Source organism: Lycium barbarum, chromosome 12 (assembly GCF_019175385.1).
Source record: "Lycium barbarum isolate Lr01 chromosome 12, ASM1917538v2, whole genome shotgun sequence".
NCBI classification, from domain to species: Eukaryota; Viridiplantae; Streptophyta; class Magnoliopsida; order Solanales; family Solanaceae; genus Lycium; species Lycium barbarum.
Window position 1 is genome coordinate 73,767,987 of NC_083348.1, and position 66,590 is coordinate 73,834,576.

Genomic DNA, 66,590 nt, shown 5'->3' on the forward strand with positions numbered 1-66,590 from the left:
CGGAGGTTAATTTCAGCTTCAACTCGTCAAACGCCTTGATGCACTTCTCATCAAAATTGAATTTGGAATCTTTTTCCAAGAGTTTGCACATTGGATTTGCAATTTTTGAGAAGTCTTTGATAAACCTTCTATAGAATCCGGCGTGTCCCAAGAAACTCCGAACTCCTTTGACAGAAACGGGCGACGGGAGTTGTGAAATCACATCTATTTTGGCTTGATCAACCTCAATCCCTTTTTCTGATATCTTATGGCCAAGGACAATGCCCTCCTTGACCATAAAATGACACTTTTCCCAGTTGAGCACAAGGTTGGTCTCCTCACACCGTTGCAACACCCTATCAAGATGAACCAAACATTCATCGAATGAATCTCCCACCACAGAGAAATCATCCATGAAGACTTTAAGAAAGTTTTCAACCATATCAGAGAATATGGACATTATGCATCGTTGGAATGTAGCTGGGGCATTGCAAAGACCAAATGGCATTCGGCTGAAAGCGAATGTCCCATAGGGACACGTGAAAGTAGTCTTTTCTTGGTCTTCCAATGCGATATTTATCTGGTTGTACCCTGAGTACCCATCCAAGAAACAGTAATAAGATCTTCCAGCTAGCCGATCAAGCATTTGATCAATAAAAGGCATAGGGAAGTGATTCTTGCAGGAGGCGGTATTCAACTTTCGGTAGTCCATACACACTCTCCAACCAGTGACAGTCCTTGTTGGAATCAACTCATTTCTAGAGTTCGAGACAACAGTGATGCCTCCTTTCTTTGGCACACACTGGACTGGGCTTACCCATTGACTGTTGGCAATAGGGTAAACCACCCCAGCATCTAGCCACTTAATAATTTCCTTCTTCACCACCTCTTGCATCGGTGGGTTTAATCTTCGCTGATGTTCAACATTTGGTGAACTTTCCTCCTCCAACTGTATTCGGTGCTCACAAATTCCGGAAGGAATCCCCCGGATGTCTGCAATAGTCCATCCCAAAGCTCTTAAATGATTTCTCAATACTTCGATGAGTCTTTGGATTTGGCCCTCATTCAGAAGTGATGACACAATAACTGGGAGGGTGGCATTCGTTTCAAGAAATACATATTTAAGATGAGCTGGAAGTTGCTTGAGATCCAACTTCGGTGGCTCAATAATTGATGGTTTTGCTGGAGGAGTTGTTCGTTTCTCTAGATCAAGAGATAGTTTCTTGGGCTCATAAGAGTAAGACCCCACACCGATGAGTGCATTTATTGTCTCAGTATATCCCTCCATTTGTTCAGCATCAAAATTTACCAAGATGGCCGATAGTGCTTCACTCAAACATTCTTCCTCCATTTTGAATTCCACAGCATCATCCACCTCATCAACAGAATTGATGACTGAAATACTTTGATAAGGACTAGGTAATTTCATACCTCTGCTTGCGTGGAAAGTCACCTCCTCATCGTTCACCCGGAACTGTATTTCGTGCTTCTCGGAATCCATAAGAGCTCTCCCTGTGGCAAGGAAAGGTCTTCCCAGAATAATAGGAATTTCTTGATCAATAGCACAATCAAGAATCACGAAATCTGCCGGCAGTAGGAATTTCCCGATTTGAACCAGCACATCATCAACTACCCCCACTGGCCTTTTTATCGATCTGTCAGCCATCTGCAATCTCATGGTAGTTGGCCTCGGCATCGCTAACCCTGATCTCATAAAAATTTCCAGGGGCATAAGATTTATGCTAGCCCCGTTATCACATAAAGCCCTAGCAAAATTTTGCTGCCCTATGGTGCATGGAATTGTGAATGCTCCAGGATCTTACCTCTTTTGCACTGTGGTCTTGGAAAGAATGGCACTAACGCGGTGAGTGATGCCCACAGTGTCATGTTTCAATGGTTTTTTCTTCTTTGTTAAAAGGTCCTTCAAATACTTAGCAAAGCCAGGCATTTCTTGGACAGCATCCATGAACGGAAAATTCATCGTTAACTGCTTGAGTTGATCATAAAATCGCAAGCACTTCTATCTGTTTTTCTCACCAGCCTTTGAGGAAAAGGTGGTGAAGATTTGAACAATTGGCTCAAAGGGCGAAGAGCACCGGAAAGTTTTGACTTCCCCTTTTCCTGGTTTTCCACCGGTTCCTTTGGTTTATTAAGATTCAGCTCTTCTTCTACTACAATGGGGACTTCCTCCCCTGCTTCTTCCTCGACAATATCATCCAATATATTAGGCTGCGCTTCTTTTTCAACAATTGGTTCCTGATCAATTGGCTTTTTATTGTCACCCTGAAGTATTTTTCCACTTCTGGTGCTAATGGCAAGTACATTCTCCACAGAGTTCACTCCACTACCTTTTGGATTAGGAACTGTATCACTCGGTAATTGTCCCCGTTGAGGAGTATGCACTTCTCGGGAAAGGTCTCTGAATTGCGCTTCAAGCTTCTGAATGGAAGCTGAATGCGATAGTTGGACCTGGGACATTCCCTTGATTGTGCTCTCTGTTCTGTCTTGATTCATCAGCATTTTCTGCATCATACTCTTCAGTTCTGCAGAATCATTAGACGTGTTGCCAGCAGAGTTAGTAGCTGAATTATTTCTCCATGGCTCGGAATTGGATGCTTGCCCCCTAGGTGGAATGTAGGGGTTAAAGCTCTTGTTGCCATAATTATAGTTATTGTAATTCCCTTGATTGGGATTACCCTGATCAGTTCTTCCATAATTATTTCCTTGGTAATTTTGTTGAGGCCTTTGCCATGGGTGATTACCGGGACCTTGGTAGTTTTGCCGTTGATAACCCCCTTGCGAGTTATTGACATAATTCGCATCCTCATATTGTGGCTGCCCCTCAAGATAAGTTTCGTCAGAAACTTGATACATTCCGGGAGCATGAGGTGGCATCTCATCGACAGCATTTACACATTTGGCCTCTTTCTCCATAAGCCTTTTGGATAATAAATCCACGGTGGTTTGCAATTGAGCGAACGCATGATCTCGCTCATAATTTTCTTTGGCCACCGCGGCCACAGAGGGACTACCATATGATAAGATTTCGCTATCACTCGAATGTCAGGCTTGATTATGGGTAGTAAGCTTGTCGAGCAACCGGGTGATGTTGACAAAGGATTTGTCCATGAAGCATCCCCCAGCTGCAGTGTTGACAGCTATTTGATTCATTGTATCTATCCCCTTGTAGAACTTCTCTGTGAGAATTGCATATGGAAATCCATGAGTCGGAGATTGAGCTAGATAATATTTGAACCTCTCCCATGCAACATATAGTTGTTCCCCTGGAAGTTGTTTAAACCCAAAAATCTTATCCCGAAGCTCAGCCTTTTTGCTGGGTGGGAACCATTTTTTTAGAAAGATATTGGCCAGCTCATTCCAGGTATGAATAGTATTGCTCGGGAGCTTTTCATACCATTCCCTAGCTTGGCCAGCTAAGGAATATTTGAAAACCCGCAGTCGCAGTGCATCAGCAGGAACAGCACCTTGAGATTGTTGGGAACATACATGCACGAAATTCTTTAGGTGTCGAAGTGGACAGTCCTCCGAAGAATTTCGGAAATAGCCTTCAAGTTTCAATAGCTGATAGATAGAACTATCAATTTTGAAATTAGCATTTCCTGTTCTCGGGGGAACTACAGCAGAAGCATAATCAGCTTCGTCGATGAATTCTGCAAATACATTCTCATCCTCCTCTTCTTCTGGTGCAGGATGGTTCACTTGGATCCCCCCTTGGTTCCCTTGATTGCGATGGGGTCTTCCAGCCATGTTCACCTGGTTCACTAAAACAGCAAACGAGGTGTGATGGAATAGAAAAAGTTTTAAAGAATAGTACACAACAATTAGTAATTTCTGAACCGTATTCCCCGGCAGCGGCGCCAAAATTTGGTACGCTCAAATTACACCTATTAATAGCGTAAAGCGGACGTTGTCAAATATAGTAACCCAACAAGGTTGGGGTCGAATCCCACAGGGAATATGGAGAGAAAAGAGTACTAATCGTATGCGATACCGGTCTTTAAATGCTTTAATCCTATTCCGGATAGTTTGAATTGATTGTTGAATAATGTAATTTAATACTTTGACTTAAAATGTAATTAATGTGAGAGAGAGAGACTAAGGTTGTGTTCCCCAATTTGATTAGATATTATGCTTCAGGTTTCAAAGTGATATACTTCTAATGGTTGTTCTATGAATATGCACTTGGTCTCTTAAAGACTTCTTAATGTTTCCCAACAGTTAAGCAGTATTTCCTCTTTATGATTCTTCCGAATATAAAAGAGTTACAATCGAAGAGCGACCAATGATGCCAATTTAGACTTATTCTTATTCCTAAGTTAGTCTATTAAACGAGGGTTAACACCTCGAGTCATTGTTATTCAATCTTACCAATATTTACTTTCTTTCCCAAGAAAAGTCAATATAATGGCTTCGGCTAATGCTTGCAATCATTACCCAACGTTACAACTCAAAGATAGAATAAATAACAACAACCATTATGCATATATCAATAATAGAAACCCATTCACATAATACCCATCACGGGATTCACAACATTAGAATTGAAATTAGCTACTCATAATGTTTCTTGACAGAAAAAGCTTAAAGATTAACATAATACACTTACAATACTAATACAAGATGGAATGAGAGTGAAGTTGTTGCCTTAAATGCTCCAACCACTTCAAGATTAAAAACCTAGGGTTTATGCCTCTAAAATAAAATCTGAATGATGAATTAAAACCCTACATTATGTATTTATAGAGCCAAAAATCGCGCCAAGTTTCTGGACAAAAATGCCCTTACGCCGCATTGTTACGGACCGTAACTCATGTTACGGTCCGTCCTTCATTTCGTCATTTGACCACTTTGACGTTACGGCCACCATGCGACGGACCGTACCCTGTGTTACGGTCCGTCCTTCTGAAGCGTAAGTGGTGACAATTACTTGGCAACTCTCTGGAATTTTGGATGATGTTACGGTGAAGGGTTACGGACCGTAACATGAGTTACGGACCGTAACACTAAACCGTAACACTGAAGGTTTTATTGAAACTCTCTGGAAATTTAGCTCATGTTACGGACCGTAACTCATGTTACGGTCCGTAACACTCCACCGTAACACTGATGGTTTCAATGAAAACTTTCTGGAAATTCAGGCCCTGTTACGGTACAAAGGTACGGACCGTTACATGAGTTACGGACCCTGTTACGGTCCGTAACATGAGTTACGGTCCGTAACATGAGTTACGGAGCGTCGCTTAGCTCCAATTTGTCCGTTTTTTCAGCATTACTTCTCATTTCCGATCCTTAGTTAATCAACCGTATAAAACACAAAAATAACATAAGAAACAATGTAAAAACACTTAAAATCAAGCAACATGTCTAGTTACAAAGGCATAAAATGTGCTAAAATTCACGGCACATCAAGGCGGCACGTCATTCAGAGCGGCCTCCATATTTGAGTCATCTTCGTGTGACATTTGGTAATGATGCTGATCATGATCATCATCAACGACAACTTTATTTTTTAGGACGAGATTCTCCATTTCAACGTCTTTGAAGAGGGTTATGTATTGGTTTTTGATATCCTCCATTGACTTATGGGAGAGCTTTGAAGCAACATATTCAAAAAGAGTTTGAGAACCTAGATTATTGAACCTAGAAAAAGCATTTCAAAAAATCGTTTCTCTTCAGGAGTCCTCTGGTCTGTTTGTGCAATAACCTCGCGATTATCGTGAGGTGCTGCACCAAACAAATCGAATGTGGGCTCTTGAGAGTTTTAACTCTATAGGAGTTCAGGTCATTCCATTAAGAGAAAGAAGAAAGGGGCTAGTAAGTACTTGAATGACTTAAGAGTGGAGTTATTCTTCTCTTTGTGCACTCAATTGATGTGTTAAGAGTCAAAGATTCGTGTTCTTTCATAATTGAGAAATTTTGTTTAAAAGACAAATATTAAATGCTCATGGTGAGAAAATTACACTCATTTATAAATCTTTGAATAACTTCATTCAAAATATCGATGCTATAAAGGATTACACTCATTGATCAATCTTTGCATGGATTCTTCTTGAGTTAATTGAATCAAAATTAACTTTGGCTAACCTAAACACTGTGTTTATGATATTGAGAATCCACATTGCGGATGCCCGTTGGCTCCACTAGTAAATGAAGTTTGTTTCAAAATTTTGATTACAAGGGAAAATAACTTTATTTACTTATGTTTTTATCCGATAGTCCGTTGGAGGTTGTTTTCAAATTGTAGAGAATGATAGTAATGTGGAAAACAAATTCCAAAAAATTAAATGTGAGTAATGAAATAAATTAAATGAATTTAAAACTCCCTATGCAAGAAGCCAAAACGGAATGAATCTCATAAAATCAAATCTATCATGTAGATTAGGGGTAGGCATCGTACGGTAATTTCGATTTTCAGTATTTAAGAATACTATAACATTACCATACCAAATTAATTCGGTATTTTTAAGTTCGGTTTCGGTATTTTGCGGTACGGTAATTCGGTGACCATAGTTTGTTCGACTACGACTTACATATATACATATAATAAAGAATTAAGATTTCGGCTATTCAAGAAACGTGTAAAAATATTCAAAAGAACGTACAAGCAATACCCTTCGTTAATCAATCACACAAAAAGGGCATTTCAACTAAGATATATATACTTCGGTACACAAAAAGGGCATTTCAATCAATTATATCATACTAACATCTTACACATGTGAAAATATTTAAAAGAAACTACAAGTAATTCCAACATCTAAACAATTAGTTTGTACTAATACTAATTATATATATACATAGAATACTTTGGTATGATATTCGGTATTTCGGCATTTTCTTTATCAATACCAAATACCATACCAAATGCCAAACTTTTCAAAAATGCATACCAAATACCATAATACCGAGACCGCAATATAAAATTTTTTGATTTCGGTATGGTAATCGGTATATACCGTACCGTGCCCAGCCCTAATGCAGATGTGTGATAAAACATAAAAATAAAGTTAATAAAACAATTTATATGTAAGTTAGTAACAACTAAAGAGTTATTATAAATCGAAATTTACTAGTGTTCTTCTTTAGTCCATGAAATCCCCTGTCGGCGATGTGGACGGTTGTTTTCAACTTGAGGCGACACGTCATTCAGAGCGGCCTCCGTATCTGAGTCATCTTCTTGTGGCACTTGGTAATAATATTGATCATGATCATCATCAAAAACAATTTTATTTTTTGGGACGAGATTCTCCATTTCAACGTCTTTGAAGAGGATTATGTATTGATTTTTGATATCCTCCATTGGCTTATGGGGGAGATTTGGAGCTACATATTCGAAAAGAGTTTGTAAACCTAAACTATTGAACCTAGAAAAAATATTTTAAAAAAATTGTTTCTCTTCAAAAGTCCACTGGTTTGCTTGTGCAACAACCTCACGATTATCGCGAGGTGGTGCACCGAACAAATCAAATTTGGGATCTTGAGAGTTTGAACTCTCTGGAATTAAGGTCATTCCATTGAGAGAAAGAAGAAAGGGGATAGTAAGTACTTGAATGGCTTAAGAGCGGAGTTATTCTTCTCTTTGTGCACTCAATTGACGTGTTAGAGTCAAAGAGTTGTGTCCTTTTATAGTTGGGAATTTTAGTTTAAAAGACAAAATTTAAATGCCCGTGGTGAGAAGATTACACTCATTTATCAATCTTTGAATGAATTCTTTATAAATATTGATGTTGTAAAGGGTTATACTTATTGATCGGTCATCTTCCTTGGTAATGATGTTGATCATGATCATCATCAACAATAACTTTATTTTTTGGGAAGAGATTCTCCATTTCATCGTCTTTGAAGTGGGTTATTCATTAGTTTTTTATATCCTCCATTGACTTACGGGGAGCTTTGAAGCAACATAATCAAAAAGTTTTTGAGAACCTAGATTATGGAACCTAGAAAAAGCATTTTTCAAGAAATTATTCCTCCTCAGAAGTCCACTGGTCTGCTTGTGCAACAACCTCATGATTATCGTGAGGTGTTACACCGAACAAATCAAATGTGGTCTGTCGAGAGTTTGATCCCTCTAGGAATTCAGGCCATCATTTGAAAGTAAGGGTGGACATGGTACGGTATTTAAAATTTCGGTATGGTAATTTTAGTTTTCGATTTCTAAAAATACTATACCATTACCGTACCAAATTAATTCGGTATGGTTTGGTATTTTACGGTACGGTAAATTGGTATCATATTTTGTCTGACTTCGACTTATATATACTCATATCGTGGAGAATATGACTTCCGCTACTTAAGAAACATCTCAATTATTATTATGTACTAAACAGCTTACACATGTAAAAATATTCAAAAGAAAGTATAAGCAATCGCCTTCGTAAATCAATTACACAAAAAAGACATTTAAATCAAGATAGAGAAGTCAAAGTTCCAACGTTTAAACAATTAGTTTTATAATAACACTAGTATATATATTTTTTAGTATTATAATACTAAGATATATGAATTGTATATGTAATTATATACTTCGGTATGGTATTTAGTATTTCGATATTTTCTTTATCAATACGGAATACCGTACCGAATACCAAACTTTTTAAAAGTGCATACCAAATGACATAATACCGAAAACGTGGTATAAAAAATTTAGATTTCAGTATGATAATCGGTATCTACCATACCATGCCCACCCCTAATTGAGAGAAAGAAGAAAGGGGCTAGTAAGTATTTGAATGGCTTAAGAGTGGAGTTAGTGGAGTTATTCTTCTCCTTTTGCTCTCAATTTATGTGTTAGATTCAAAAATTTGGGTCCACATTGCGGATGCTCCTTTTGGGCCTACCGTTAAATGAAATTTGTTTCAAAATTTTGATTAAAAAGAATCTAAACTTATTTACTTATATTTTTCTCCAATAGACCGCTTGAAGTTGTTTTCAAATTGTAGAGAATGATACTAGTGAGGAAAACAAATTCCAAAAAATTAAACGCGAGTAATGAAACAAATTAAATGAATTTAAACGCCTTATACAAGAAGCCACAATGGAATCAATCTCATAAAATCAAATCTACTATGCAGATGTGTGATAAAACATAAAAATAAAGTTTGTAAACAATTTATGTGTAAGTTAGTCACAATTAAGGAGTTATAAGAAATCAAAAGTTACTGGTGGTCCTCTTCAGTCCATGAAATCCCCCGTCAGCGATGTGGGCGGTTGTTCAGGGGCAGCTCAAGAGAGTCGGTTGCCTAAAGCCGAAATTTAAAAGGAGGCCTTATATTTATTTAGTAAAATTTTAATATATTTTATTTGTTATTTATTTTTATAGCTTTTGTAAAGTGTATTTTTTTTCAATGACGATATAGTCCATTCGTGTAATTTTTCACGAGACATTAATTGAATCACGAGTCTTATATTCTGTGTTACGATCATTTCATCAAAAAATTTTTTATGTTCAAGCGATTGTTACAAAAAACTTCTCAAAATTATTTTATAAGCAATGGAAACATTTAAAAATAGAAGTAAGACTTCAGGCCAATAAGTTAAGACTTCAGGCCAATAAGAGTATCATCTTCTACATATAAATATTTTCGTATTACTTTAACTATAAAAATAGATTAAAACCGTTAGTGACTATTATGCCTTAAAAAATATTTAAGGTCTTAATAATGTCTTTTCTATTCTAATTATTTAATAATCTACTTAGCTTGAGCTTGAAAAATATCTAAAAAGGCACTCAAAGTGTTATAGAGATCTTACAAAGTCAAAATTATAAACTAGATTGATTTAACTTGAAGTGAATTAAACCATATTACAAATTATGAAGTAATTATAAATTTAATTGACTACAACTTCTAACTGTAATTAGATCAATCATATTTCTAAGAAGTAGCATAAACTTTGAATATATATATATATATATATATATATTGACAGTAAAATGATCCAGAAAATTATTTATCACTAATTATAAATATATAATTTTTTAAAATCATATATATAATACAAATTGTTTTGGGGCCTTAATATATTTAGGGCCTAAAGCCACTGTTGTGGTGGCTTTAGGCTTCAGTCGACCCTGCGGTCGTTTTCAACTTAAGGCGGCACGTCATTCTGAGCGGCCTCCATGTCTGAGTCATCTTCTTGTGGCACTTGGTAATTATGTTGATCATAATCATCATCAACAACTTTATTTTTGGGGACGAGATTATCCATTTCAACGTCTTTGAAGAGGGTTATGTATTGGTTTTTGATATCCTCCATTGATTTATGGGAGAGCTTTGAAGCAACATATTCGAAAAAAAATTGAGAACCTAGATTATTGAACCTAGAAAAAGCATTTTCAAGAAATTGTTTCTCTTCAGGAGTCCACTAGTTTGCTTGTGCAACAACCTCGCGATTATTGTGAGGTGCTGCACCAATCAAATCATATGTGAGCTCTTGAGAGTTTGAACTCTCTAGGAATTCAAGACATTCTATTGAAAAAAAAAAAAAAAAGGGGGCTAGTAAGTACTTGAATGGCTTAAGAGTGGAATTCTTCTTCTTTTTGTGCACTCAATTGATGTGTTAGAGTCAAAGAGTTTTGTCCTTTTAGAGTTTGAGAAATTTATTTTAAAAGACAAATGCTAAATGCTCATGGTGAGAAGATTACACTCATTTATTAGTCTTTGAATGAATTCTTTCAAAATATTGTCGCTGTAAATCATTACCTGCATCGCGTGATGTAGGCCTCGGGCATAAGGAACGTCGATACATTTTAATTGCATCGGTATGTAAAATTAAAGAATAAATAGTTGTGGGGTGCTCGGGAAAGGGCAACCCAAATCTATAAACAAATAACATACTAAATTTGAAACTGAACTTATAGATAGTTGAATTGAACAAGAGCACTAAAGTCATAAGTACATCCTGTTCTGAATACGGAATCACCTATTTAACTAAATTAATAATATGTGTCCTCAATCCCAATACAAGTGCACAAATCTGTGGCCTCGGGCCCAAGTATACGTATACATAAACTGTGGCCTCAGGCCCAAATATGGGTGTTCAATATTCAACAATTTATAATAAGGAATTGAGAATCATACTGTAGTGCATAACACTGGAATACAGAACATCACTATGCTGAGACATGTATTCATGAGCTAATTATGGAGTTTAAAGCATTAACTGTTCATAAGCATACTGAGTTTTCATGACTGAGACTCATGGATAGAAAACATGAGTCTATACTGATTACGTACTGAGTTCATGATATTCAGAATGGCAATCATGAATGAATTACGAAACTATATCGTTTAGAGAATAGAAGTTAAAAAACTTCCCATGAAACTAAGGCTTAGCTCTATTTCTGAGGCAATTCATAATAGTCGTAAAAGAACGTGACGTGGGGAGAATCATTAACATTCTCACATGTAGAGAGTCAGCCTTACATACCTTAATCGCTCCGAAAATCGAAGAAAAATTCAATCTTTGGAGGAGAAACCCAAAAACCTTCACTTGAACCTTTGAGAAGGGTTTTCTTGAAACTTCCAGGTTGGTAACATAGGACTTCACGAATATGTGATGGGGACTTACCTTGATGTATGAGGATAGAGAGAAGAGAGAATTGTCGTTCTAGGGCTTGGGGATGTGAAGAATGAAGTGAAAAAGTCAAAACACGAAGTTTTAAATTTGTTGTCGGACCTGTTATACGCCCACTTTAGGCCCATTTTAAGGCCCATAAATTAGATTTATGGTTAGTAAAGTCTACCTTAAATCAACCTTAAATCAATAACAGTTTGTCTAATTTTTTGGCAGAATTTACGGCCAGATTTGTGGTCTGTAAATTCTGTCGTAAGTCGGCAGAACATTATTTAGTAAAACGTACATAACTTTTTATTCAGATGTCTATTTGGGCTCCACCATATATGGACGGAAAGGTATTTCAAATATTTACAATTTTTATGTTTCAAGCTTGCACAAATTCCTCATAGGTTTTTCTGAATACTCACTTTAAGTGAGACCTAGTGCAAACTTTCTTGAAAATATATTCCATAGAGTAGCTTCTGACTTTGCCCAAGGACTCTTATATACCTTTTATAGGTTACAAATAACTTCCCACATTTTCCCTCTTGGTTCCATTATATCTCCATCTTACGGGTCAAACTTAGCCTAAAGGCACGTGGTGTTACAGTTTTATTACTCGCTTTTGATTTTAATGGAATTTGTTTTCCTTACTACTATCATTCTCTAATATTTGGAAAAACAACTTCAAGCGAACTATTGGAGAAAAAGATAAGTAAATAAATTCATTTCCTTTTTAATCAAAATTTTGAAACAAACTTCATTTACTGGTGGAGCCAACGGAGCATCCGTAATATGGACTCTCAATTCATAAACATAGTGTTTAGGTTTGCCAAAGATAAATTTTGATTCAATTCATTCAGGAAGAATCCATGCAAAGATTGATAAATTAGTGCAATTTTTTACATCATCAATAGTTTGAAAGAACTCATTCAAAGATTGATAAATGAGTGTAATGTTCTCACCATGGGCATTTAATATTTGTCTTTTAAACCAAATTTCTCAACTATAAAAGGACACAACTCTTTGACTCTAACACATCAATTGAGTGCACAAAGAGAAGAATAACTCCACTCTTAAGCCGTTCAAGTACTTACTAGCCCCTTTTTTCATTCTCTTAATGGAATGACCTGAACTCCTAGAGAGTTAAAACTCTCAAGAGCCCACATTCGATTTGTTCAGTGCAGCACCTCACGATAATCGCGAGGTTATTGCACAAACAGACCAGTGGACTCCTGAAGAGAAACTATTTTTTGAAATGCTTTTTCTAGGTTCAATAATCTAGGTTCTCAAACTCTTTTCGAATATGTTGCTTCAAATCTCCCCCGTTAAGTCAATAGAGGATATAAAAAACCAATACATAGCCCTTTTCAAAGACGTTCAAATGGAAAATCTCGTCCTAAAAAATAAAGTTGTTGTTGATGATGATTATGATCAGCATCATTACCAAATGCCACATGAAGATGACTCAGATATGGAGGCCGCTCTAAATGATGTGCCGCGCAAGTTGAAAACAGCTGTCCACATCATTGATGGAGGATTCCATGGACTGAAGGGAACACCAGTAAATTCCAATTTCTTATAACTCTTTAGTTATGACTAACTTACACATAAGTTGTTTTAAAAAAATTATTTTTATGTTTGATCACACATCTGCATAGTAGATTTGATTTTATAAGATAGATACCGTTGTGGCTTCTTGCATAGAGAGTTTTGAATTCATTTAAGTTATTTTATTGCTTGTTTTTTTATTTTTTAGAATTTATTTTCCTCACCAGTATCATTCTCTACAGTTTGAAAACAACTTCAAGCGGTTAACTGATGTAAAACATAAGTAAATAAAGTCATTTTCCATTTTAATCAAAATTTTGAAACAAATTTCATTTACTGGTGGACCCAAATAGAGCATCTGGAATGTGGACCCTCAGTAGCATAAAAACTTTGTTTAGGATCACCGAAAATAACATTTGATTCAATTAATTTAGGAAGAATCCATGCAAAGACTGATCAATGAGTATAACCTTTTACAACATCAATATTTGAAAAAAGTCATTCAAAGATTGATAAATGAGTGTAATCTTCTCACCATGGGAATTTAATATTTGTCTTTTAAACTAAATTTCTCAACTATAAAAGGACACAACTCTTTGACTCTAACACATCAATTGAGTGCACAAAGAGAAGAGTAACTCCGCTCTTAAGCCATTCTAGTACTTACTAGCCCCTTTCTTCTTTCTCTCAATGGAATGGCCTGAATTCCTAGAGAGCTCAAACTCTCAAGAGCCCACATTTGATTTGTTCGGTGCAGTAACTCATGATAATCGCGAGATTGTTGCACAAGTAGACCAGTGGATTCTTGAAGAGAAACGATTTTTTTAAAATGCTTTTTCTAGGTTCTCAAGCTCTTTTTCGAATATGTAGCTTCAAATCTTCCCCATAAGTCAATGGAGGACATCAAAATCCATTATATAGCCCTCTTCAAAGACATTGAAATGGAGAATCTCGTCCCAAAAAAATAAAGTTGTTGTTGATGATGATCATGATCAGCATCATTACCAAGTGCCACAGAAAGATGACTCAGATATGGAGACTGCTCTAAATGGCGTGCTGCCTCAAGTCGAAAACAATCGTCGACATCGCCGACGAGGGATTTCATGGACTAAAGAGGAAAGTAAATTTTAATTTCTTATCTTTATTTGTGACTAAATTACACATAAATTATTTTACAAACTTTATTTATAAACTTGACTTTTATGTTTTATCACACATCTGCATAGTAGATTTGACTTTTTGAGATTGATTCTGTTGTAGCTTCTTGAATAGGGAGTTTTAATTTCATTGAAGTTGTTTTATTACTCGCTTTTGATCTTTTGGATTTTTTTTTCCTCACTATTATCATTCTCTTAATTTGAAAAAAAATAATCAAGCAGACTATTGGAGAAAAACATAAGTAAATAAAGTCATTTTCCTTTTTAATCAGAATTTTGAAACAAATTTCACTTACTGGTGGGCCCTAATAGAGCATCCGTAAAGTGGACCCTTAATATCATAAAAGCTTTTTTAGGATCACTGAAAATAACATTTGATTCAAATAATTCACGAAGAAACCATGCAAAGATTGATCAATGAGTGTAATCATTTACGGCATCAATATTTTGAAAGAATTCATTCAAAGATTGATAAATGAGTGTAATATTCTCACCATGAACATTTAATATTTGTCTTTAAACCAAATTTCTTAACTATAAAAGGAACCAACTCTTTGACTCTAACGCATCAATTAAGTGCACAAAGAGAAGAATAACTTCACTCTTAAACCATTCAAGTACTTACTAAGCCATTTCTTGTTTCTCTAAATGGAATGGCCTGAATTATTAGAGACTTCAAGCTCTCAAGATCCCACATTTAATTTGTTCGGTGCAGCACCTCACGATAATCGCGAGTTTGTTGCACAAGCAAACCAGTTGACTCCTGAAGAGAAATAATTTTGTGAAAATGCTTTTTCAAGTTTCAATAATCTAGGTTCTCAAAATCTTTTAGAATATGTTGCTTCAAAGCTCCCTCATAAGTCAATGGAGGATATCAAAAACCAATACATAACCCTTTTCAAAGACGTTGAAATGGAGAATTATTGGCATACATCTATGCGTTTAGTTTTGATGATTGACAAAATGAACCTAAAGTGAATAAACCAGGTCTAGATACATGTGGTAATGATTGACAAAGCAAGGACCTGAACAAGTAAAAGTAAACCAACCTAAAGCATGGTGAAAACTCCCAGCAAGAAAGCACAATGATAATATAGAGTGTTGATATAAGGTGTGGGCAAGCATTTGAGGGAATATAGTGCAGTAGAAGTTTCAAACAATATAAAGGTCTGAAGAAGCAGCCATCACAGAATGGTAAGAATAGGTCCAAAGACGTGTTCCATTGCAATAAAACAACAAAGACTAATCCAGACACATGAACAAACAGGTTGCAGATATATATATGTGTGTCCATACGAAGGCAAGCGGAATACAAATCAGAGAGACAATGAATGACCCACATACATGATCTATCACAGAGGCAGATGTAGAGCAGGGGAAATGATGATTCAATCAAAGGTGCAGTTGAATGTAAAAGTGAACAAGCATGAAAACATGTTCTATAGAAAGGATTCATCGAGTACAGTAGAGGAATGACTGAGCAGTAAGGATAGGTTAATAGAAGAACCAGGTCTTCAGATATGTTCCATCACAGAGCAGGAACAAAATCAGAAGTCAAAGAGTGAGTCAATATTGAAGGAATGATTTATTCCAGCAATGAATAAATGCATATGAAGAAGACAAACATAGAACTGCACATGATCAATGAAACATGTTTGTCAACATGTTCCACCATTCATACCAAAAGCAGACTCAAGAAGAAGTCAGAAGTATGAGCATGAAAGGGATAATGAAACAGGTTTGAGAATGTGTTCTATCTCAAACAGTGCAGAGATTCAGAGGCAGACTGTTATATCCCGCATTTTGTACATCCGGATAATTCAAGATAATTGCGGGAAGTTAAGAGCAAGGCTATGTTCTTGATCTTGTTTAGCACCTAAGTTGTTCATGAAAATATTGGTGCGGAAATATTGGGGGAGGCTAAGGGCAAAATTGGAATTTTGGAAATTTGTGTCATGAATTACAAAAATTGGCCACAAATAATTGGGCTTGGAAATAAAAAAAAAAAGGAAACAAGAGAGGCCCAAATTGTGGTAGTGGCCGGCCATGGCCCAAGTAAAATGGTCCAAGCCCATAAGAATTAAAATCATGTGATAAATAAGGAAAAGGGGCCATAAATCTCTTCATTTCTCAAAAAGTTTCAAGAAAAAGGGAGAAGTCTCATGTGTCCATAACTTTTATTTGAGGGACTCAAAAATAAATAAGGATAAATGATGGAAAAAAAGAAGGATAAATAAGACATATTTCTCATCTTCCCTTAGAAAGTTCAAGAAAAATTTGAGAGACAAAAAAATATGAAGGGCCTATTCGGCCAAGCTTGGTGGAGGAAAACCTTGAGAAAGGTTTGTTCAAAAAAAATATTTTCCTACTAATTGGAAGGTCCCTAGCAAAGTGGAGTACTTATTGGAGCAAGAAAAACACTTATTCTTGCAATTTACAATTCTAGCCAAGGAGGAAGATAAGTGGAAAAGGTAAGAATTCAATCTCCTTTTATATGTTATGAATGGTTTTGTATGTTGTGGTATGTGGAATTGAATGAGATTCATGAAGATATGTAGTGTGTGTTGTGGCCGTGTGGGTTGTGGTATGGTATGGAAAAGAATGAATCAATTTTCTTAAGTACTTTGGTTGTTGTTGTAATAAATTCTATGTTGAGAATGAAAATTCAATGATTCTAGTTAAAGTTGTAGTGATTGGAGTATTGGTCGTGTGTGTGTTGTTGTGTAGAGAGAGAATGAATTAATGTTATTAGTATTTTGGTTGTTGTTGTAATGTATAGAAATGGATAAAAATGCATGAAAACATGCATGTAGTTGTGGTGGCCGAATAGGGGTTGGTTTGGCAAGTTATGGTGAATTGATTCTAGTTGATATGTTAGTTGTTGTTGTTGTGGATTTTAAGATGTTAAATGAAGATTTAATGACTTGAAATGAAATTGTAATTGTTGGTGGATTATGGAAGAAGTTAATGTGATATTAATATGGTTTCTTATGATTATAAGAATGAATGATATTGTTAAAGTATAGATTGTTAGTGTTCTCGTGGAATTTGGAAGATCTCGGGTGAAGTAGTAGGTCGTTTGGGTTGTTTGGAATATTGTGTGAATTGTTTGAAATATTCTTAAATATGTGAACAATCATATTGGTTGGATCGTATGCGGTTGGATTGAATATAATTGTTGGTATTGTTGTTGATAATGTGGCCGAGTTCCATTCTCGGATTGTTGTTGAAATTGGCCGAGTTATATTCTCGGGGATGGTATATTTACAGGGGAGGTGCTGCCGAAATTTCGGCAGAATATAAGTGAATTCATTTGGAAGGTTAAAGTAAGTATATGGCAATGTGTTTGATGATTCTGTCAATTTTCTTGAATGTAGATTAGCGAATTTGGACAAATAAGCGTAGCTAGTAAGGCGTGGCACAGGTATGTAAGGCTTACCCTTTCTTTTTTTGGCATGTTCTAGAGCCACATAAGGTATGATATGATATGCACTTTGGGGAAATTCCACTCTTGAATTCTGAGTCTTGACCCTAAAGAGTTCTGTATGCGTAAATGTTCAAAGTTTTGTTTGATACGTTTCTGAATGGCATTCGAAAGACAATTGGTATGATTAAAATTTTGATTTCCAAATGATAGTACGTTTAACTATTCCATTGAGTCTTTAATATATGTTGAGATGTACATATGATCCTAAGGGCTATATTTGATTTGATCCATATGATATCCGGAAGAGATTTGTTTTCTGGAGTTCTATTTGATATGTTATGATACGTACATACGATTCCAAAAGTGGTATTTGATTTGATCTATATGATATTCAAAAGCTACTTGATATGACCTCTGCTTCGATTTCTCAAAAATGGCTTCTGAAATACTTGTAGAGCGTTCTGTACTTCAAACGCTCGTAACTTTCTCATGCTAAGTCGGATGGATCCGAAACTTATTTCTGAACCTTCTGATGACAGTAAGTGTACGTATCTATTGAGTCTTGGTTTGTGTGCATATGGTTTCGCACTACTCTGCTCGTGCAAGTCTCTGTATGTCTGTTCACTGAGTCCCGGGCCAGGGCATGTTATGTTCTCATGCGTATTCCACTGCATTGTTCACCGAGACCCACCAGTAGAGGGCCGGGACACGTTATATGACGATGGCGCCAGATCCGAACCGGATCCCCTCTACCAAGTCCCTTATTGAAGGGTCGGGACACGTTATGTTTATGTGATATACAATGTTGAGATATATGATTCTGTTCACCGAGTCCCTCCCCAAGGGTCGGGGCACGTTATATGTTTACATGATATATATGATTTACCGCGTCCCTCACGGGAGGGCCGGGGCACGTTATATGCATATGTGATACATGATTCTGACATGCATGATCTGTGTTTGGAAAGTAAGCGTTTTGGCAGTCTGCACGTTCTGTATTCCTTCTAACATATGATATCATCTGTGTTTGGGAAAGTAATCAATTTGGCATTCTGTACTTTCTGTACACCTTTTGACAGATGACATCGGTATACATGATTTGTGTCTGGAAAATAAGTATCTCAGGTACTCTGGATAACGTACTTATTTTGTAATGTTTGTTCGGTTATGGTCCTGTTTTTTGTATTCTATGCCTTACATACTCAGTACATATTCCGTACTGACCCCCTTTCTTCGGGAGCTGCGTTTCATGCCGCGCAGGTACACCCAGATGAGTAGAAGTCATTACAGAAGATGTTCCAGCGAAGTCGGTAGGCTCCACTTGTTCCTGGAGTGCTGCCGAGTCAGAGTATCTGTGCCGTTATGTCTGGTTAATGTAGAGACTTTGCAGACAGCGTCGTGGGTATTGGTTGTAAGTCTGTAAGCGGCTCTATCAGCCGATATGTCATTCTGTGTTATGTAATAAATTTTATAGAATTACAGATTTTGATTAATTTTGAGAACGATAAAAGAAAGATTTCGAAAATTTAATATGTATTTTACCTTCATTTGATTTTCAGAGTCCGAGGAAATTATGTGTGTAGTAAGAATCTGTGGGTTCGCTCGGCTCCGGATGTGGGGCCGGGTGCCCATCACACCCTAATGGAATTAGGGTGTGACACAGACGAACCAGGTAGGTGAAACAGGTTCGTGAACATGTTCCAGGGCAAGTCCTATAGCAACTAGGATTTGCATAATTATTGAAAGAACTCGGCGGTCAAGTATGAAAGATTTCTTACCATATTTGTAGGGATTATTAATACTTCTACATATATTAAAAGCGGACTCAACAAGGCAAGAATCCAAATACTACACTAACCCTACTTGCGTGTCATTGACCGACTAGTAAAAATTTTGTGTTCACCGACGTGCTGAGCTTCAATATTATAAATACTCAGGTTTTTCCAAGAAGAAGTTTGTGCGCCGCCCACAAAGAGAGAATTCAGAATATTGTGCTATCAAGAGATATATCCTGCACATTCAAGAATCTACGATTGCATCCCTAGTGCAAGAAGAATGATTGAAGGAACTATTTTACTGTATAATTGCAACGCCCTGAACCATGGCCTGGGCATAACACAACACTTAGCGCCTAACTCCATGTGACCGAGTGAACCGATTGGTTGGCTGAATCAACATGTGATATCAAAACATACTAAAATACGGAAATAATACTAATACACGCTGATCTGCTAGAAAGTCTGACTGCAATATGTTATAAATCCGAAAATACTGGATGAGTCTGAATAAGTAGCCAACAAGGCTAACACAAATGCCTGTTAACATCTTACTGACTGAACTGTAGTCTATAAAGCCTCTAATGAATATTGAAAGGGTTAACTGTCTATCGGGATAAGGCCCCGGTGTACCCAACTGACTAACATAATGTTAAGACTAAAGACATGATATAACACCCCGAAGGAAGTGGGGCTCACCAAGCAGCTGATACGATCAAGTCCTAGCTAGCAGAATCATCAACGATCAAAACAATAAAAAGGGACATCAACACATTTGAATTGTACTGGTATATAAAGCAACTGAAAGAAAGAACTGTAAGTACATTAAACTGAAACTGATATTTGATAACTAAACTAAATATGAGAAGAAAAGATATGAATACTTCCCGTTCTGAATGAATAATCACCTGTGTGACTGACAGTATAATCTGTGGCCTACGGCCCAATAAATATGCACAAATCTGTGTCCTCAGGAACAACAAATATGTATGTATAAACTGTGGCCTAGGGCCCAAAATACAGATACATGTGTTCAACATTAAGCAATTCATAATTCTGAGACTGAGAGATAATTGATAGCATGATAACTATTTCTGATTATAGAACTTAAGACAACTGATTATACACTGACTGAGACTCATGTGATGTCAATACACAAGTATATAATGATTATGTACTGAGTTCATGATATTCGAATTGATAGCCACGAACGAATTATGAAACTATATCCCTAGAAGATAGAAGTTCTACAATTATTCATGAAACTAGGGCTAAACTGTATTCTGAATCAATTTCTGATAAGCATGAAGAACGAGGCATAGGAAGAATCATGAATATTTCCTAACGTAGATATTTAGCCTCACCACCTGTATATGCTCCAAAATTCGCAACTATTGGTCTGGAATTGAGAAGAATCCCAAAAGCGTCTTGAACCCTTTAGATGAATTTTCTTGAAAACCTTAGGTTAGGAACAATGAATTCTTTTTTAACATTCATTAATATATGTTAGAATTCACTTAGAATAGGTTGAGATTGCTTACCTTAGTGTTCTTGGTGATGGAGGAGGAGGGCAGTTTGTTCTAAGGCTTGGAGAGTTGTAAAAATGAATTTTTAAAATAATCTGGGGTATTTATAATTCCTGTTGAAAAGGTCTATGTACGGCTGGTACATAAAATTACGTCCCATACATGGTGGTCGTACTTTGGTGCCAATTTCCAGAAGCTAAGGTTTTGGTCTGCGAGGTACGGCTTGCGAAGTACGTCTCTTACTTGGTGTACGACCCGTCCTTCCATGTATGTCCCGTACTTATGTGGCCGTACTTGGAATGGGAATTCCAGTGGTCTCTGATGTTCTTCCTTTGATGTACGCCCTTAATGTACGGCCCGTACATCAAAGTACAACCCCTACTTTTGACGTAGGGCGTATAATTACTGTTCTGAGCCTATTTTCCTATTTCAAAACTTCTGTCTTGATTTCTATGTCCCTGAATCATGAACATAACTGGGTGTTACAATAATGTTCTCCATTCACAAGTCTAGATACCTTGTATTAAGTTTGTTCTATTGAGTTGTATTTTTATTCGCTTTCACAGAAGCATATAAGTTGATGCAAACACTACAACTCCAAGTAGGAAATTTACTACTTGGAGATAATTTGCTGGTCAGTGTTTGGGTAGCAAGACTGAGGTAAGAGTTAGATTATAAATGTTGTAATTTGTAACTTGCAGTTTGCTCTTGTTATAGTGAAGTTGTTGGGGAAATCCTGCAGGTCTGTAGCTCGTGGTTTTTATCACCTTTGAGCCGGGTAATTTTCACGTAAATACCTTGTGTTTCTTATCTACCTACAATTTTATTCTGTAAAAACCCTACCATAGAACAAGTACAGTAATGTGTTCCATCCTATAAGCGAAAATTGAATACCCATAGGATAGGAAGTAGGTCGTGCAACCTAAGAAGGATTATGTACCAAAAAAATAAAGTTATTGTTGATGATGATCATGATCAACATCATTACCAAGTGCCACAGGATGATGACTCAGATATGGAGACCGCTCTAAATGACGTGCCGCCTCAAGTCGATAACAACCGCCCCCATCACCGATAGGGGAATTCATTGACTGAAGAGGAATACCAGTAAATTTAATTTTTTTATAACTCTTTAGTTGTGACTAACTTACACATAAATTGTTATACAAACTTTATTTTTATGTTTTATCACACATCTACATAGTAAATTTGATTTTATGAGATTGATTCCATTGTAGCTTCTTGAATAGGGTATTTTAAATTTAAGTTATTTTATTACTCGCTTTTGATTTTTCGAAATTTGTTTTCCTCAGTACCATCATTCTCTACAATTTGAAAACAACTTCAAGTGGACTATTGGAGAAAGACATAAGTAAATAAAGTCATTTTCCTTATAATCAAAATTTTGAAACAAATTTCATTTGCTGGTGGACTCAAACAGAGTATCCGCAATGTGGACCCTGAATATCGTAAAAACTTTATTTAGAATCACCGAAAATAACATTTAATTCAATTAACTAAGGAATTATCCATGCAAAGATTGATCAATGAGTGTAATCCTTTACGACATAACTATTTTTAAAGAATTCATTCAAAGATTGATAAATGAGTGTAATCTTCTCACGATGAGCATTTAATATTTGTCTTTTAAACCAAATTTCTCAACTATAAAAGTACACAACTCTTTGACTCTAACACATCAATTGAGTGCACAGAGAGAAGAATAACTCCACTCTTAAGCTATTCAAGTACTCAATAGCCCATTTCTTCTTTCTCTCAATGGAATGGCCTGAATTCTAAGAGAGATCAAACTCTCAAAAGCCAACATTTGATTTGTTTGGTACCACACCTCACGATAGTCGCGAGGTTGTTGCACAAGCATACCAGTGGACTCCCGAAGAGAAACAATTTCTTGAAAATGCTTTTTCTAGGTTCAATATCTAGGTTCTCAAACTCTTTTCGATTATGTTGCTTCAAAGCTCCCCATAAGTCAATGGAGGATATCAAAAACCAATACATAACCCACGTCAAAGATGTTGAAATGGAAAATCTCTTCCCTAAAAATAAGTTGTTGTTGATGATGATCATGCTCAACATCATTACCAAGTGCCACAGGATGATGACTCGCTATGGAGGTCGTTTTGTATGACGTGCTGCTTCAAGTTGAAAACAACCGTCCACTTCGCCGACGGGGCATTTCATGGACTGAAGAGGGAAAAAAGTATCTTTAATTCTTTCCTTGTATGCGTGTCGGCTTCGACTTGAGGCGGCACGTCATTTAGAGCGGCCTCCATGTTTGATTCATCTTCCTGTTGCACTTGGTAATGATGCTGGTCATGATCATCATCAATAACAACTTTATTTTTGGGGACGAGATTCTCTATTTCAACGTTTTAGAAGAGTTTGTATTGATTTTTGATATCCTCCATTGACTTATGGGGGAGCTTTGAAGCAACATATTCGAAAAAAGTTTGAGAACCTAGATTATTGAACCTAGAAAAAGCATTTTCAAAGAATTATTTCTCTTTAGGAGTCCATTGTTTTGCTTGTGCAGCAACCTCACGATTATGATGAGGGGCTACACCAAACAAATCAAATATGGGCTCTTGATAGTTTGAACTCTCTGGGAAATCAGGTCATTAAATTGAGAGATAGAAGAAAGGGGCTAGTAAGTACTTGAATGACGTAAGAGTGAAATTATTATTTTCTTTTGCACTCAATTGATGTGTTAGAGTCAAAGAGTTGTGTGGGATAGTTGAGATTTTTTTTTTAATAGACAAATATTATAGGGCTATGGTGAGAAGACTACACTCATTTATCAATCTTTGAATGAATTCTGTCAAAACATTGATGTTGTAAAGGATTGCACTCGTTGATCAATCTTTGCATGAACTCTTCTTGAATAAATTGAATCAAATTTTATTTTCGGTGGACCTAAACACGCTGTTTATGATATTGGGGTCCACATTGTGGATGCCTTATTTAGGTCCACCAGTAAATGGAATTTATTTCAGTTAGTCGCATTTATCATATTGAAGGTTTATATTGCGGATCCCAATTTGTCTGCAGTTGAGGCACATTCATATGTCGATGGTATTTATTTAGAGCTTTTGATCTCTCTATTCTACTAACTCAAATTGCTAAAGGATTGGTTGGTAAGAAATCAGACTTGAAAACAAAATGTGTGAAAAAGTACTGAATATCATATTTTATTTTAAAATGTGCAATCATTCTTAGTAATTCCTTTTCCCCTTTGCTAATTACTTCCAATTCCGTAAAACCAATCTACCTTCTTCTTAATCTTGCAATTAAAATTACTACTATTTGACGTTGATCAAATCATCATGTCCAGTGGTGCCAAAAAATTGTAATCAACCATATAAATTAACGTCGTCGAATAATAAAAGAAAGAAATAACATAAAAAGATTTAGAATAAAACTTATTTACCCGTATTAATTTATATTGTAATCATAGCTCAAACAATTGTTATACAATTGTGTATCAGGTGTTTTTCTTATGAATATTTTTTTTTCAAAAATTATTCATTTCTAACCATCATAATTTTTACTAAAAGGGAAAATGACTTTGTATGCTTATATTTTCTCCAATGGAACGCTTGAAATTATTTTCAATTTTTACAGAGTGATGGTTAAGAATAGACGTTAATTTCATATAAATCCTTAAAATTATCTCTATACTTTACACGTATTTAGATTATAATTAGAAATGATTCATTGATGACAATCAAAACTAAAAATCTTTATATATGTATAGAACAAGAGATTGACAGTTAAATATAATATTTAACATTTTAATACACATGTAAATAATTATAAAAATAATGATAGATTCTATAAAACCTTTTAATTCTGATTACATTTGCTTTCAAATCCAAATTCTTCGGTTGAATTTTCAATGTGTACGGGAAGAAAAAACAATAAAAGACATCGGTTTTTCAATTGTATAGAAGATGAATGAAGGTTTAAACAGTGAAGGATGTGGTAAAGCGGATGGAGCTGCTCTTTCCTTAACCTGAGGTCTCGAGTTTGAGTCTTGAATATGAAAACAAATCCTTGATAGGCCTCCGAAGCCTTACCCAGTGCAAATCTGCATATAGTTAGACTTCGATGCTGGTACCAGACACCGGGTGAAAAAAAAATAAAGGTTTAAACAATTATACTTAGCTCAAACTGAGAGTCTGACACGATGAAATCCAATTCTTTTTATATAGATGTTCTAGTTAAGAGATTGCGGGTTGGGAGTTGGGGTTGGGGGTGGTAGGGTGGGTTCTCAATCAACTTTTATGTCATCTTCAACTCTTCTTTTTCTTTACTCTTTTGGTATCGTATTCTATCGTGTATAATTTGTAGTTTCGTTCACTCAAGTCAATTAATCCAACTCTTTTAACCCATCCTTCCTTTTATTCCGTGTTAAAATAAATCTTGATTTATCATTTATTATCCGGTCAGAAAATGTTATACTAAATTACCCGTGATTTTATTAACAGGTGCTTAGTCTTTTTCTAACTTGATTATGAAGCATAGTTTGAAAAGATTACTTGAAAGACGGTTCATGCTACTCAACTAACACTCTCTTTGGATGGTTGTTTCCCGTGGTTCATTAATGTACAGTATGGTATGGTGTTGTATTGTATTAATGAATATAATGTTTGGATAGACTGTATCGTTTGTTGTGGTTTGATAACATTTGTATTGTTTGGTTTGATCGTATGATATTATCTAATAACTTATAAGTTTACTAAAATACCCTTAACTCTTAATTAGAAATTAGTTTATATATATATATCAATAAAGTTCAAGTAAAAGATAAAATAGGAACTATAAAAATAAGTAGGTGGTGTGAGGTGGGTGGTTGTAGGAGAGGGGTGGGGGTGAGTGGTTGTGGGATGAGGGTGGTGGTGAGTGGTTTTTTGGGGTGGGGTTGGGTGGTGACGAGGGGTAGTGGGTGGTGATAAGTTGGTATTTTACCAACTTATCTCTTCTTTCATCTTATATTTTTGCTATGTTTGCTTGAGAAAATAGTGCATTTAATATCATTTACATCTATTTTACAGGTTTTATATGATTTATAAGTGATCGGAAGAAACCAATTGAAAATAAAGTCAAAAAGAGGTCAAATTGGACAGATTTGCAAAACTGGACAGTTTTGCAAAAACGGGACAGATTCGCAAAAAACGGGCAGAACTGCAAAAACGAAAATCTGGGGCATATTTTGTCATTTTTTGGACTTGGAAAAATTGGGAAACATAAAAGGAAGACTAGGGGGCAAAAACATATCATCTTTGGCATAACACACAAGTTCTTGGAGGCTAGGGTTCATCACCAACACCTTGGAAGAGAAGATTTGGAGGCACCAATGAGAAATTCTTTACCCATTTCTTCATCTCTTGCTATTTATTGAATATTTATGTGTGTAGTATTTCATTTCAATAGTTGAACCTTGTTTATGGAAGTATACGTTGTTTAAGTTTGGATTGAATCTCTTGTTTTGCTTATGTGTTGAATGATTTTATTCCTAATGAAGTGGGTTATTGTTTCTTTAATTAATCTCATTTTGAATGATTCTTAAGGGAGTAGTTAACCCTAAGACTTGCCCATTTATTTCGATTTAAACTTGGAAGAGGAAAACTCGGGATTGAGAAAGATTAATTAACAAGAATTTGGGGCGTTAACCCTCATCTAATGGAAATCGACCTAGGGATAGGCGACACCACTTGTAGCCATATTCGGGTGTTCTTAATGCTCCTAATTGCTTTAGGGATATTCAATTAGGTAGTCTAGTTAGTCTTCGGAAGAAGCTAATTTAGAGTCATTATCCGAGGCTAAGTAATATAAACTCACCATTATTTGTAAATCATGAAGTACATTGGATCGTTACTTGAGCATAGTTTCCCTTGTATCCATGCTTGTGGCCATTGATCATTTTACTTGTTTTCTAGGTTAGTTTACATTTTTGCATTAGTTATACTTTTCTCCAAAAACCAAAATATTATCTATTGTTTGGCATAGCTATTATTGGTGATAATTCCTACTTTTCCTAATCGCCTATATATTGTTCTCTGTGGGATTCGACCCCGACTCATAGTTGGGTAAATTATATTTGCATACGACCGTGCTCATTCTAATTAATAGGGTGGATTTGGACGTTATCAGGTGGTGGGGGTGGTGGGTGGAAAAGGGTGGGGTGGTGGAGGGTGGGGTGGGGGTACTATGGAGAAATGAAATACATAACCATGCAAAAACCATCAAATCTGTAATTTCAAAAATAAAACTTTTTCATGGTTATATAACCACGAAATTACAACGGGTTTACAACACTATGCCGCATAATTTTAAGAACGATGAATACAAACATGATTTCATAAAAAATCATACATTCATGAACCATAGAAAACAACCATCCAAACAGGGGTAATATAAATATGATACAATCTCACGAAATTAGAAAGAGAATTGTGTCCAACCTAAAGAGCAAATGAGCTGAATTGCTCTTGAACAGTTAGAACCCTAGAACTGAAATGAATTGAGAGAGTTAGAGAAAGGGATAGAGAGAGAATTTCTATTGATCTCAACTAAATTGAATGAATCATACAAATGGGAATATCCCAACTTAAATAGAGGGAATTTTTTTAGGGGGGAAAAGGAGTTGGCTTCAAGAAGGTCACATGCCTGTCACATGACTACTAAAATACAGGTCACATGCCTGTCACATGACTACTAAAATATAGAATTAAACACTAAAAATGCAGAATTGGAAATCAATTACAATTGACTCGTAACAATACTCCCCCCCTTGAGACAATCCTTGTCCTCAAGGATTAAAATCTGGGAAATTCTGGAAAAAAGTTTGATAATCCTCCCATGTGCAGTCTTCTTCAGCTGAATTAAACAATTTAACCAGCAACTGAGTCCTAGGCTTGCCATGCTACTTAATCAATCTCCTGTCACGGATAGCCTCAGGTGTCAAGAGAACATGACCAGCATCCGAATGCACCACTGGTAAAGTCACAAAAGCAGTATGAGAGCCCAACTTCTTCTACAGTTGTGATATGTGAAAAGTAGGATGGATTTTGGTGTCAGATGGTAAGGCTAACGTGTAAGCAACCTCTCCAACTTTAGCTAGGATTTGAAAAGGGCCAAAAAACTTAGTTGAGAGCTTTTGAAAATTATGGGGCTTGAGAGCTAATTGTCTGTAAGGTTGCAGCTTGATGTAGACCCAATCACCAACTGAAAATGATCTATCAGTTCTATGCTTATCAGCCTGGGATTTCATTCTACTTTGAGCTCTTTGTAGATGAAATTTGAGACTCCTGATGGTAGATTCTCTAGCCTGCAGACTCCTATCCACCACATCCAACTGAGAATCAAAGGCCATATAAGGGAGTAAAGGAGGGGGTTTTTGACCATACACTGCTTCATATGGTGTCATGTTAATAGCAGAGTGAAAAGTGGTATTATACCACCACTCAGCTAATGCCAACCATTGAGGCCACTCCGTGGGCTTCTCAAATGTCATACATCTCAAATAGCACTCCAAGCATCTGTTGATCACTTCACTTTGGCCATCAGTTTGTGGGTGGTATGCAATGGATATCAGTAAGGATACTTTCTGCAACTTAAAAATTCTTGCCAAAACCTGCTGGTGAAAATAGCATCTCTATCAGAGATAATAATTACCATGCAACTTAAACACTTCAGTCATGAATAGTTGAGCAATATCTAAGGCTGAGTATGAGTGTTTGAGTGCCATAAAGTGTGCAGCCTTGCTCAATCTGTCAACCACCACAAAGATAACTTCCTTCCCATTAGCCTTGGGAAGGCCCTCTATGAAGTTCATAGAAATATCTTGCTATACTTTCTCAGGAATTGGTAAGGGTTGGAGTAAACCAGGGTAAGCAACATTCTCTCCTTTGCATTTCTGACAGACATCACAATTCCTGATGTATGTATAAACATCAGGTTTCATTTTCTTCCAATAAAAATCTTGTTTAAGCCTCTGCAAGGTTGCAGTAATACCAGAATGACCACCTGATGAACTATCATGATAAAAAGAAATCAAGTCTTTCCTCACATCAGGTACATCACCTACTATTATTCTACCTTTTCTGCTCAAAATACCAGATTGATACTTGTAATAAGGTTTGTGAATTCCCCCAGACTGGATGGTGTGCACCAATTGTTGAAGTTTAATATCCTGATTCCAAGAGGATTTGACAGACTCCAATAAGTGAGATTGCACACCAGAAATGCTATACAACATGACAGGTTCCTCCTTCCTAGATAATGCATCAGCAACTACATTATCTTTACCCTTCTTATAGTAAATAGTATAGTCATATCCAAGCAACTTGACTAACCATTTCTGTTGACTGGGGGTGGTAATTCTTTGCTCCAATAAGTATTTTAAACTATGGTGATCAGTCTTGATCACAAATTGTCTTCCTAGGAGATATGGTCTCCATTTTTTAACAGCACTGACCAAAGCTAACAACTCTCTTTCATAGACTGATAGAGCCTTATTCCTCTCAGATAGGCCTTGACTAAAGAAGGCTATGGGTTTATTGTCCTGTGCTAACACAGCTCCAATACCCCTACCTGAAGCATCAGTTTCAATCACAAATTCCTTGGAGAAATCTGGTAGAGCTAAGACAGGAGCTGATGTGATGGCAATTTTCAGTTTCTCAAAAGCATCAGCAGCTTCTACAGTCCAATGAAAACTGTCTTTCTTCAAAAGGTCATATAGAGGTCTAGCAATCAGACCAAATCCTTGGATAAATCTTCTGTAGTAACCTGCTAATCCCAATAATCCTCTCAAACTTTTCAAAGTAGTTGGTTGAGGCCAGTGCAATATAGATTCCACTTTTTGATTATCCATAGCTACTCCAGCTTCAGAAATCACATGCCCTAGATAATCAATTTGCTTCACCCCAAAGGCACACTTGCTCTTCTTTACAAACAGAACATGGGATCTCAAAATGTGGAAGACTTCCTGTAAGTGAGTTAAGTGATCCAACCAAGTAGGACTGTAGATAAGAATGTCATAAAAAAAATACAAAGATGAATTTTCTGAGGTAAGAATGAAAGATGTGATTCATCAAGCTTTGGAAGGTGGATGGGGCATTTGTCAAACCAAATGGCATGACCATGAATTCATAGTGGCTATGGTGTGTTCAAAAGGCAGTTTTTGGGATATCAGGCTCAAACATTTTGATTTGATGGTATCCAGATCTCAAATCCAACTTTGAAAAGTATCTAGCACCATGTAACTCATCCAGCAACTCCTCAATCACAGGGATAGGAAATTTATCTTTCACTGTATGATTATTCAACTCTCTGTAGTTTACACACATCCTCCATGAACTATCCTTCTTCTTCACCATGACAATGGGTGAAGAATAAAGACTAGTACTGGGTCTGATCACCCCAGACTCTAGCATCTCATCCACCATTTTTTCAATTTCATCTTTTTGAACTGCAGGATACTTGTATGGTCTGATATTAATAGGGGAAGTTCCCTCCTATGATTTTGTGATCATGTGCTCTTGATGGTGGTAACTCTTGGGGAACCTCAAAGAGATCCTCATACCGGTATAGAAGAGATTGTAATTCCTCCTCAGTTTCTGTAGAATCAGCATTACCATCCATAGACAATAGACTGGCACCAGTCTCATACTCCTCCTCTCTTTTCAAAATGCCAACTGAGATCATGCAGAGTTCAGCTGGCTTGGCCAGCAGTTTTTCCATACTATTCTGCTGAATTAGTTTAGCAGCAACAGGTTGTACTCCCCTCAATGAAACTTTCCTGCCTGCAATGCTAAATTCCATCTTAAGTCTCCTGAAATTCCATAATATATCACCCAAAGTGATCAACCACTGAATTCCCAAGACCATGTTGCACCGCCCAATGGGTAAGATCAACATGTCAGAGTCAAAGGATACTCCTTGCATCAACCAGTTTAATTTCTTGCAAATGAAGTTACTATGCACCCCTTTTCCATCAACTATAGATACTGGGAAAGGTGAGATTCCTGTAAGTGCACACCCTAACTTTTTAGCAGTGCTCATATCCAAAAAATTATGAGCGTTGCCAGTGTCAATTAGCACAGATGTAGCTTTGCCCTTGATGGGTACAGTGACTCTCATAGTCCTGAAATCATTAAGTCCTGTCATGGCATGAACTGAGACATGAGGTAAAATAGCACCCTCCTCATCAGTCTCCAAGTCTTGACCAATCATTGCCAAACATTCAGCAGAATCCAATATCACATCCTCATCTAATTCTGTTATTTCCTCCCCTTCAAGTACTTCCATGGAAATCAATTGTCTCTTCTTTTTACAAACATGACCATACGTATACTTTTCATCACAATTGAAACACAATCCCTTACTCCTCTTTTCCTCCATCTCAGCAGGGGTTAACAGTTTGGCACGTCTCAAATTTGGTTTGGGATTGGTGTTATTGGCAACTGACTTAATGGGATTGGGGTTGTTTTGTGGTTTGGGGTAATTTTGGTTTGATCTAGTAGTCTGATTGGTTTCATAAGAAAAAGAAGGATTGGTGTAGGTTTGATTTGGTCTGGTACTTTGGGTTGATCCATAGGAAAATGAAGGATTTCTGGAACTAGAATGGGTGGAACTGGAAGGAATAGAACTGCGAAAAACTTCTTGTTGTGCAGCTAAGGTTTGCTCTTGGATCCTAGCAAGATTTACAGCTTTAGCTAGTGTCCTAGGTCTCAACAATTTTACAATTAAGCCAATTTTTGGTTTCAGTCCTCTCACAAAACAACTTAAAACATATTATTCCGAAAGTTCAACTCTAGTAAGCAATTCATCAAACACATCAACATAATCTTGAACAGAAGTTACTTGTCTGAGTTCTTTAAAATCACCCATTGGATCATCAAACAGTTCTAATCCAAATCTTGCATATAAACACCCCACATACTCACTCCATCTTGGCCATTCCCTGGTGAGTCTTTGTTTCATGTATGATTGGTGCCACTGTAAGGCTTTCCTTTCTAGCTTACAAGAAACCAGTTTCACCTTTGCATCATCTGGTGTTTCATCCACATAAAAAAATTGCTCACAACTGTAGAGCCAATCCTTTAATCCGTACCCATCAAACTTTGGAAAATCCACTTGGTAATTTCGAGTAGTTACCTAGCAGTTTCTAGCCCTATTGTTACCCTGATGACCATTTTCCACTGGTGTTTCAGTGTCCAAATCAACTTGGGGAATCCGAGCTGCAGCAGGATTTAAATGTCCAGTTACTAACCTTTTGATTTCTTCTATAGCTTGTGTAACCTTCGCGTAAACTGCTTGCTGCAATTCTGTCACAGAAGTGACAACACCTTCCACGGAACCCTTCAAAATATCAACTTCTCTTCGTAATTCTTGCATGCGAGTGTTGTGATCACCCATGGTAACAGGTCAGAGGACAGTAGCTCTGATACCAATGATACAATCTCACGAAATTAGAAAGAGAATTGAGTCCAACCTAAAGAGCAAATGAGCTGAATTGCTCTTGAACAATTAGAACCCTAGAACTGAAATGAATTGAGAGAGAGTTAGAGAAAGGGATAGAGAGAGAATTTCTATTGATCTCAACTGAATTGAATGAATCATACAAATGGGAATATCCCAACTTAAGTAGAGGGAATATTTTTGGGGGAAAGGGAGTTGGCTTCAAGAAGTTAGTTATAACTAATTCTTAACAACCAAGTCACATGCCTGTCACATGACTACTAAAATACAGAATTAAACACTAAAAATGCAGAATTGGAAATCAATTACAATTGACTCGTAAAAAAATAAGGGTTTGTTTCCACAACTAAAAGAATTTGAAGCACAATCGGAATAAAATAAGATTGGAAGGATGCTATGTTGATAGCTAGCTCGCATATATGAATATTGAACCTATGTTTGTTGTGGATTTGATCTTGTTAAACAGGTCCAGGTTCGAGAAAAGAGAAATGAAGAAGGATATTATAAGGATGGAATGAAAACTCTCCTACGTGAATATTTAAGTAGTTAATTAACTGGCTATTAAAATTAGCTAAGAAAAGATGTCACAAATTCGAGCCGTGAAAACAATCTCTTGCAGAGATGCAAAGTTAGACATGTAAAGCCGCAAAAACAGTCTCTTGCAGAGATGCATAGTAAGACTGCGCACATGGACAAACCCTTATGATTCGATTCTTTTCCAAACCCTGCACATAACGAGAGCTTGGTACACCGAACTATTTTTTTTCTTTTCGTTTTTGATGAAATAAAGTTGAATATGTCTTGGATTTGACCAAAGCAATTAAAGAGAGGTGGGTACAAACATAAGGTGAGAATTAACTACCCTGTCTGAACAACACTTCTTCTCCAAAGTCCAACAATCAAAATTCAACTAACCACTCAAGACTCCAAATGTGAAGTCTATTTCGATCTCTCTAAAAACCCTAACCACCCATATCCACTATGTCCAAACCCCACACTCAAAATCATTCTAGGTTTTGTTATACAGTGAAAACAACATGATGGGTGTTAAGTTTCTGATGCATTCACACTTCCCTTTGCTTCTACTTTCTTGTTTTTTGCTTCAACTCTGTGCTTCCACTTCTGTAAGTAAAAACCCAAATTTTTATTTTTGCAAAATTTTACTGCAAATTATTAAATTTCAGAGAAAAGGGTGTCTGAATATGTTATCAGAAGTCATGTGGTGTGTGAATTTGGAAAGTTCTGATTTTTTTGTTTTTTAAATTTTCAGGTATCTAATAAGACACTTGATGCACAAGTAGCTCCAGCTTCTGAGAATCAAAGTCATGATGATGGTAACATTTTGGAATTAATTAGACTATTGTTCAGTCAATTTCCTTGGAACTGATTGATTGGGTTGTGTTAATAAAATTAAGGCTCTTTTTAGAATTAGTTATGGAGTTACATCTATAGTCATCTTTTCAACATAATGTTTCATTATATGTTGGGATTTCTTACTAGTGCTTCTTATGCTATGTGTATGTCTATGTATCAATTGCCTATTCAAACTAGCATAGTGAACTTTTGAGTTTGGAGAAATAAATGCTGGAAAATCCAATCTTGTTCATCAAAGTGTTATAGTTTTAAGGTCTACAGCTTGGAGTATCTTGAGCCAAATTATCATTCATAGAATCTAAGTTGCTTGGACTCTTCACTTCCGCTGCCGCACCCGTGTCGACACGACGTGGGTGTGGACTCCGTACCAGATCTGGTCAATGTCATGAAAAGAATCATTTAGCTGTTCTCTTTAGTTTCCACATTTACAAAAAAAATCTGGTCGCAACCTTTCTTTTCCATTTGTTCTGTAGGAGGAAGAAGTAAAGAACAAAGTTCTAGTTTTTATTGAACTCACATGGGTGAGTACTTCTTCTGTTAGAACCTCATTTCTTCTGTGTAAAAAGAGAAAAGACGATAATTGTTGCTTCATCAGTGCGAAAGGCTGTGGATCATTTCAGAGAAAGCTGGCTGATTGAGTCAATTGAACGGAATTAGGACTCCAAGCTGAACAAAAAGAGAAGAGAACATCTTTTTTGGTAAAGACAAAAAGAGAAGAGAACATCGAAGCTTAACTTAATGCACTAAGTTTGGTTTTTGTCAATCAAATCTTGGTTCTTTCATTTGTCCATCATTCTTGAATCTTATACACCATCCCTTTCAACTAATGAAAAGTGAACACTGAATTTCACACAATGTCAATATCAAACCTCAACTGATCTGAGTGATATCACACAATTCATAACACAAAGGCCAAACGTCTACCCCCTATCAGGTTCGTAAGACACAGGAACAGAGGTAAGGGGAGAAATAACTCATCTTATAGTTGTTGTCATTGGCCATTACCAGGCGGCAACATCGTACTTGGACCTTTTTCAGCTTAGTTTAAGATGGAAGTGGTTGCCGATTGTGGTGGATGTTTCAATCTTCGAATCTTGGAAACTGTATCCCAAATGAGTTCTAAATTTGAAGCTTATCCCTGCATTGTTAGCATGATCAAGTAAATCAGACACGATTCATTTGGCAGTCCATTCACTATCAACGACAGAATTTACTCCCCTATCTAGATATGAAAATAAAAATACTTCTAGAGTTGTTTGCCATTTCTTTTCTTCATCAAAAAAAGAAGAAGATACTTTTAGAGTGAAAATTCATCTTTATTGTGGTATTAGATGTAACTAGTTCATAATACCTTAGGTTTATGGTCCATCATGAGGTATTAGAAAGTTCAGAACATTTTGTTGACTTTTGTTTGCTTGCAAAAATATTTTTTGGCTCTTGTTTGGCTTCAGAACATTTTTTTCATGCAAATTTTCTTCATGTTTTTGAATTTGATTTGCAAAAATCCGTTCAGCTCCTTTTACCACGTTGTATCCAATCCCTTGTCCTAAAAAGTAGGGGAAGATAGAAGAATGCTAATGCAGGAAAGCAACTTATGAGCTTTTCACTCAATCAATTTCCAAAAATTAGTAAAAATGCCTGTGGTATTATATAAGCTTTCTAGAAGCAAAGTCAGGATACTTATTTTTTTCTTAGATTAATCAAGAAGTTAGGATAAGTACTATTATAGCACTAGTGCAACTGAAACTTATTTGGACCTCTCAACATGATTTTTCTTAGTGTATTACTATTTTTATTTTTTAACTGGTCTAGTTATTATGTCTCATCTTTTTGACACTATTGTCTACTGTCTCGCAAGCAGGAAAATGTGATCCTGGTTGGTTTAGCAGCCCAAGTGGGAAAAAATGTTACAAATATAATGCGACCTCTTTGCAATGGAATGAAGCGGAGATTTACTGCAATGGTTTTGGGGGAAACTTGGCTGCCATAACATCTTCAGAAGAACTGAACCTTGTCCAAAAGCTCTGTGGCAATGATAGTAACGGATGCTGGGTTGGCGGAAGGAGCATTAATGCCACAGCTGGTTTGGGTTGGAAATGGTCTGATAATGCATCTAGCTGGAATGAGAGTATTGCTCCTAATACAACTTTGGACTCAAGTTGCACAAATTTTTCATGCGATGGCGTTAAGTCGGTGGGCTTATGTACATCGATAACCAATGGCACTACACCCCTTATAGCTGAGAGATGCAATATAACTCATGCTTCTATATGCACGCTTGATGCTTGTAAGTGATTGCAGGAGGACTTATTTCTTATTTTTTCTTCACCAAGTGTAATTTTGATAAGTGGGAGCAAACTCTTTCCCTGACATAATGTGGTGATAATATGTGACTAACAACTTTGCAGTCCCCTTGTATTTTTTCCATAAGCAGTGCATCTTAGATAACCATTATCTTGGTCTAAATTGTTATCTAAACAAATCTTTTATAATCTTTAAATGGGTTTTAAATAATCTTCTGATATTTTTGATACATTAGGGAGGAAGTGTCGCCATATGCGCTGCCACAGGGAATATCTCATTATTCTTGCCGTTGTGAGTGGGTTGATTCTTTGCACTACTTTGGCTGTTGTTATATGGCTTCTTGTATTTAAGCGAAGTAAAAGACGCAGGAGATCTCGTGCATCAGTTGCATTAGTTCCCCCATCTTGGAAAATTTTCAATCGCGACGAAGTGAAATCCATGACAAAGAATTTCAGTGAAGCAAATCGTCTCCTTGGGGACGCCAAAACAGGTGGTACCTATAGTGGGCTTTTACCTGATGGTTCAAGGGTGGCTGTGAAAAGATTGAAGAGGTCCGGCTTTCAGAGGAAGAAAGAGTTCTACTCTGAGATTGGAAGGGTTGCAAGACTTCATCATCCAAATCTGGTGTCTATTAAAGGATGTTGCTATCATCATGGTGACCGCTATATTCTATACGAATTTATTATCAATGGACCCCTGGATAGGTGGCTACACCATATTCCTAGAGGAGGTAGGAGTTTGGACTGGAGCATGAGAATGAAAGTCGCCACCACCCTTGCTCAAGGAATTGCGTAAGTAGTGTTCCAACATTATCTTCATCTACATTGTAGATTAGAAATAAATATGTTAACTTATCCAGATAGGATGATTTTAGTCAGTAATGTGAAAGTTTATTCTTTTGATTTCATACTTTCCTTCTTTGAGATGAGTATGAACTCATATATACATGTTTGGGTTGGTTTCAATTGGAGGATGTTATCATGGTAGTTATACAAGGATGGTAAGAATGCATGATCGATGATAATAATAAAAAGAAGAATGCAGGAATGTCTTGCAATATTTTCCTTCGTGAGTAAGCTGGGGTCATTTTGCTCTTTTTGGAGATTTAGAGAATCTGCAAGTAGGTCTTCTTAATTTTTATATGCTGCACGGAATTCGGACAGAAGCCAGTGAAAAAAAGATAAAATACTTCAGGAAATGGATGCCAGTGACATCTCAGTTAGAAACAAAAACTTCTAACTTTATAGGATAGTTACATCTTACAGTCTTTTTGTATTCATGAGTTCCCACTTTGAGTGTCTTACATTGTTCTAAGTGGGATGTCTATAGAAAGTAAGATGTTGAATATGTCTGTACATATCTACGAGTCTATGGAGGTCACTGTCATAAGCGAAGCAACCAAGTAGTTCTGGCTATCAATGGATAGGTAATTCAAGACCAGTCATGTCTACGATGGTATATTTGTTGAACATGAAAAATGGATAAAGACTATGCAGTGCCTATTACTAAAGTAACATATTTCCTAAGTAATTTATGGAATTATAGGATCTAGCAAGTATGTGAAGCTACTGCATAAGGTGAGAATGACCCTTGTCAAAAAAAAACAAAAAAAAACAAAAAAAATTAAGGTGAGAATGACTGGTTTGGTTGTGTTATTGTTGTATTTTTAACCATGAAATGTGAGGTTGTTGAAAACTCTTTTTTCTCGCAATGTCTCTGCTAGTGCACAAAAGAAAATGTGTGTGTGATCCAAAAGCATGACATTGTTTGTTTTCTAATTTCTGCCTTGGCAATTTCTTTGCTCATACATAGTTTGGTGCTTACTTTCATGAAATGTGACAGGTTTCTTCATGACAAAGTGAAGCCACAAGTTGTGCATAGGGATATTCGTGCAAGCAATGTTCTCCTTGACGAAGATTTTGGCGCCCATCTAATGGGAGTTGGTCTGTCTAAGTTTGTGCCATGGGAAGTTATGCATGAGAGGAGAGTCATGGCAGGTGGTACTCATGGCTATCTTGCTCCGGAGTTTGTCTACAGAAATGAGCTTACTACAAAGAGTGACGTCTACAGCTTTGGAGTCCTCTTGCTTGAAATAGTTAGTGGACGAAGACCTGCACAAGCAGTTGATTCTGTTGGGTGGCAAAGTATATTTGAATGGGCCACGCCTCTGGTGCAGGCTCATCGATATGTTGAACTCTTGGATCCTCTCATATCATCTTCTTCATCTTCTCAGATTCCTGAAGTTGGAGTCATCCAAAAAGTTGTTGACCTTGTTTATTCTTGTACACAACATGTGCCATCAATGCGTCCAAGGATGTCACACCTTGTCCATCAGCTACAACAATTAGCTCAGCCTCCTATTGTAAAGTAAGTGGGTAAGAATTATAGATCTGACATTTCTTTTAACTGAAACCAGCCTGCAATACAAAACTTTTATCCTTGTTGCAAGGGCCAATTGTATTAGGATTTATTTTAACCTTGCTGGACATGCAAGGCCTTGAAGCTTGAACCGGTCTGTAATGGTTGAAATGGAATACAACTACTAATCTGTACGTGAAAGGCTAGTTGGTTTTCACTTGCATCACCAAAGCCCGTATGCCATGATCTGGTGCTGCTTTGTATTGTTTACTTTAAAATACCAACAGTTTCAAATTTTATTTCTGTTTCCTGTGTAAAATTGTCATTATGCATAATAACCAACTCAAGATATGACCATGAAATTTTCTTGAAATCTTGCTTTTTCCACAAATTTTTTAGCGAGGTCGTTGGTTTCTGTGTTACTCGTTTATGTTTCTCCAATTTTTCATCATTGCATGCCATGTCGCCACTTACTCGCTTCATGTTCACGCAATAGTTTTGGTTAACGATAGTTCACATTAACTAACAGGCCAAATTGCTTTATTGCAAATGTACATTCTCGTTACTGCAACTATAGAAGTTGAATCGATATATACAAAAATGGGATTATGAATGGCAAACTAGCCTACTAGATTGCATTGCAAAATGCCAGTAATTACAAGAGTGTCTCCAAAAATGCAAGGACTGCCATTCCAGCTGCCCAGACATCATCATCCGATACATGCTCTGCAGGAGAATGGCTGATGCCTCCACGACAACGCACAAAAAGCATTCCCACCTATTGAAAAGTAGCCAATCGTTAATACAATCTAAGAAAGAAAATAACCGTCCAAGTGTCAATGACGCGGGTTAAAACTAAGACCATGGTTCAAATCCCCGCAATGATTAAAGATGTCCGGTGATTTCTTCCTATTTGCCTAATTTTGGGTGGACAAAGTAATCAAGGTACATGTTTTGGCGGGTGGGATGACATGTACTCAATACAATGGTGTGCATAGCACACCATATTTATATATAAAAAATAGAAAATCGAGTCCAAGACGTAAAATATAAGGTTCAAGTATAACTCACATTGGTTAGATGAGACATGGCCATTGCATCATGTCCTGCTCCACTCATCAGTACAGGAACATCACCTGGATCCTCACCGGTAATTCTTTTCAAAGCGGCGTAAGATGCAGATTTTAACTCTGTACTGAGGCCAGGATCGCACACCACAGCATTTGCATCATGCTAAACCAACAGAAGAAGTGTTAGTCATAGAGCAGCTGCAGTTAACGCCAGAAAGGATTCACGAATCTCTCACCTTCCGCTCAACATTACAGAAGACAGAACGCCGGTCACACATATGATAAAGTCTATTGGAAAATTCATAAATTATAGCTTCTCGTCCTGTGTCATCCATTGCACGTACATCTACGGTGAATGTCACCTGTGAAAAATGCACATACATTATGAGTACTAAATATTCTCGAAATTTGAGCTTCCCTGTATGGATAATGAACAACAATATGGAACTTCTATGTCAGCAGTTCAAGGAGTGCTTGCCTGGCCTGGAATGACATTACTTGCACTTGGCCAAGTTGATATTTCTCCAACAGTACAGACCAGAGATCCTGCAAGAGATTTTACTGTTGAAGAAGCGCATTGACCATCATAGGACAGATAATAGTCAGGTTGTTTACAAAGACTCTCTAGAAATACAATTAGTTCAGCAGCTGCAACCATAGGATCCTGTCGCATATTCATAGGTACTGTCCCTGCATGTCCTTGTGTTCCTTTCACTGTCACCTGCAATGCTTAATTCAAAAGGTTCTGGTCAAGCAAGCATTACTTAAACCAAATATGCGACAATGTATACCAAAAGGAGATTTGAGTGGTGACAAGTGGAAGTAAGCCAAGCTGTAGATTATGCCGAGAACACATATCCCAGGGAGAAATTTTTCTCACTCTTTAGAGATCCAATTCAACTATTCCCCCGCATACTGATCAATCTTTTTATTGCCAAGGGCTTCAAATAGGTTTCTTGATCAATTCAGTTGCAATCTTTTGAAGTTAGCTTCAACATATCAAAGTAAAATCCAATACCCTCATGGCAAGGAACATCAAGATTCCACCTTGGAGTTCAGAGTAAGCTCAGTGATACATAATATAAGTACTTTTCTACTTTGTAACGTCATATCATCACAAATACCAGAACTACTAGAGCCTTAAAATCTGCTCCTACTGAGTTACATTAACAAACTTAAAATAAAAGTAGATGACGCACCTTCAACCTTGTCTGCCCTGCAATACCTTTTACTGAACCAAGAGGGAGACCAACATTCTCCAGTACAGGTCCCTGTTCAATGTGAACCTGCGGAAGACCATTAAAACAAGATCCATCATCAGCAACTATGTTACCAGGGATCTTATGAAGTAGTTAGTGACTTTTATATGGTATATTGAGAACTATTATTGACCTCAACATAGCCCCAAACAGATTCTGCTTCATATTTGAGCTGCAAAAGGTTTTCTTCTGTAGTTTCTATTGAATTTGCTCTCAGAGCACCTTGCACTGTCACGCCACTGAAATACAGTTGCACATTAGTTTACTGAGACACAATAGCTATACGAACAAAGACAAGCTTTTGGGTTAGCCATACAAACTTCTTATCATGTACTTGCAATGCTGAAACTGGTAATATGCCAGCAATAGCTGCACTCCCCAAGAAGGTTGACTGAAACCTTACTCCCTCCTCATCACAAAATGCAATTACCTGCAAAATAGTACACAAGGTTTTTGTAATATTGGACTAAAAAGCAGGAGAGACTAAATATTCTATGATATAATATTAACTGAAAATAAAAGCTGTAAAAGTAGAAGGAATGCAAAGGAGAAATCGAATTGACAGCAAATATCACAGCAAGCAACTAGCACTACTATTAGTGCTGTAACACTTCCTACAACTGCTCCTATATGCACCCTCCAACTCCTCATAATCCTGCTACCACAAAATGATCACTGATGATATTATATTACTTCAGTTCTTTTGCCAATATCTAGATTCTAGACAGACTAGCATGCTAAAGTGTTACTGCACAAATTATAGTGTGTGGAGATGTGAAAATAAAATTCTTCATGAAGAGTTTCTACTGTTTAATTAGTAGGTCTAAAAGTTGTATTTGCTAGATAAACTCAGTTCTCCCCTTCAAGGTCTTATTATGTCAAGTACCTGAAAATATGTAAACTCAAATCTTGGCTGTTCAAGGTACAACATGTCAAAGACCTCAGAATATACTATTTGAGCTAGGATTAGATGGCCAAGGGGGGAAAATATACTATCTATTGGAAAGCTTATGACTAGCAACTTATAACTGGTAATTGAACTATATACTCATCAATCTAGCAACTGAAGTGTGATAGTTAAGTTAAAGAAGAAATTACTTTTTGGTGTTCAGATTGAGAACCTTCACTAAAAGATTTTGTCGTTAGGAAGTAAGAGGACTCAAATAAATTTCAGTGCCCCCTCGGATGTAGCGGATAACTCCTAAAAGACGTGTTTATTGGTTTAACTGAAAAAAATATAAGATTTTACCCTAACAGTTGCAACAAAGAATAACAGAATGGATAACATGACAGACGATCATATTCCAGGGTAACATGTTTTATGTGTCTCACCTCAACTGGCCGCTGGAGTTTACCCAACCTTCCACTGGTATTCAATGCCTTCAACGCAGATATTGCACAAATTATGCCCAATGAGCCATCAAAGAATCCAGCATCAATAACTGTATCCTGTTGCAACACAAAATATTCAATGTCGGGTTATTCTGCAGCATCTTGAACTAGTAATGCTGGGAAGTAAAACAAATCTACTATAAGAAGAAGATGTAAGAAATCAATGCTTCACCAAATGAGAGCCAATTAACAAAGCCTTTTCACTTGGATTAATCCCTTCAGCTCGACCATGGACATTGCCCATTTGGTCCACCCACCTGGAACCACGAGTGCTCTCAATTAAGTTTCTGTCGCATTAAAAATACAGTAAGATAAGTCGAAAACATACGTTTTCAAGCCTGCATCTTCCATCCATGCACGAAGAAGATTTCCTGCTTTGATCGATGCAGGGCTTTGGAAGGTCCTTTCAAGGTAGCCATTTGCATCACTTACCTAGCACACAACACAAAATTTGTTACTTCAACACTTGTACTGATGAAAAGCAGGATAAGAGATAACAGCAAAACAAGTATAAATGAAAGCAATCTATACTACTGCAGAAATCGGTTAATGGATTCATTTATGCATAATGTATTGTAAGACACAAGGAAAACATGCTTCCCAGGAAATTTGACTTCACAATTAATGATTTAAATAGTTTGCCTTGCTTTGATACCTTTCCGAGCTCATTGAGTCTTGTAACAGCTTCCTTCTTGAGGATTTCAGGGAACAAATCATACTTTATGCCTTCTGTATTTTCAGCACCTAATCATCAAAAAGAGCACCACATTATTACAACTTTGAGGTATAAAGAGCAACTATATCAAGGAAACAAAAAAAGAACCTTTCCAAGAGATGAAAAGGGAATAGTTCTTCGTGACGAAGAACACAACTTTTGGGTTTCAGAAAGAATCAATTTTAACAGAACTTCACTATTGGGACTTAGAAATAATAGTCGTACAAAAATGGCTATTCACCTAGATAGAGAAGCAAAGAGTTATTAGCCTGGAAAATAATTAAACTAATAAAAAGAAACATAATCATAGTACTTGTGTACATTGTGTGACGTTACGATCCAAGACCTAATGAATTGAAGAGGGTATGAATATACAAACAAGGAGAACATATAAGGACTAATTTTTCCAGTAGAGAACTTTGTCAATTACCATTTGTTATGCCTGAAAACTAAAACATGGAACACCCAGTATAATTTAAAAATGGCTCACAGCATAATTTCATTTTGACAATAAAGAAAGCGTTTTTCTAAAAAGAATCAAATCAACACATACTCTTCAACATCTAGTAAAGTGAGAAAGAATATACTTCAACTTTTACACGCCAGCTACCTACTTGGAAGACGGTGCGGATAAAGGGAAAAAGGCACAAATTACCAAGATACACATTAAAAGGTTACAACCACAAATCATTACCAAAAGATCCTATTAAAATCACAAACAACCTTAAACATACATTTCAAGCAGAGATATTAAAAGGGTTGATTTATTATCCAAAAGGGTCTCAAAATCACAACCTTAAATGTCAAGAAACCCATAAATGAATCAAAGAAATATAATTAATTACCAAAGAATGTGTTAGACATGGCGAAAAAAGGAGAAAGAAGAAGAAAGAAGGATATGATTGAGATAAGTTTGTTCATGATTGCATGGGAAGCAAATGAGCATGTATGGGTAGTAATAATAGGAGAATTATTAGGAGCCGCCATGGCTGCTTGCTGCAAGCTTATAGAGGAAACAAAAAGCAAGCAAACAAGGCCACGGCACTGTTAAAACGAGAAAGATAAGTGACTTTAGATTGTGGAAATCCAATAAAGACCACTACTAGTATATATAAGTACAAACAAAACAATTAGTTCATCCTGTACATATTTACCACCTCGTTATTCGTTCTAAGCTAAAACTCGCGGCTCGTGACCTGTGCAGGCTCTAGATGTTTTTTGTTCACGATGTGGGTCCCACTGCGCCCTGAAAAGATGCTATGGGTCCCTCACCCACCCCCCACGCCCTAAAAAAAAAAAATTCATCGTCATTACTCTTTTCGTCTCAAATTAGAGAGTCCGGCACTTTCGTAATAAAAAAAAAACAATTGGAACCAAACTAATCCATTAAAAAAATAAAAAAATAAACTAGGCTTCACGCATAAATTTTGTGAGTGAAAAGGCCAAAGTGTACTTTTACAGTTTGGCCCTTTCACGCACAGAATCTGTGCGTAAACCCTTCCCTAAAACCCCCGACCCCAACACATCCATTCTCTTCTCTTTCATTTCCTCCATCTTCACTCTTTCAACACACTTTTTCACTTTAAAAAATATGTCTCAAAGTTTTGAAACTTCAATGTTTGATATACAACATGATATTTGTGAATGCAGTTATTACTGTAAATTAAAAAATCAAAGACCCAAGATAATCCGGGTCGCCCTTTTTGGCAATGTAAAGTGCCCGAAGTAAGTATTTTTACATTTTTTAGTTTTTTTTTCACGTTATCCACATATTTTGCTTTCAAAAACTGATTTTCTTGTAATGTTTATAGCATATGGGCGGTTGCAAACACTTTTGGTGGGAAGATAGCATTCACGTGGATAAAACAATGGCGGCGAAGTTTAAAAGTTCACTTTTGGATAGAGGTACCGCGACTTCACGTATCTCTAGAGATACCGCTAAGTTGGACTCGCAATTTAAGTTTGTGGAAGCTGAAGAAAAAATTAAACGTTTGGAGGTGTTGCTCACCGATTCCGAAAAAAAAAATGAATTTTGTTGAAGGCTAAACTTAGAGAGGCTCAACACGAGAAAATAGCTTTGAAAGATAAACTTAAATTGTGGAAGATTATTTGTGCTAGCTATCTTGTTGTTGTTCATTATTTATATGTATTTTGTTTATTAAGTTTAATATTTCTATGGATTATGTTTTTTACTAGTTGTATCTTTTCCCCTATAATGTAATCCGCACCCTTTATGTACTAATTTAGTTGTGTTTCTTTGTGAAATTGTCAATTAATAATAGACTTTAACAATAAACTTTGAAGAATTAAAAACACGCCAAACTAATTCAAATTTATGACTTCATCACAAAATAAAAATACAAATTAACAGCCTTAGTTCGAAACTTAAATGACCTATATTCTAAGACAGTGAGCCTAAATAGACCCTAATCGTCATCAGAATAGAAGTCCTCAATATCGTCCTCCAAACGATATTGCAGTCTCTTAACACACATCTTTTTTCAGGAGATGTTAGTTCTCTACCGGTTGATGATACTCTACCGGTTGATGATGCTTGTTCTTCAGCCAACTTTAGCATGTAAAATCTACAACGTCTTGCCAGCATTCTGTTGTTTTCTTTTCTAATCCTTTGTACGGCCATCTCGCAAGTTGTTGGACCTACTCGAGGCATGGTTATTGAGTACCTTGTTGGGATTGGAACGTTGAGATTTTCGAAGTCACAAACAAGACGTTCTGATTCGGCAATCCGATGTGACCATTCTCTGCGTAAACCGCAATAATATTCTCGCAAATCTGAATATTTGACACTGCAAAAATCATCATTACGCTCTATAAGAAGGTGCGGGTTTAGCTCATCTAGTTTGAAATTACTGGTATCACTCGAAAAACTGCTATGATTTGAACTCTCATCATCACTGCTATTTGGTTCTTTTTGAAGGAGTAAAGACCAAGCTGAGTTTCTACTACTCGACATTGAATATGTTGTAGTCTAATAACAAAAGAAAGGGTTACTTATATAGTTGCAAACTCCCAAGTACCCTGGAGGGGGGGGGGGGGGGGGAGTCTTTATGACCGGACCTACTTACCTTATTATAAGAAAAATATTAATCTTCATCGGAAATTTCACAGTCCGAATCTCACTTGTATCTAAATCTTGTGCTACCATGTATACCATATTCTACCCTATGGTAACGTATTTGCATCCGATTGTTCTCTTCGCGAAAACAATTAAGAGCAAAATTAAACTCTTGTGGAGTTCCACGAGGCATTGACATAACACTTTTTTTTTTTGGCGTTTAAGCCCTATTGAAGCTAACTTTTGCTCCAGTGCTTCAGCCTCCCTAACACGCCAATTCCACTCCTTTCTCATTGTTTTATTGTATTCTTTATTGAATCTTTTGTTAGGGTTATTTGAGTAATGAAAATCATCATCATCTAGTTTCCATATCCTACCCATTGCTTCAAATATTTTTGCTGGGGTAAAATATGTAATAGAATCAAGATTACCAAATTGGTTGTAGAATGTCATGATAACTCGTTTTAAAGTGAATACTAGTTGTTTGTCAATCATGTTATATAGTACTGCACTTTTTTGACCGTTTATTTGAATTTAATTCATATTACGCAATGTTCTTGTGCGCAATGGAACATTATTTGACAACACATCATGCATGCCAATTTCAGCTTTTTTATGACACGTAAAGGACCGATTTGACAATACAATGCTGCATTTTTGACAGTTTATTTGAATTTAATTCATTTACGCAATGTTCTTGTGCGCAATAGAACATGATTTGACAACACATCATGCATGCTAATATTTCAGCTTTTTTATGACACGTAAAGGACCGATTTGACAACACAATACTGCATTTTTTACCGTTTATTTGAATTAAATTCATATTACGCAATGTTCTTGTGCGCAATAGAACATGTATGAATTTATGACACGTAAAGGACATGATTTGACAACACATCATGCATGCCAATTTCAGCTTTTATATGACACGTAAAGGACCGATTTGATAATACAATGCTGCATTTTTTACCGTTTATTTGAATTAAATTCATATTAAGCAATGTTCTTGTGCGCAATAGAACATGTATGAATTAATGACACGTAAAGGACACGTTTTGACAACACATCATGCATGCCAGTTTCAGCTTTTTATGACACGTACAGGACTGATTTGACAATACAATGCTGCATTTTTTACTGTTTATTTGAATTTTATTCATATTACGCAATGTTCTTGTGCGCAATAGGACATGATTTGACAACACATCATGCATGCCAATTTCAGCTTTTTATGACATGTAAAGGACCGATTTGACAATACAATGCTGCATTTTTTACCGTTTATTTGAATTTTATTCATATTACCCAATGTTTCAATGCGCAACTCAATATGAATCTATTTAAGAAGAATGTTGGACGAGGTAAAAACTTATCCATTTCATAAGTTAAAGTCTCTTAAGATATTAAAAAAAACTCTCTTAAGTCCTACAAAAAATGGCTCAAGATATTCCACCAGTTAAGGTTTCAATACATTGGGATGGTATTATCCTTGATGACAATAGTACAGTTCGTTACAATAAAATACCAAACGTTCATCTTAAATGTTCACTTGAAATATCTTATGAATCACTAGTCACTTACATATATGAAAAAATGAAGGTTAGTATAGATGAGTATTAAATCTCTACAACAGGGAAATATCCACAATCAGTTTCCAATGATATAGTGCTTTATGGTAGGCATTATATCAATGATGATGATTCTTTGAGGGATTATTTGAATGCGCCAGAAGAATTAAAACATTTAGTCCCCCTTAATGTTCTTGAGATGTATGTTGAAAAGATACCCCTCAAGAACCCTCAAGAACAGCCCAGTCAAGCTAACACGTATGGAGATTTTAGTTCTTACGGGGGTATTTTGAGTGGCCAGGTGCCGCTGGAAAATCTTACCCAACAATTAAATCAAACTTGGTAAATAGGCATTCTTATGTTATTATTTTATGCAGTAGCACGTGTTTATTGTATGTATTGGTAAATAACTATTTTTAAATCTTTGTAGGGGTTATAGACCTGATACGAGTAATATTGGGCAATCATCTCAATTTAGTGGAGCAACTCATTATTATCAGAACTCTCAGTTCAGTGGAGCTGATTATTATAATAATTCTCAGTTCAGTGGAGCTGATTATTATAATAATAATTCTCAATTCGTTGCAGCTGATTATTATCAAAAATCACCAGTGGTACCAACTGAGGATGAAAGGCAGTCCTCTCAGTTTGGTGGAGTTGATCATTCTCCACACCATGCTCATTATCAATATGTGTAGGTTCATCACCTTGATGTTGAATAATTTTATATATATATATATATATATATATTTGAATTTGGAATTTCACATATGCTTTTTATCTTGTAGGAGGAGACCTTTCTTAGATGGCGTTGATTTTCCAAGTTATGTGGATGTATCAGAGAGTGATGGCGATGAACCAACTAATAATGCAGAGGTAACCGATGATGAAGATAGTGAAGGGATGAAGAAGATACGCATTTTAGTCCCCAGAGGCAACCAGAACCAACTCACCACCACGCACCACCTCCGATGGCGGAAAACCCAATTCCTGACAGCCCAATGCAGTGGCATTCTGACTATATTCCATATCTTGACAGTCTCCAAGATCATGAGAATGCATTTGTCTTCACAAGAGATGATGATCAAACTCGCCAAAAAATATGGATTGAACCAAAAAATCCCATGACTGATGAATGCATCCTTGCAAAGGGAATGCAGTTCACATCAAAAAAAGATGTTGCAACGGGCTGTCAGAATGTATTGTATAAAGGATATGAGGGAGTTTAAGGTTGATGACTCAAACAAATCGGTATGGAGGCTGATTTGTAAGCAACATACTCAAGGTTGTTGGTGGTTGCTTCGGGGAATTGCTAAGCCTGATGGTCTGTAGGAAATCACAAAATTCCACCCTAAGAACACTTGTGATATGGGACAAAGTCGAGCAGATCATTTTAATCTAGATATAAACATGATTGATCATATGTTAGTTAAACACATTGAGGAAACTCCAAGGTAACTTATCTGACCGTTTACATTATATATTTTATAGCAATTAAAATATCATTGCTAAATGTAGTTTGTTTAAACTTATGCAGGATGCCTATCAAAACTTGTATTAGCATGGTCCACTCACAATATGGTAAAATCATAAGCAAGAGAAAGGCATTTCTCAGGCGTATACGTGCTTTTGAGATGATCTTTGGAACTTAGGAATCCTCTTTTCAGGCGTTGCCGGGGTATATGGCGGCTCTAAAACATGTTAATCCTGGAACTGTTGTACGGTGGCGAATTTTAGAGGGCAGAATTTTCTAGGGGTGGACGTTCGATTTTTCGGTTCGGTTTGGCTATTTCGGGTTCGATTTTTTGAAGGTGGACACCAAACTAGTTCGGTTCGGTTTCGATTTTTTCAATTCGGTTTTTTTAATATAATATTAGAAGCGATTCCATTGACACTAATTCATATTCTCAAAAGCAATAAAACATAAAACTGATAAATTGAAATCAAAATCAAACAAACAGGATACACAAGAACAGAAAACTATAATCATGACATAGGATTACTAGGTGTTATATACATACCGTAAGAATAATTAAGAAAACACATAAAGGACATACATTAATCCTAAAGAGACATCCTAGTTACCTTTCTTTGTTAAGGATATTTGAATTTTTCAATTGAATGGAAAATTAGGGATACAAATGCAAAAGAGGACTTACAATTGGGTTTTTTTTTTTTGCTTTAAACTTAATGGGCCTGGACTATTTTAATTTTTTTAGGTAATGTATTAAATTTTGGTGCGCGTTCGGTTTTTCGGTTCGGTCTTATCAAACTTCGGTTCGGCTATTTCGGTTTTGATTTTTTGACGATGGACACCAAATACCTAGCCAAACTAGTTCGTTTCGGTTTGTTGAAGTTTCGGTTCGATTTTTCAGTTTTCGGTATTTATGCCCAGCCCTAGAATTTTTGACTTTGTCTTTTGGGCATTCAAACCAAGTATTGATGGTTTTGCTCACTGCCAGAATGTGATATCGATAGATGGTACGCATGTATATGACATTAAACTCCTAATTGCAGTAGGTATGGATGCTAATGGGTCAATATTCCCTCTTGCTTTCGCAATTGCCGCCAACGAGAGCAACGAGACATGGGGGATGTTCTTGACTCATCTACAAACTCATGTTATTAAGGGTCGTCAGGGCATATGTGTCATATCGGATCGTCATAAAGGCATATTGCACAATATGCGTACTCTGGAAGGGTGGCAGCCTCCACATGCTTACCATCGATATTGTTTAAGGCACATAAAGGCTAATTTGCAAACAAAGTTTGGAAAATGGCACAGTAAACAAATTGATGTGGGGGGTTGCTGTTATATCCCGCATTTTCAGAGCATGAGTGTGACACGTGCTTCCTCAAAAAAATTGACAATCATGTTGTTGCTACATAATTTAAACTCACGTTGATAGTGTTGCATCCCGTATTTTTGAACGTCGAATTATTTGTAAATTGAAGTGGGGCCCACACGTCAAGATTTTTTTTGGAACATGTGACAAGTTATATGAATCACATATGTAAAGATAAACACAACTCACAAAGGACCCTTGGGCCAAATCAAAGTGGAAGCCCTCCAAACGAATATTTTTAAGAAAACGTTTTCTGGTGACCTGACTCTGAGGGGAAAAAACGATATTATAAGTTTGGAATTTGGAAAAATACCAAGAAATAGAAGTTGTAGATAATTGAATTAGCTTTCCAACCATAGGTCGTGGGTTCCCAGGTGAGGTCGGTACAAGGAGATATGGACGTTTTAAGGTAGAAAGGTCAGTAGGCTAGGCCCAACTCGGGGCCAACCGGGTTAGGCCCATGACAAAAAAAAAAAAAAAAAAAAAAAAAGAGGCCCAATAGGGGCCATTCGGCCATGGTCCATAAAAACAAAAAAGGACCCAAGCCCAAGTGAATTCATCCATGTGATGAATTAATTAAAAAGGGCCATTTAATTTTCAAATTATCCATAGAACATTCAAGAGAAATTAAGAAGGAGAAAAACAAAAAGAAGAAAAGCAAAAGAGAAGGCCATTCGGCCATGGAGAAAAAAATTTGACCCTTTGAAATATTGTCCCAAAAATTATTTTCTTGTGGTATTTCTACTAATTCAAGGGTCCTCTACAACGTGGTATAGTTGTTTCGGAAGATAAGTCGCTTGTTTCGTAGATTTGGCACTTTAGTCAAGTGAAGAAGTTAGGAAGAAAAGGTAAGAATTAATTCCTTTTTATGTGTTATGAAGGTTTTATTTATGTTGTGAAATGTAGAAAGGAGAAGGATTCATGAAAATATGGAAGTTGCATGATGAATATATATATATATCATGTGTGTGTAGAAGGATGAACCAATTTTATTTGTTATATTAATTGTGTTATTGAAGCCTTGTAATGGAAATGGAAGGAAATGGTTCAAGTTGGTATGGAAAATTGTTGAAAATGATTATAGGAAATTATGTGATTTTAATGTAGTTTTTATGTAGTTATGGAAGTGAAGTTCTAAATGTGAATTATTATGTTAGTTGGTGGATTTGGAGGGATGTAAGTCCATATTAGCATGAAAGGTTGGTTGTTAAGTTGTTATGAGAAGTTTTGTGATTTTATGGTAGATTTATGTAATTATGAAAATGAAATTGTTAAGGTGCGAATTATGATCATTGTTAATGAAGTTGGAAGATGAAAATGCGTTATGAATATTTATGTCGAAAATTAGAAGTTTCGGATGAATTATGATTTTGGTGGAATTTTTGTATATTTTGTAGAATAATATAAAATGCTTCCGAATTGCATTTGAATGATCTTAAATTAGTACATGAATATGAAAATGGTGATATTGATTTGAAAGTGCAAGTTGGTTTGGAAGTCGTTGCACCATTTAGAAAAGAAGACAATTTATGTTAGAATGCGTTTCAAATCGATTGTTGATGCTATTGGTATTGTTGTTGGTATGGTTGTTGATATTTTGGCCGAGTTAGAATCTCGGGGATGTTGTATGTATAGGGGAGATGCTGCCCAAATTTGTGTAGACAAGTATTGGTTAAGATTGAATTCTTAAAGTTTTATGATTAATATTTGGCAAATGTGACCAATTGTAGATTTTGGAGGAAATGGGATTTGAATTTGGATAAGCGTAAAAGGCAGAAAAGGTATGTAAAGCTTTACCTTTCCTTCTCTTGGCATGTCTTAGGTGTGATAGGTTTGGATACGAGCCTCGGGGACGACTCTACTCTTAGGAATCCGCGCCTAAATTTGCCCCTTTTTCATTTAGTAGAATTGAATTAAATATTTTATGAATAGTTGGAAGAATTGCCTAAAAACCTAGAACTTGCGCAAATAGGACCCGACTGCTTTAAAACTCTCACAAGTGACGTCATGAAGTGTAACGTACGTAAATTGTGTACGCCACCTCAGTTGACCCGAGGTGGGCCCACTATTCCTGATTCATCTCCTATTGTATTATTGCCTTATTTTTTAGCGAAATTAAAGGAAACGTTTTAACTATTCTTCTAACTACTAAATGATGATTGTTTTAAATATTCCATTGAGTCTTATAAACTATTTTGGGACATGAAAACGATCCCAGAAAGATTATTTCTACGTAACTCACTATGACATCCGAAATACACCTACTATGATTATTGTCCGATTTCATTATTACGATTTGTCATTCGATATGTCCTATCGAGTCTTTGTAAATGTATTGTATTTTACATTGCATTTAGTTTCTCACTACTCCACTCGTGGACGCCTCAATGCTTCCTTTACTGAGCCCGGGCCAGGATATGTTATCACGCGTATTCCACTGCATTGTTCGCCGTGCCTCGATGTGAGGGGGCAGGTATACATGTACATGGGTTGTGGAGTATGCTGTGCCATGTACACACATTCTGATATATGATAATATGATATGATATGGCCATCTGATATGTTTGATATGTGTACATTCTGATATGATATGATATGTTACGGAGCTATTCCCTACTCTGGAGTATGCTGTGTTATGGCGCCAGTGACGGGGTGGCGACCACGTTCTGTTCACCGAGTCCCATAATGGAGGCCGGATATGGCATATGCTCTGACATGTATTATCTCTGTTCTGTGAGTAAGCATTTTGACATTCCGGTTACTGTACTTATATTCTGTACCCTCTATTCAGATTATGATTCTGTTTATTGTACTTTATGCTTTACGTACTCGGTACATATTCCGTACTGACCCCCTTTCTTCGGGGGCTGCGTTTCATGCCGCGCAGGTACACCCAAATGATGTGAAGTTGTTATAGAGGATGTTCCAGCAGAGTTGGCAAGCTCCATTTGCTCCTGCAGCGCTGCCGAGTCAGAGTTTGTATGTATGCCTTATGGATTGATGTTAGAGACTTTGCAGACAGAGTCGTGGGTATAGTATGTCAGTTGTGTATACGGCTTCATCAGCCGATATGTCATTCTGTATTATGTGTTAAATTCTGTATGATCATAAATTCTGTTTGATTTGGAAAGCATCGAACAAGCATATTTTGAGAGTTTATTATATATTTTATTTTTATCTGATTTAAAAAGTTTACTCAGATTACGTGTGTCCCAAAGGTCTGTGGGTTCGCTCGGCTTCGAATGTGGGGCCGGGTGTCCATCACACCCTAGTGGAATTGGGGTGTGACAGTTGCGATGCAGCATCAACAAAGAAAATGGGCTGCAAAAATGGAGCTGCTAAGGGAAGTGAGTGAAGAGGCATATGTTTGGTTGATGAAATTAGAAGTTGAAAAATGGACGCTTTATGCTGATGGAGGAAGAAGATGGGGCATGCTCACAACGAACAGCTCGGAGTCTTTCAATGGACTCCTCAAATCTACTCGAGGACTACCTGTCACCGCAATAGTAAGACTAACTTTCAGGCAGGTCGTGAAACGATTTGCGGATAGGACAAGTGTTACACCTTGAAAAGTTCCCCGTTAGCGTACAGTGAATAGGCTAGCGAAGAGTATGAAGTATACGATGATTTTGGATAAGTAAGAAATAGCATTTGATGATCTTAATCGAGATTCAACGACATTTGACCAAAAGGAAGAAGTTTGACAAAGAAAGTAAAGGATATGTCATGCGTCGGGTAGGAATTTTAAGCGACGAGTTAATGATGGCATAATGATGTCTTAGAGACGAGTAATGACGTCCCTTAGATTGGTATTGATATGTTAAAAAAGTGCCAAGAAGGTTCCATAAGGATCGGAGATCAAACGAGTCAACGAGAACAAGGCTCGGATAGCTGGACATTAAACGTCCAGACATAGTGGCCGTATAAAATTCACGGACCGTATGTCCAGCCGTAGGTTCAGCCCAGAATGGCACACTTCACTGGACCAAACATACGGTCCAGACATACGGTCAGTGAAAAATATACGGACCGTATGTTGGTCCGTACAAGTTGGTTGGGACAGCTTTCATGATTTAATATAAGGGACCCTTTCTCATTTCATTTCATTTCATTTTCACTCCACAAGTCAAGAAACCTCTAGAACACTCTCTAACATTCATCCACAAGAAAATCAAAGGAAATCCATGATCAACTACTTCAATCCATGAAAACAAGTGTATGAAACCTAGTGAAAGTCATCCAAGCCAAGAAATCCCAAGAGAAGTGAAATAGGGTTTTGGTGCTAGAAGAGTATTTCCATTCAAGGCTTGTTCATCCATCCTCTAAGGTAAGTTTCATGACCATACCATGTTGTTTAAGGTATTGGAAGGCTAAGACACTTGAATGGTAGAAAGACATGGAAAATGGGTCATAAATGAGTGAATAGTATCATTGTTGAATAGTGGTTGGGATGAATCATGAATGTTGGTATGTTGTGATTGTGAATATGTTATAAGTGACATTTAGACCATGGAATAAGTATTATATATGAGAAAACGCGATAATGAGCTATAACCATAATTGTGGAGAAATTGAAGAGAAATGGTGAATTGTGGTAAATGTAGATAAATGATGATTGTTGTTTGCAATATTGTGAATGTTGTTGTGAGCATTTGGGAGTTGATATAGAATGTGGGGAAAGTAGTAGAAACAAAGTAAATGCTGCCAAATTTTCCCTAGAGATAGTAACACATTCTTATAGTCGATTAACTAACGCTAATGCGAATTCTCTTTAAGGTAAAAACGTGGGCATCGAAGGAGAACGAGCGAGCAATAGATTAGTTAAACGTAAAAGGTATGTGAGGCTAGTCCTTTATTTCTATGGCATGAATCTGATGGTATGATTCTCTTTTCTCTCCATGAATTCTATATATTTATACCAGAAAGTCAAGAGTCTATGATCATGAATAGCTATATGAGATATGTTATTAGTCCAATGATGATGATGATGATGAGCTTGAGTCTAAAGATTCTAGAGTTCATGATATGACGTCCCTATAACACTAACGATGTCGTATATTGTATACACTCACCTCATACCTTATTCCCTTCGAGGTGAGGCAGAATACCATTAAGTCAAGTATGTCATGTATTGTATACACTCACCTTATGTGTGCCCCTTCAAGGTGAGGCAGGGTACCATAAAGTCAAGGATGTTATGCATTGTACACACTCACCTTATATACAGCTTCCTTCAAGGTGAGGCATAATGTTTATGAATGCTCCATAATGAAATCAAGGGATCACGACCTTACGTCACCCTGATAAAGTATAGTTGTCCTTGAGTCTTCATGCATGTATTATAATGAGCATACTATGATGAGTATACTATGATGAGCATATTATAATGAGCATATTATGATGAGTATATGATGATGATATTACACCGTACCTATATGGTCAAGCAGATATACACACCACTATAGTGGGCAGCTTATACACCGGACGCGGGAGGCCTGGACACAGGTTAATTATTATCACACCGTACCTATATGGACAGGCAGCTCATACATTGTCACACCGTACCTATATGGACGGGCAACTTATACTTATACATTTATGCATATATGATATGATGACGAGTATGAGTAAGACAACATGACTTATTTCTTTTATGATTCACAGTCAGTTACAGATTGCTCCTCATTTGATGCCTCTTCATTTCATTGATGTTTCATTATTGTTTATGCCTCTCATAACAGTACAATGTTCGTACTGACGTCCGTTTTATTTGGACGCTGTGTTCATGCCCACAGGTAGACAGGGAGGTGAGCTTGATCCAGACTCATAGGAGCTAACAGCTGATTTGAGAGCACTCCATTGTCCGAAGGTGCTTATGATTACTCTTTTGTCTATATGTATATTTTGGGCATGACGGGGTCTTGTCCCGTCCTTATGTCTAGAACTCCAGTAGAGGCTCGTAGATACGCAGTGTGGGTTATATGGTCTCACGAGATTGCTACTATGTATATATATTATTTTGATGGCCGAAAGGCATATGTATATGAAAGTATTTATGTTTTCAAATGAAAGATGTTTTTCTTATAATTTGAGTGTGAATTTGATAAAAGAGCGTTTAATGAGCATGATAAGTAGTAGAACGAGTGGTGCTCGGCGGTTAGCCCCGGGTACCCGTCACGGCCCCTAGTCGGGTCGTGACAACAAGGCAGGCGAGAGCTATATTAGCCGACGAGAGAACATGGATGCCAAAGCCCTACAAAAAGATGGAGCACCATAGAAGAAAGGTAGAGGGTCACCAAATGACCGAGTATGACGTCGTTCAACGAGTGTATGAAGTTAGAATGGGTTATTGCGACTAGGGCTGGGCATAAATACCGAAAAACTGAACCGAAACTTCAATAAACTGAACCGAACCGAACTAGTTTGGTTCGGTGTTTGGTGTCCACCTTCAAAAAACCGAAATCGAAATAGCCGAACAGAAGTTTGATAAAACCGAACCGAAAAACCGAACACACACCGAAATTTAATACATTATCCAAAAAAAAAAAAATAGTCCAGGCCCATTAAGTTTAAAGCCAAAAAAAACCCCCAATTGTAACAAGCCATCTTTTGCATTTGTATCCCTAATTTTCTACTTCAGTTGAGAAAATCAAATATGTTAAGGAAGGCAACTAGGATGTGTCTTTAGGATTAATGTATGTCCTTTATGTGTTTTCTTAATTATTCTTACGGTATGTATATAACACCTAGTAATCCTATATCATGGTTATAGTTTTATATTCTTGTATATCCTGTTTGTTTGATTTTGATTTCAATTTATCAGTTTTATGTTTTATTGCTTTTGAGAATATGAATTAGTGTCAAGGGAATCACATCTAATATCATATCAAAAAAATCGAATTGAAAAAAACGAAACCAAACCGAACTTTAAAAAATCGAAATCGAAAGAACCGAACCGAACTAGTTTGGTTCGGTGTTCGGTGTCCACCTTCAAAAAATCGAACCCGAAATAGCCAAACCGAACCGAAAAACCGAACGCCCACCCCTAATTGCGACGGCAAAGGAGGAAACAAACATATCGTTACTGAGCGTACAATATCATGCACTTGTGGTAAGTGGCAAACGTACCACATGCCATGTTCTCATGCAGTCAAGTGCTTTGAGAGAATGGTCAGAAATGTAACTAATTATGTGGCGGAGGAATATAAGGTCGTAAAATACCTTAAAGCATGTGAAGGCCACTTCCGTCCCCTTGGTGATCAAGCTTATTGGCCAGCCGCGCCGTTTTCTATGATTGCGAACAAGAATCATATCCGTAAATTGGGAAAAAACAAGCTAACCCGTTATCAATCAAATGGATGTTAGCGAAAAGACTTACTCTCGCAAGTGCTCGACATGTAAGCAATTTGGGCATGATAAGCGTTCATGTGGGCAAAACTCCCGTGATGGCAGCACATCTGGAAGTAGAACAGTGTCTAGAACTTGTTTTTTTTTTAAAGTGTATTGTAATTTAATGATGTATTTTGTTGCTAATGGAATGAAATATTTTTCAATTATTATGAACCTCTCGTATTGGAATTATTTTTAAATATTATATTTATTTTTGCACATTCAAAAGTTGCCGATTACACAATACAATAACAAAAGAAAAAAGACATAAAAGAAAAAAAAAACTAATACAAAGCAGAGTAATTTTTTTCTTTTCTATCTTTCTTGAACCAAAAAAGTACTTTCATAGCTTTGGGAATAAAACAAAAGAGATTAATCAAAACCCTATAAAATATGACACTTAAACTTAAATATAACAAGTTTTCAAACGTACTTCGGAGCACTTTACAACCCCTTAAACGACGATCCAAATGTATATGTATACTTGATGTAATGAGCCGATATTATTATACACTAAAAAAAATATGAAGTTCTATATAAAATACTTATATTCCGGTGTTTTGCAACGTGACTAATCTTCGGTCAAAGTATGAAAAAAACCTTATTTTTGAGTTTGAATTCCCATGAATAAAGGTTGGGGTCGGGGGTTATAGGTATGGGTTTCACGTACAGATTTTGTGCGTGAAGCCTAGTTTGGTTCTTTTTTTTTTTAATGGGTTAGTTTGGTTTCAAATTTTTTTTTTTTGGGTTACAAAGTGTCGGGTCCCAAATTATAGGTAACTTTTTTTATTTTACACGATCTTTAAGAAATATTAGTCATTAGAAGGGTATTTGACTAACTTTATTCTTATTTATTTCTAAATTATAATCTCTTTTCATTAAATATTTACTCTATATATGTGTCATCACCATTAACGAAAAATTCTACTAAGTAAGTGTAAAATGATAAAAAATAATTAATTAATTGTATGTTAAATTTCTAAAACGATAAATATTTTGAGACAACTATTTTTAGTAACCGCGATAGATAATTTGAGACGGAGGGTGTAATTTATTTTACTAATACTCCTTCTGTCTCAATTTATGTCGAGATTCAAATTTTTAAATTTTGACCATGAACTCGAACAAGGAAACTTTAAGTTTAATAAAATAAAATCTATATATTTAAAAGTTACGTAAAAATAGGATAAATCATACTAATAATTGATAACTTAAAATATTTAAAAGACATATAAAATATTCTGATGAAAAATTTGAATGACTCTTGAAATACGAAAGATACACATAAATTGAAACGGAAAGAGGAGTTCATCATTTTCTTTTTTTTCCTCCTTTTATTGTTGTTGTTGCATTTTTTTTTTTTTTGAACTGTAGTCCACGTCGATCACCAAAGGGTGTGATGAATGGGTTAGGATTCACTCATTCTCATTCAGGAATCTTGATCTCGAACTTAAGAATAAATATTTTTTGGTAAATCTATTTATTATTAATAATATTGAGGTTTTATATTACTTTATTAGTACGTATTGCTTTGTCTGGCACAGTTTTCAAATAGAAATAAAATTGAATATCACGTTATCCGTTTGGTCTATCATGAGCGAATTAAAAAATTAGAGATCCACCATATCCAGCAAGGGACCAAGATGTTACGAAAGAAACAAACTCTTTTGTTGTTTTTTTGGTGTTAAATTTCGTTTTAGATTTACCCCCTCCATTGTTACCTCTACAGCAAAGAAGCTCAGTTTCTACTTTCTACTGCCATTATGAAGCTAGTCTCTGTTTATTTTTGGGTATAAAATGCTATGACTGAAATATATCTTTCAAGAAAATGTTTGCTGAAATTTGTTTCCAACTTCTTAACAAATACTATTGAAAAATCACTATTCCCACTGAAAAATATTCAATGGCTATTCTTATATATGTTCAGTGGCTATTCTCACAAATATTTTGATTGAATCAGTGAGAAAATAAATAATAGTAGTATTTCCACGCAAAAAGTTATAAAATTTCCCGGCTTTTCGATGGAAACTTATTTCCCACCATGCGTTTTCCCAGTGAGCTAGTTCTGTGGGAATGAGGTGGGGAAATAATATTTTATAACATAAAATTTTCACTGAATATCGATGGGAAAAATCTATATTTCTAGTAGTGAGATTTTCTTTTACAGAGAATACCATCGAAACATTATTCATTTTATTCAACGAATCAAATAATTAAAAAATGATTTCCTAAAGTAAAACATTTTTTTCGCTCTTCGTACTAAATTCCTCCGTAATCTTATTAATTATACCGGTAAGGCTATGATTTGACCATCTCATCAATTTGCTTAAAAAAAAAACTCCAACACGATTTGCGCTAACATGATATTTTGGCTTGTTTATGTGGGTTTCTGGTCATTTTCATTTTCGGAGAAGCTATTTATAAGTTAAATGATTTAAGAGTGACAAAAATAGTTTAATAAGTTTTGTAGAAATAAACCGTAAGTTTGATCATCATTTGAGGAATAAACTCTCTTCTCTCTTGTCCTTAAATAAACACGCCTCCAGTGTTTTCGGTGTTACTATTTCATAGTATTTGTTGTGTGTTAACTATTACATTGACATCAGAAAGACCAATTTTTAATCAATTCGCGGGAATGACTCAAACAATCACATTTTCATCCTTGCCAATCTAAATTGGTTTTGTGTCCTAACATCATATTTGATCCTGCTTTATTATGCCAATACTTTTACGATATATATTTTAAAATGTGAAAAAATAGAATAGCTACATGCTAAAAATAACACTTCATGTCGATCGAACTATTAAATAGGGACAAACTTCCAATCTAAGAAATAAAATAGGTCAATTTTTATTTGGGTCATCAAGTGGAATACGTTATTGAGTACAATATTTGGAAAAGACGTGTGTGAAATTAGCTGTCTCAAAATGCCTGCCAGCTTCTATTAATATTGGGGCTAGTTGAGTTGCTATTTGCAAGCGTACGGCACACTGTGGATAGGCTGAATAACAGTACACAAGCACACATAATAATTAAGAATAACATTTTTACTAGTACATTAAAAATCAATAAAACTAACTATAAATCAAGACTACCTATCCAAAAATCTCAACAACTTATAAAAAGCGGAAAAATTTAAGATATAAAACACATTTTTTTTTTGTAACTACTGTGAACATTATCATAACCAACAAAATAACAATACATCGTAAAGAGCGCCCAAAATCCTTAGCCGCCTTCCTAGAAGGGTAATTAAAATTGAAAGCTATATTATGTTAAAAAATTATACTTTTCTCTTATCGGATGTGGAAGAGTTTATATGGAATTTATAACGGTGCTAGACTACTATTAAGGTCCAATTAGGTGTTTGGTGACCGTCACTAATTAAAGTGGAACCACCACAGTAAGCGAACCTGCTCAATATCCTCGGTTGCTATCAAATATAAAAAGCAAGTTACATGCTGATCTCATGCTTGATAACATAATACTAAACTAATTAACATCTCAAACTTGGACAAAGGAAACACAATCTACTGCGAAAGTGATGATTTCAGCTTTTAAGATGATGGCACCATTAGTAGACTAGTATTTATCTATTGGATATTAATTTGTTACTTGGACCCAATTTTGGGTCCTCTAGGTGATTCTATTCTACAATGATCTTCGGCCCAATTTAAAGTTGGTCTTGATGGATTTCACATTTAATGAAAACTTGGGCCTCAAGATGAGCTATCCTAGATACCAAAATAGAAAGCTTCCAAATTAGTGCGAGGTTTGAGTATATAGTAGTATACTAGTATGTAATTAATATTTATGATTTTAATAGTATAAGTAGTATAGTGTTAAGCAAAACCAGACATGATCTAGTTTCTAAAATTGCTAAACACAGCCAAACATATGATCGTTTTTCCACTTGTTTTAAATGTTTCCCAATTTTATTTGTTGAGATTAAAGAGAAACAGACAACATGTCCTGCTTTCAAAAACTTCAAGGATTTGTTTTTCAGAAGATTTGGGCTTTCGTAGTCTAGGCTAGACATTCAATGGATTTGACGAAGCCACATCATTTACGGCCCAATTTGATGAGCTTTGTGATTTAAAATCGGACAATTTGCAGGATTGCCTTCGTTGGGGGTGGTCTTTATTTTTTGTCTCTCAAAATGGTGGTCTTTAACTTTTGCCTTTTAGGCAGAATTTTGCTGCAAATGCCTTCAAGGCAGAATTTGCTCATGGGCAGAATTCTACCTTGCGATTTTTTTTTTGAGCTGGTGTTCGAACCCACAATCTCGGGGTATTAGGCGAAGGGTAAAACTTAAAGACCACCAATTTGAAGGACAGAAATTAAAGACCACCCCAAATGAAGGGCAATCCGCGCAAAAAAAAAAAAGACATTTTTTTGCACGGATTGTCCTTCAAAGGCGCAGGTCTTTAATTTTTGGCCTTCGCTTAAAAAAATAGTCAAAAATACTCTGAGGTTCTGGGTTCGAACCCCTGCTCAGTTAAAAAAAAAAATCACAAGGCAAAACTTCGTGAAAAGTCTGCCTTATAAGGAAGAATTTTAAGGCACATTCTGCCTTAAGACAAAAGTTTGCTTTGCTCAATTTTTCAAGGCAGATTTCTTTTTTCACACTACTGGAATTCGTACAATAGTTAGGCCTCAACGCCTAATTTTTGCCCAAACAAGCCTAATACGAAATTCTGTCTTGCAATTTTTTTTTTCTTTCTGATTGAGCTGGGATTCGAACCCAGATCCTTGGGGCATTTTAAGTGAAGGCAAAAATTACAGAGCAACAATTTGGGGAGCAAATATTAAAGACCACCCCCAAATAAGGACTATCGTGCAAATTGCCCAGAAAAAGATGAGAATGTCGATCTTTTGATGTCAACACCAAGAATAGATATACAAATACGAAAACTAAAGATTATGAGTTAAATAAAAGCAAATTATTGCACACATTATGTAGAGAAATGCTAATAAACTAGGAAATTTGATCAGACTTGAACTCGCGATTTTTTTTAATAATAAGGTGTAATCCTGTATAATCTTCTTTTTTGTTTCTGCGAGAAATCTTTGATAAGCAACTTACACAAATAGCTACCTTTTAATAGCTTCTAACTAGTTATAGCTACAAGTTGAAGATTTACAATTCGTAGCTGCTTTTGGCTGTATTTCAGTTGTATCTCGAATTTTTGAAATACAGTGAAATATAGCGAAATACAGATAAATACAAAACACTTTAGAGTAAATTTAGGCTCTATTTTTGGAACATATTTTAAAAAAAAAAAAAATTGAGAGAAAAAATAGGCTATATTTTTGGAACATAATATTCTTTTCCTTTTTAATAGTAAGTCAAATTAAATCAATCATATTTCACACAAATCATTGAAGAGTAAAATCAGACCCTATTTATGGAACAATTTTTTTTTAAAAAAATAAAAAATTATGGGATTCAATTCAAAACTTCCCATAAATCACGCATAACGGTTGTTCTTCCATAAAAACTTACGAATCTCTCTCAACTTTTATCACAATCAAAACTTTGTGAATTCAAAAACCACTAAAGATCTAAAAACTTCCAAATACAGAAAAATATACATTGAAATATAATGAAATATGATTGACTGTCTAAGAAATATAAAGTTGTAGTATGCGTATATACAATGAAATATATCAGAAACTGTTTCATAAATTAGAAATACAAATGCAGAAATACATTGAAATACAGCGAAATACAAAAGTCGTGAAAATAAAGTGTAGTAAAAATAGGCTCTATATTTGGAACATTCACTATATTTACACCAAAAAAAGATAAATACATTGAAATACAGCGAAATAATATACTGAAATACACAGAAATATATTGAAAATTAGATATATTGTTTGTTAATACATAGAAATACACTGAAATATACTGAATTATACTGAAACATTTTATCAAACACTTGGTGGGCATGAAGCTCCACAACTCTCATCAATGGTGTTTTCATAGGAAAGAAGCGAGTCGTCTCAAATTGCTACAAAAAGGACGTTATCCGGAGATTGCCTTACATTTGAAGCTGGAGCTACTAGAAGGAGTGGTGGCATATCATAGTAGTCAGATTGAAAAATCTAGAAAACCTTGACATCTGCTCAAGCCAAGTTTTTGCAGCTTCAAATTCTAGATGAAGCTTTGTCCTTACTTTTGGGTATGGGCTACGAAGAACGAGATGCCAAGAGAGTGTTGCACATGAACAATCAAGTAGTAGAAAGTGCTGTTGATTTTCAGAGATAATGAACAAAGACTTTCAATCGGACTAGTTACTAAAGCTTCACTCCGTTGTCCTTCACCGTTGTAGAGCTCTTTTTTTCGTCGACCACGGCTGCTGCTACTACTGTAGGATTCTTCTTATTTGTAAGAGAAAATGAGCTCTCGGGTAGGTGATGGAACAAAGTGGGAAAGAGGGGTGAGGGAGAAAATAAATTTGGTAGGTGAGAGAAAATCTAGGAGATGGAACGGAGAGAGAACTAGGGGTGAGAGAGAAAATTGATTTGATAGGTGAGAGAAAAATATTTGAAAAAAAGAAGAAGATTTTGGGTAAGTGGGAGAGAGATATCTTATTTTTAGGGAAATACACTGCAGTTACAAAAACAAGTTATAGATGGTAATTTGATAAATAATTAAGCTACCAAAAATAATTTTAAAAAAAATGTAGCTATTACTAATAAATAAGTCTTAGAAGTAGTTATGGGCTGTAAATGTTCCTAATTCTTTTTTCCTTTTTGCCTTGTTAGATTAGAATATAATTATATACTTCGAAGATGAAGTTTTGTACTACATAATAACAAGAAAGGACTATATAATTTGTCAATTTGAATGACTCATGACTGAATATTTGCAAGATAAATGTTTCACCTAAAACAAATTGTGCAGCTTTAAAATAAACTTTATCTTCTCAAATCGTTCTAATTAATTAACTGTCATAGAATTTAGAACTTAGAAGTTAGGCTCACTCCAACATGTAGCTTGGGTTTCTTCTCCCACTATTCATAAATTTACATCTCATTTGTAGTTAATTACCTAACTTATAAGAGATTAAGAGTATGTCCTCCCACTACTTCACATTAAAAAGAAAAAAAGAAAAAAAGATAATACAGTTTTACCATAGTGCAAATTTTATAAATATTGAAGCTTCACCGATCTTCTTCTTTTTGTTTTGTTTTAACGTTTTTCTCTAACAATTTTTATTTTGGATAAAAAAAGAACTTTCCAACCATCACGAGCTTTACAAATATGTTCAAGCAAAGTAAGCCAAGGTGATTAGGTGAACACAAAAAGAAACCAAAACAAATAAAGTTTTGTGGGTACAATTTGTTTGAGTGGCTTAGATGAATTGCCTTCCAATAACAAGCAAACATAATAAAAAGCAACGCCTTTTTTTAAATTGGTTTGTATACTTTAACATGAAGAAGCAGTTGGGACTACCCAACAATTTCGTTTCACTCAGAAAAACGTACGTCTTCTATTTCCTTCTTGTTTTGATGACATCGTTCTATAAAATATACTGTAGTTAGCTGAATTCATTAAATGCGACAATAAAAAGAAAAAGATGGAACCATTAAAGTGTCTTAAGCAGATTAGAATTGACGTGTCTAATTTCTTTTCCCCAACATCATGTTTAAGTTAAATCTTCTTTTCGGGCTAGCTTCGAAATTGATTATATTTTTTTTAAAATAGTTGTTGATTTATAAATTACATGAAGAAAATATTATTAACCACTAATTTTAGAAGAGAAAAATAATCTAAAATGTTAGTAGGACATGGCTCTCTAACTATATGACAACTATGTTTTAATTATTTCAAACAAATTGAGGCTAGTTATGTGATTCTACTGTTTGTTGCTTTATCTACGTTCGTCTTAATTAATCTAATAATAATAATTTTCTCTAGCACAAGAAGTTCTTTATGGTTTGCGTTACATATAATACTGACAATCGATGGGGAATATCTAACAGTTTTTTTTACAAATAGCTATATGCATGTTGGATTGAGGACCTGATATTACCACTTGGATTTGGAATAGATTTAACGTTGATGCTTAACAACCATAATAACATACCCAGTGTAATCTTATAAGTGGGGTCTGAGGAGAATAGGGTGTACGCAGATCTTACTCCTACCTTGGGAGGTAGAGAGAATGTTTCTGATAGACCATCGGCTCAAGGAAAATCAAGCAAGTCGAAAAAAGAAATAATGGAAGTGAAGAAATCATGTCAAAATACTATAAGAAGAATGACAAAGCACTCTTGAAAAAAAAAAAAAAAAAAGGGAACACTAGTATAACCACAAATAGTAACAGAAATAATATATGTTGATGTTCACGATTTCAATGTCTTTACTGGTGTTTGGATGAGATCTTTCTGAAAAATATTTAGTGTACATGCATTTCGATCTTGTACTCTCCATCATATTTTTGCGGTTGAGCAGTATTTATTTCTACGATATTTATATGTCTAATTATAAAGCGTAGCTAATAATCTAGGGGAAAGGACACAAATGGCCGGTCGGCCCAAATTTATCCCACTCAATGGCCTAACTTTGTACAAATCCAAATTATAGCCACCAAAATAATTCCAGCCGTTATTCACTTTCCCTTCTTTTTCTACCTTCTCCATTTTTCTTCTTCCTCTTCCACCTTCTCCTCCTCTTTCCTCTTCCACCTTCTTCTCCAATTTTATTTGATGCCTTGAGAGGACGC

At 36.0% G+C, this 66,590-nt stretch overlaps 2 protein-coding genes and 1 non-coding gene across 4 annotated transcripts; 2 read left to right on the plus strand and 1 right to left on the minus strand.

Annotated features, from left to right (window-relative positions):
- Positions 1-3,196: 3,196 nt before the first annotated feature.
- Positions 3,197-3,303, plus strand: LOC132625324 (small nucleolar RNA R71). The gene has a single exon (XR_009576761.1). It is a non-coding gene; the product is annotated as a small nucleolar RNA R71 (small nucleolar RNA).
- A 30,023-nt stretch (positions 3,304-33,326) lies between these two features.
- On the plus strand, positions 33,327-38,839 carry LOC132623155 (C-type lectin receptor-like tyrosine-protein kinase At1g52310). Of its 2 annotated transcripts, none has more exons than XM_060337862.1 (5): positions 33,327-33,624; positions 33,771-33,834; positions 35,733-36,161; positions 36,414-36,969; positions 38,021-38,839. In XM_060337862.1, exons 1-5 carry the CDS (start codon positions 33,538-33,540, stop codon positions 38,547-38,549), a joined length of 1,665 nt encoding a protein of 554 aa, XP_060193845.1. In that variant the 5' UTR covers positions 33,327-33,537; the 3' UTR covers positions 38,550-38,839. The 2 variants fall into 2 exon arrangements, with proteins under 2 accessions (XP_060193845.1, XP_060193846.1); XM_060337863.1 differs by having other exon boundaries at positions 33,328-33,624; positions 35,736-36,161.
- Positions 38,840-39,032: 193 nt separating this feature from the next.
- On the minus strand, positions 39,033-44,065 carry LOC132623156 (allantoate deiminase 1). The gene is made up of 12 exons (XM_060337864.1): positions 43,818-44,065; positions 42,913-43,001; positions 42,586-42,689; positions 42,430-42,514; positions 42,198-42,314; positions 41,186-41,295; positions 40,999-41,104; positions 40,806-40,892; positions 40,085-40,327; positions 39,843-39,968; positions 39,608-39,769; positions 39,033-39,314 (listed from the first exon to the last, which is right to left on the minus strand). The coding sequence occupies exons 1-12, from the start codon at positions 43,957-43,959 to the stop codon at positions 39,192-39,194; spliced, it is 1,494 nt and encodes a 497-aa protein (XP_060193847.1). The 5' UTR covers positions 43,960-44,065; the 3' UTR covers positions 39,033-39,191.
- Between the last annotated feature and the right edge of the window lie 22,525 nt (positions 44,066-66,590).

Excerpts from the sequence above, each read along its gene's own strand:
- LOC132623155 (XM_060337862.1), top strand. The coding sequence starts at position 33,538 with ATGATGGGTGTTAAGTTTCTGATGCATTCACACTTCCCTTTGCTTCTA. Across the intron at positions 33,625-33,770 it reads AACTCTGTGCTTCCACTTCT|GTATCTAATAAGACACTTGA; the intron begins GTAAGTAAAAAC and ends TTAAATTTTCAG. Across the intron at positions 33,835-35,732 it reads GAATCAAAGTCATGATGATG|CAGGAAAATGTGATCCTGGT; the intron begins GTAACATTTTGG and ends CTGTCTCGCAAG.
- LOC132623156 (XM_060337864.1), bottom strand. The coding sequence starts at position 43,959 with ATGGCGGCTCCTAATAATTCTCCTATTATTACTACCCATACATGCTCA. Across the intron at positions 43,002-43,817 it reads CATGTCTAACACATTCTTTG|GTGCTGAAAATACAGAAGGC; the intron begins GTAATTAATTAT and ends TTTGATGATTAG. Across the intron at positions 42,690-42,912 it reads GACTCAATGAGCTCGGAAAG|GTAAGTGATGCAAATGGCTA; the intron begins GTATCAAAGCAA and ends GTTGTGTGCTAG.